The sequence below is a fragment of the Conger conger genome, chromosome 10, assembly GCF_963514075.1.
Source record: "Conger conger chromosome 10, fConCon1.1, whole genome shotgun sequence".
Classification (NCBI taxonomy): Eukaryota; Metazoa; Chordata; class Actinopteri; order Anguilliformes; family Congridae; genus Conger; species Conger conger.
This window is the reverse complement of record NC_083769.1, coordinates 8,830,037-8,901,959: the sequence shown is the minus strand read 5'-3', so window position 1 is coordinate 8,901,959 and position 71,923 is coordinate 8,830,037. Positions and strand designations below refer to the sequence as shown.

The 71,923-nt window shown below is 44.1% G+C and overlaps 3 protein-coding genes across 5 annotated transcripts in view; 1 reads left to right on the top strand and 2 right to left on the bottom strand.

The window, feature by feature from the left end:
- kcnd3 (potassium voltage-gated channel, Shal-related subfamily, member 3) overlaps positions 1-12,069 on the top strand; it is a 172,393-nt gene extending 160,324 nt beyond the window's left edge. For both annotated transcript variants that reach the window (XM_061258779.1, XM_061258778.1), the window contains exons 5-8: positions 784-816; positions 960-1,052; positions 6,408-6,652; positions 8,132-12,069. In XM_061258779.1, coding sequence (XP_061114763.1) covers positions 784-816; positions 960-1,052; positions 6,408-6,652; positions 8,132-8,324 — 564 coding nt within the window. In that variant the 3' untranslated portion in view covers positions 8,325-12,069. The remainder of the gene's footprint in view (positions 1-783; positions 817-959; positions 1,053-6,407; positions 6,653-8,131) is intronic.
- A 13,422-nt stretch (positions 12,070-25,491) lies between these two features.
- Positions 25,492-43,680, bottom strand: ddx20 (DEAD (Asp-Glu-Ala-Asp) box polypeptide 20). The gene is made up of 11 exons (XM_061257152.1): positions 43,449-43,680; positions 42,650-42,744; positions 42,015-42,183; positions 41,266-41,380; positions 37,819-37,961; positions 33,420-33,558; positions 32,370-32,428; positions 31,676-31,758; positions 29,966-30,071; positions 27,584-27,685; positions 25,492-27,125 (listed from the first exon to the last, which is right to left on the bottom strand). Exons 1-11 carry the CDS (start codon positions 43,642-43,644, stop codon positions 25,873-25,875), a joined length of 2,460 nt encoding a protein of 819 aa, XP_061113136.1. The 5' UTR covers positions 43,645-43,680; the 3' UTR covers positions 25,492-25,872.
- An 850-nt stretch (positions 43,681-44,530) lies between these two features.
- Positions 44,531-51,402, bottom strand: LOC133138410 (zinc-binding protein A33-like). Of its 2 annotated transcripts, XM_061257153.1 has the most exons (7): positions 50,989-51,402; positions 49,662-49,739; positions 49,274-49,504; positions 47,075-47,152; positions 46,721-46,743; positions 46,517-46,635; positions 44,531-46,047 (listed from the first exon to the last, which is right to left on the bottom strand). In XM_061257153.1, the coding sequence occupies exons 1-7, from the start codon at positions 51,391-51,393 to the stop codon at positions 45,491-45,493; spliced, it is 1,491 nt and encodes a 496-aa protein (XP_061113137.1). In that variant the 5' UTR covers positions 51,394-51,402; the 3' UTR covers positions 44,531-45,490. The 2 variants fall into 2 exon arrangements, with proteins under 2 accessions (XP_061113137.1, XP_061113138.1); XM_061257154.1 differs by lacking the exon at positions 47,075-47,152.
- Between the last annotated feature and the right edge of the window lie 20,521 nt (positions 51,403-71,923).

The following is a 71,923-nucleotide window of genomic DNA, read 5'->3' as shown; positions in this document are numbered from 1 at the left end:
CACTGCAAATGCTTACCGTCAGAACCGAACCCGCGATTCCAGATTTTCTGTCCTAGACGCATCCAGAACCACAGCGTATAAAAAATAATAACCCTTAAAGGCATTGATCTTGTGGAGTGAAAAACCTGGCAAGGCAGCAGATGCTGCCAACTGGGCCCAACACAGTCACTGCGAGCGAATCTTTTTAACATCTTTCAAGCCTCTAAAAAATCTGTCTCGGTCACTTCTCTCACCCATAAGCCCAGAATGAAGCGTCGCCCACACGCACTGCTGACTCATGCGTTATTTCTGAAAGTACATCGTGATGAAGCCTTTTGTGCCCAGTCCGCTGTAGTGAGGCCCATGCGACTGATGAACACGTCCATATGCATTGCCTTGTCGCTGTCTGCATTGTGAATGAGAGATCAAAAGGGTGGGCTCTGGAATTCACACTAAGTTGAACCGAGCAAAAAATTGTCTGCATGAATATGTTTTCTGCCTTACTTGTTTACGGACGCCTGGGATTTTATGTAAAAATGTAAATGTATCGCATTCCCATAACAAATTTACATACGTGACAATTTAAAGGTGCCTTTTTTCCTGTTCGGTCTAGCGGCGAGATTGTCTGCCATTACGCACGACGGTTTGTAAAAGCAATTGTAACAGTCACTATTCAGATGGCAGAATGAGAAACTAAGAGATGCTATATTTCTCAACAAACAGTCTCACAAGGTTGTTAAACAAGGTCTCTCTTTTTGTCTTCTTTCTCCCTCTCTCTCTATGTCTCTCGACAATAAACTGAAGCACTCCCCTTACAAGTTGAGCCTTTCAAAACAGGTATTCACCCGGCGAACACACACATGCTCACGCACACACTAAAGGCTGTGCGTGTGCGCCCCCTAGCGGCTGCTCTGCGCGAACGCGCCGCTTTAACTCACGGTCAATACGGGGTTTGTTGTTTTGCCCTGTGCCTCTTGCAGGGTTCTATCGAGGAGGAGCAGCAGCGAAGCAAGACCACCTCTTTACTGGAGAGCCAACACCACCACCTACTGCACTGTCTGGAGAAGACCACGGTAATTCATTGCATCCGTCTCTCTCCACAGAACTTGCTGTGCTGGGAAGACCTGGATCCAAGCAATTATATCCTACAAGCTTCAACCCTTTCCACTGCACTAACCTTCCTGCAGATTGAGAATGATTTTAACGATGAATACTTTCACCTATGAACGGAACAGAAGTGTTCCCCGTTTAGGTGATTGTACGTGTGTACCTGTGTTTCACTGAAGGTTCTCTGGTATCTGCTGGAGAGTTTTCCCATTTCTTTCAGCATCAAAAGAGCTCATAAAATTATTTCAGATACAGGATTTGAAATTAATCGATGAACATGAGGTTAAAATGCAGACTATCACCTTTCATTTGAGGCTATTTACATCCATATTGAGTGATCCATGCAGGCATTACATCCCTTTTTATGCAAGTCCCTCAATTTTAGCAGACCTGTAATTGACAATTGGCTTCGAAGCTGTTTCTGATTTGTCATGTGTATTCAATCGCTTCCATAGTGCAGGTATGAAAAAGCTTTCAGTACCGAGTCTTGATTCAGGGCTTTTTATTGTCTTTGGAATCTGTTATTGCATTTGTCTACACGAGGACCAAAGTTGTGCCAATGACGTTATGAGGCTGAGAAATAACAGTCAACAATCAATCTCTAAAAAACAGTCACAGACATAAAAAATAGTCAGAGCTGGAGTACAGGCCTAAAAGAACAGAAAGTGTACTACTGTCCAAGTACACCCGGTGTAGAGCTGAACTGAAGAACAGCCTGAGATGCTGTCCAACAGTTTGACTTCATAAAGAGTAAATGCAACTCAGAGGTCTGCCTCTTTTATCAACATCGTCAAAGCACATCATAACACAAATATGTCATTTTTTTATGGTTTTAGATCTTTATGCCATTCAGAAATGGCCTCTTGTCAAATATTGTTCATAGCTGGTTGTAAATCATTTTGTAGTTTGTCCTGTGCAGAACAATCCAAGTTCATGTTTTTATGTGTCTTTAAAATCATGAAAATCAATTAATACACATTAATATGGCTTACAAAGGGTTATTTTGATGTGGAAATATACATTTTGTAATTATAAACTGGAAATAGCCTTGAGTCACTTATGGTTAGTTGCAGCTCACACTGGCTATATTGGCTGCATACGGTGGGGTCCAAAAGTCCAAAAGAATCCTGGAAATAAACAAAAAGTTTTAGGATTTTGAAAAGCTTAAAACAAATCAAAGTTACTTCAAAGTTTTGCAAGAACTACTCGAAGACCAAAGAAGAGCAAGGAGTGTGTTCAGCTGCTCTTGTTGCAGTGGCAACGGCAGGGAGAATATGGTCATCATTATTACTGTCCATAATTCCAGAGTGCCTTACAACGTACAAGGCAGTTTCACTTTACAGCAACTGGATACTCCGATAAACAATTGTGACAGCAGTGTAGTACCAATGTCAGAACTAGAATTCACGGTTTATAGTTGCAGCATACGCAAAGACTACACGGCTAAGAACACTTGCATGCACATTAGTTTGTTTTAATATAGCCGTTCTAGGCTGTTTGTTCTGATCCTGTCTTTTCTTGTTTCGTGTCGTCTCTGACATGATTTCTGTTGCTCCCGCACACTGTAGTCTGTGAAGTCCTCTGCGGAGCCTCCTTTGTTATGCCAGTTATTGTTGCTGTATGATAAATACGACTTGCGCTCGGTTTTGCGGAAAAGCTGTGTCTAGGCCTCGCAGAGCATAAATACCCCACTGAAGTACAGTATATTTGACATGTTCTGCACCTTGCATATTTAATGCCCATGTCTACTGAACTGTATAGTATAAATCTGTGCACAGTACCTCATAAAAGCACTATACACAGTGGCACTGTATGGGGAGGGTGGGGAGTTTGGAGCATTTCAATGGCCTTACAAATTGTGCTGTAATTGTTGGGGGATGGGGTGGCCTGGGGGGGTTATGGGGCCCCATGGGAGCCCAAAATCACAGGCAGTGCCCCTGCCTATCATAACTATAATATAACATGTAATGGTGTATTGAACAGGATAAGGATAAAACATTTGTATCTTTCACATAATACATTCTGTACAGAATTTCAGGTATTTGCCAACATTTATATTTGTAAAATGGTTGTCTGTTTAATTCGGAAAGGCGAGGAAAGTATGCTCTATTAATATAAACTCCATCAAAATGAGGAAACAAATCAAACTGCACCGTTTCACGAGCAATCCGATCAATCTAGGTGGGCTTAGCAGCCCACCCTCACAGCCGCCTGAGATATTACATTCCGGCGGTACTCGTCTTGCGTGAATGAGAAATTGTGAAATTAGAATTATGGTAATTCATGCTAATTTTTTAAAAAGCTCGTTATTCTTGCCTCAGCGTTTACATTCTCCGTTTTGGTGATCAGAGGCCTGTAAGTTAGATTGGAGGGCAGATGCGATGAGTGATAAATGGCTTTAGATTCCCGTTCGTTTCCGCAGAGCGGGCGTGTGATGAATCCGAACAGCCTACTTGCATACCAACCGAACTTACGTACGTTCGGCGAAACCTCGACAGCTTTACCTGTTTTTTCGAGGGTCGGTGAGCACATACAGTGTAGAAAGGTTTCTGTGACGGCTCATCCGATACGGATGCGAATACCCTCCCATTAAAGCTGACAGTCTGCGCTTCAACCTCATTGTATTCCTTCAAACGCAAAGCGCTTGAGTACGGAACCAAAATCACAAAATAAATGTGTCACTGTCCAATTAATTATGGTGCTCACTGTAAGTAAGATTCATCGTTGCGTTCACCAACCAAAGTGCTGGACTCTTCAATTCTGCAACTTCTAGGAGTTGCTTGTAGCATCTCATGTTAGCTTCATTACTTTAATTGAATCTTTATTTATGCATTATTTCACCGGATGTTACCGAGGTCTCTTTCGCAGAGGAGCCCTGTCGCAGAAAAGCAAACATTATTTCACACAATATGAAATGTAATGTGACCAACTTCCAAGTATGTGCTTTGTTAATAAACGAAGTCAGGTCCTTATTTGTGAATTATTTTTGTAAATGCAGTAAAAATGTGAGCGTTTACAGGATTTTTAATTGATGAAAATCGATCGCACAGACTGCGACTTACCTTTTCGGACACTCTAGAGATAGACTAGGATTGAGCCTAAAGTACATTAGTTTGTATATTAGTTTCATGTTTGCCCGGGGTTATTCTCATGTGGTTCATGATGGTGGCATTGTGTGGCCTTGGCTAAGTGCAAATCCTGAAATAAACTATTTGTTTTCTCAACTTCTTTTTGAGGCTAGTGCAGGTTACGTAATGATCCAACCACTAAAGGCACTGTTCCAACACGTTCTTTTTGGAGCGATGGGAATACGGAAGAGATGCATGAGGCATTAACATTTAATGAATGTCTGTCATTTCTGTACGCATACAGTTTGCGTTAAAGCTGTGCTATTCTTTATGGAAATGAAAGTGTCCCTAGAGTTTAAATCACATGAGCATGCGATGTAGGTTCGTGCTTGGCATAAATAAATACTTGTCATTTTCTGTTCATTCAACAGAGAATAAAAATGAGAGAATTGTTTTCATTGGTATTGTGTGAAATGTGGAGATGATTTTGGATTGGGGTTCTGAGGCTCAAATAAAGCTGCTCGCATAGAGAGAGGCAGTGTGCATGAGCTGAGATGCTGGGATATCAGACCTGTAGCAGTGTAATATTATTGAGTAGGTAGGTAGGTTGGTAGGTAGGTATAGCTAGGTACATAGGTAGCTAGGTGATGAGGGGGAAACTCGCCAAGTACCCACCTGGGTGATGCAACGGCAGCCATTTCGTGCCAGAATGCTCACCACACATGATAGGGTGGAGAGGGAGGGAGCAATGTTTTAGCCAATTCGGGGGATGATTAGGTGGCAGGTTGAAAGAGCCAAGTTGGCAATTTAGCCAGGACACTGGGTAAAGAACTGGGCCTGTTTCAAAAAGCAGGTTCACGGAGTTAGCTGAGTAAAACACAGAATCCTCCCAAATCTGGAACATAGACTGAAGTGAAAAGTGCAGTTATCTAGCTAGCTCGGCAATCCTGCTTTCTGAAATGCCCCTGTAGCACAAAGCAGGATTGCATAGTATGTTTCTACTGTCTATGAGCAAAACCTGGAACAGCTGTTTTTACTTCATTTTCGTAATCTTGATTTGTGAAACAGGGCCCTGGGCTTGCCGGTTTGATTTCCAGGTAGAATACTGTAATTATGCCTTTGAGGACTATACTTCACTTGAAATGCTTCAGTGTATATCCACCTGTATAGATGGATGCTATGCTATGCTATTGGGTAACACTTTATTTTATAGCCTGTTAATTACCTAGGGTTAATATCAGGTACTTATTAGGTAACTATTTTGATTTCAGAGGTAAGTGCTATGAAACAGGCTGTAAAACATACTTGCATAGTACTTACATATGGTACTTACTGACTTACTGACTAACCGCTGAAGTCAAAATACTTGCCTAATAATTACAGAACTGGGCTGTAAAATAAAGCGTTACCAAAAGTAGTAACTCACTTTAGATAAAAGCATCTACTAAATGACGGTAACAAAATGCTGTAATTTAACTCTAAAACATCCCCCCTTCCCCAGTATCTGAGCCAGGGCAGTATGTAGCCTAGTGGCTAAGGTACATGACTGGGGCAGCCTGTAGCCTAGTGGCTAAGGTACATGACTGGGGCCGCCTGTAGCCTAGTGGCTAAGGTACATGACTGGGGCACCCTGTAGCCTAGTGGCTAAGGTACATGACTGGGGCAGCATGTAGCCTAGTGGCTAAGGTACATGACTGGGGCAGCCTGTAGCCTAGTGGCTAAGGTACATGACTGGGGCAGCATGTAGCCTAGTGGCTAAGGTACATGACTAGGACAGCCTGTAGCATAGTGGCTAAGGTACATGACTGGGACAGCCTGTAGCCTAGTGGCTAAGGTACATGACTAGGGCAGCCTGTAGCATAGTGGCTAAGGTACATGACTGGGGCAGCCTGTAGCCTAGTGGCTAAGGTACATGACTGGGGCAGCCTGTAGCCTAGTGGCTAAGGTACATGACTGGGGCAGCCTGTAGCCTAGTGGCTAAGGTACATGACTGGGACAGCCTGTAGCCTAGTGGCTAAGGTACATGACTGGGGAAGCCTGTAGCCTAGTGGCTAAGGTACATGACTGGGGCAGCCTGTAGCCTAGTGGCTAAGGTACATGACTGTAGCCACAATAAGATCCGCACAACTGTCGGGCCCTTGAGCAAGGCTCTTAACTCTTAAGCTCCGGGGGAAGTTGTCCCCTGCTTAGTCTAATCAATTGTAAGTTGCTTCGGATAAAAGCGTCAGCGTTATTTATTTGCCCCCGCTCCAGAACCACGAGTTTGTGGACGAGCAGCTGTACGAGCAGAACTACCTGGAGGCGGGGCTGCAGAGCTACCCATCCCGGAGCCCCTCCCTCTCCAGCCAGAGCGGGCTGACGGGCACCTGCTGCTCACGCCGCGCCAAGAAGAGCACCCACCTGCCCAACTCCAGCCTGCCCGCCCCCCACCTGCACAGCCTGCAGGAGCTCAGCACCATCCACATCCAGTGTGGGGACCGGCCCCCGCTCAGCACCAGGTCAGACCCCCCCCCCCCACACACACACACACCTTTCAGTACCAGGTCAGACCCCCCACACACACACCTTTCAGTACCAGGTCAGACCCCCCACACACACACACCTTTCAGTACCAGGTCAGACCCCCCCCCCCACACACACACACACACACCTTTCAGTACCAGGTCAGACCCCCCACACACACACACCTTTCAGTACCAGGTCAGACCCCCCCCCCCCACACACACACACACACACATCTCTCAGCACCAGGTCTGACCCCCCCACACACACACACACACATCTCTCAGCACCAGGTCAGACACACCTCTCAGAGCCTTTTTTCAATGATTAAAGGTCCAAGAGTAAAAATATGCAAAGCCTTATGTGACCTGTGGACCATCAGCTGTAAGATTTTGTGGCAGGTAGGGTCCTACGATATCGACTGAGAATACTCTTCATCAGTTATCCTGAGAGATTTGTCCAAAGATAACCTGATCTTGAATTTTGGTAACGACTTATGGACTCGACCAGGTATGAACTAGGGTCACTCCATTAGAGTGTAAGTTTTCATAACGTCACTAGAGAGCAGCACAACCAAAATGATGATCAGTTCGGAGGCCAAAAATTATTTTCTGTTTTTTCAAACTGGAATTCAGTTTAAAGGGGTAAATATACAAAATAATATATATATATACACAAATTATATTTATGTTTATACTTGTTTTAACTTTTTTGTAATTAATTGCCAAATTAAAATAGTTGTTTCCTTTTTATGATTGATGTTAGTGGGTAATGAATGCACATTGGCAAGTACTTTCCAGCAATGTGCTTCTTTCTCTGTAAGGTCTATATCAAAATTCATTGATCATTGTTGAATGTACTCCCCAAAATAATCAATATTATAACTTCACTGTACAGCTGGGGTCTCAAACTGTAGTCCTGGAGGACTTTGGTGTTTTTTCCTTTCAACCAGCAAGCAGTCCATCCTGTGTGTGTGGGTATTTGAGCCAATCAGTGACTTGAATACCTTGACTTTTTTGCCCCTTAATCCCCCCTATTTTGTAGTCTAATCTAGTTGCAGTTGTATTTGCATTTGTATTTATCTTGGTACTGTAGTTGGTCCTAATTCCTTACTGACTTTGGCCTATTTGCCTTGGGTACTGGAAATAATGTTCATGCGTCTACAACTGTTTCTTTGTGAATTGTAGATTATCCAACCTGTTCAGTAGTTGTTCTAACGACGTTGATTTGCACTTCTAAACTAAATGTAATGTAAGCACTTTGTTGCACTCCAGGATTTCAGTGAGGATTACTGCTGTATGAATCTGAAGTTACCTGTAGCTCTTGCACGTGATGCGTTCCGTGAGGTAGGGTAGAGCCCTCCTGCAGCCTGCGTAAGTCCACATTGGACCGTCCGAAACGCGGTCGTAAAACATCGACGTGAGCGCTTCGTCGCCGTGACGCTCATCTCTCTCCCTCTTCCTCTTCCTCGCTAGCCGCTCCAGCCTCAACATGAGGCCCGATGAGGCGACCCGTCTCAACTGCAAGACAGGCCAGATCACCACGGCGATCATCAGCATCCCCACCCCGCCCGCCACCACCCCCGAGGGGGACGCCCATCCGCCGCCCCCCAACCCCGGCGTCCAGACCACGGCCAGCTCGAACGTTGTGAAGGTGTCGGCTCTGTGAAGGCCCAGTGGGCCGGGGGTAAACGCGCCCTCCTGACATCCGGCAGACTGCACGACTAACGGAAACCAGCAGGGTGGAGCTGTGGAGCAGAGCGAGAGCCCCCCTCTCTCTCAGGAGAGACACTGACAGAGACTCCCAGAGGGAGGATGGCCTTTTAAAAAGTGTGGTACAATGAGAGAGAGAGAGGGTGAGAGAGAGAGAGAGAGAGAGAGAGAGAGAGAGTGGCTGGAAGCACTTCATTCCTTGTGAGGCATGCATCTTCAAACTGGCTAGTTGCATTCCACAAGTTGCATCACTGATCTGATTGGATAAAGGAAATCACATGTCACTGTGTACTATCCACCATTTTGTTTCTTTTCGGTCCAGCAGGTTTATTGAGAACGGAAAGGAAAGACAACGAAGCAAAGGAACGACAGCAAAAAAAAGAGAAGCAAGCAGACAAGGACAGTTATTGCCAATGTTTCTTCTTTATTTCGGGCTCGGTTGTCCTTTGTTTTTGGTTTTGTGTCAATTTCAGTCAACATATTTACCTGGATAGACAAAACAAAATGTATATCATTTAACCAAAATCTTTTTTAAGTATTCTTTTATTTTGTTTTAGAGAAATGAGAAAATAACTATAAAAAGGTAGGAGTGTCAGTCGCACAGATATTAGCGGGTTTTTATTTTTGTGAATGTGTGTATGTGGGTGTGCGTGAGTGAAGAAAAATGTACAGTTGATCAAATCTGGGATTTTCACAGCCTCTGTACAAATGAACTAGCTGCCACTTGAGGTAGGTGTCTGAAAGGGTTTCTGTACAAAATTCTCAGCATGAAGCCTTTCGTAAAGCACAATTGAGCCGCTCGTTAAATTACCACACGCTTTCATTCTTTCTAACAGATAGCTCTTCTTGCTTTCCGTGCAGTATCAATATTGTTCAAAAGCCTGTGCTTCTCATTAGTGCTTAACCTTCTGACGTCAGAATGAGACGCAGTGAATTGAATGAAAAGCACAGGGCGTCTCCTGAGAATTTCACACAGAAACGTCCTGACTCTTACCTCTCCACCAGGTTGTTTGTGAATAGTGTTAATAGGATATTTTGTAATAATTGCCATCGTATGGCGAAACCAGTGCAGCTCCTCTCTTTCAGTGTTGTCTAGTGCGAACCCACCTTCATGTCGACGGAGGACTTTCCTCTGGTAGCCGTTTAGCGTTTAGTTGTTGTTGTTTCTCCAGATCTGCTGACTTTTTGAGTCATTGGGTGTGTGTGCGTGTGTGCATGTGCACGTGTGTGTGCACGCGCGCTAACTCCACACGGATTACAACTTTGGTGTTTGTACTTTTTTGCCTACTTCGGTGTTTCCCCCACCCCAAACCTCTCGGTCGTAGTTGTTCTCTGGCACCTTCGAGGCGCCCGTCACGGCTGACTGGCCCAGCTGTGACCTCCGCGGGGCTTTTCTCATTTTCCCTGTCATCTCGTCTTCTGCGCTTTCCCGCTGCGGTCGCCTGGAGCCACGCTGCAAAACATGGCTGTCTTAACAAGCGTTTTTAGTCTTGTAATAAGACTTATAATCTTATTTTCTCCCCTCAAGTAGGAAATATTAGCTCGTTTTAAGTTACTGTTTTCTTGTGAAAAGTGACATTTTCTCACCCCATTAGCAAATCTTGAAATGAGTCAAACTTTCTGACCCCACTGGCAGTTTATTTTTGTCTCATTTAACAAAACAAAAGTGATAGAAATAAGATTGTAAGTCTAAATATGAGACTAAGATACTTGTTAAGACTGACTCATTTTTAGGTTTTTTTCCAGTGCAGCGGGGTGAGTAGAAGGTTATCTGAGTGTGCTGGGTTCTTTAGTTACCCCCAAGGACAGAGCGGCCTCCGTGCATGACCGTCTGCTCACCTGCGATCAGTATTATCACCGCTGTGCGCTGTGGTCTTAGGGCCCAGCTCTGCCCAGGGAAGGACCAGCACAGGGGACGCATCGCCGGACCCCGTGAAGCCCTGTTGCTGTGTGCGGATGGGCCCCGCGGTCCGATGTCAAATCTGAACCGCAGCGCACGCCGACAGGGAAACGTGGCTTTGGGAAGGGAGGCCCGCGCTCGGCCAGGATTCCGTGTCAAACGAGCGCCCGGAGTCCGCCCGCACGAGCTACAGCGGAGCGTCCTTCCACCGACGTCCCGCGGCGGGGAGCGCAGAGACGGGGGGCGGCTTCAGGTCAAACCTTCCGGAGGACCGCGCGCCTCCTCGCCCGTGCTCTCCCAAACTGAAGCGCTTGACTGCCGACTCATATTTCAAATTGGGAGAAGGGGAAGTATTTCAGAAGACCTAAAAACCCAAAGGAACTTTGATGTAAGAACCTGCTGTTCAGTCATAGTGAAGGGTCAGATGGGTGGGGCTGGATTGAGATGAGACTGCTGGTGGTCTGGTGGACCGTGAAGATGCGCTTTATATGCAGTGCTCTTTATGTCGACAGGATGGTGGAGGCTAAAAACGTGAGAAAGACCCTGATGCGTCCAAACCCTTTAATTCGCTCACCATACAAACCTGAACAACCCAAATCCAGTGTTAGCTCACATGAGTACGGGGGCACAGTTGCGCTCCCAGTCTGTCCTTTTAATGAGTATAGGCTGATTATAGGTCGGTAAATGCACTATTAGAAGACTGGTTTAGTTTAGCGATCTCCAGTAAGCTATAATGCAGCACTGCAGTTGCGTTCTGTCAGTTTGTTTGTTCAGTTCCGGTACGTTCATTTGTACATTTGTATGTTTGCTTTCGTTGCCGTGGCGACTGGGAGACACTCCACTCACTTTGGGTTGATTGACCTTGCCTTATTGGATTCGGAGAACACCCCTGAAACCCCTCGAGTCTGCGATGAGGGGGGTATGAGATGAGGGGAACGCACACAAAGCACTACAAATGGAGAATCAGGGTAGCTGCACCCCCTTCCCTCCCTCCCTCCCTCCACCCCCACAGGGTCCCACCTTAGGGGACAGTTCTCTTTCCCAACAGCTTGGAACATTCCAGAAAGTGTACTACCCGTGGGTGAAGGAGGGGTTTGTGTCCCGTGCAGAATATTCCTGAATACAACCCACTGATACAAATCTTTTTTGTTCCCTTTCGATCCCAGGGCACTAATTGCATCGTTCATTCGGGTTCAAGCAGGTTGCCTTTGCTTCTCTGCGATCCCTTTTTCTGACCCTGTCAAGGAGAGAAGCGGGCGAATCGAACAATCCTCGGCGTCGGAGGAAGACGTATCGGACGAGGGCAGACAAACTGGAGAGGTTTCCGGAGAGAGCCGTGGCCAGAGGGACAGAGTCGAGGGCCAAATTGCCGAAGTGCACACACATATGGAGTGGGAGACGCTTTCGTCCCCTTCGGACAAGAGCCCGTGTCAGTGGGCGAGAGTTGGAAAGTCGATATCATGGCGCGAGTTTGCATGCTCTCATGGATACAGTTGGCAGGTGGACCGGCGAAGAAAAAGGAAATAATTTTCAGTGTGTATTCTTTGTTCGATTTTTTTAACAAAGGAAATATTGTATGCTGTATGTCTCTCCCTCTATTCTTTTCCTGTCTTTCTTTCTCTTCCTCTTCCTCTTTGCTGTCTTCCTTTCTGTCCCGTTCCTTAGAATTCTCCCTTTCTTTCCAACTGCTGTGCATATCCTGTCAGATGTTGTATATCATTTACGAATTTGTCTTGTGTCACGACTGTGAAGCGCCTGATATAGCTCTATATCTGCCACAAATACAAACCTGTGGAATTTATTCTTCCAACGTCTTGGGCTCCATTATTTGGTTCAGTTGCTGTCTGTCTCCCTCCTTCACCAGGTGATGCCAGTTTGGCCAGCGTGAAAATTGAGCTGGTTAAGCTGGTCATAACCTGGCCTAGTTGGGTATGAGCGGGTCAACCAGCTAGTGCTGGTAGCCTGTCTGAGCTGATCGCTGGTTAACCAGTTACCAGCTGTTTCAAAACCTAGCTTGAGCTGTTTTTTTGTTGTTTTTTTTTTTTTTTTCAGCAGGCCTCACCTATGGATGGTTCTTAATACACGTCACAAATCATGTGACCTTGGCTCATCTGCTATGCTGGCGGACAACCTGCCCATACAACTTCATGTGTTTTTCTGCCAAAAAAATTTTTTTTTTTCAATCTCAACTACACTGAAATCCCAGTTTTACCAATTTTAAAGTCCAAACTAGAGGCTTAATAACTAGCGAAGAGGTACTTAACATCAAAATCAGCTAATAAATCTTATGGCACCATGATTGCTTAACCTAACTGGTTATATTGTACCTGGTTTTGGCGTAAAGTAATTAGCCTACTAAAACAAGTGGATAATCAACAATCAAAATGTTGTTTTCTTCTGTTAAACTTTTATATGAAAACTGCATTGACTGGGCATCATCATAATGAATCTTAATGGATGCCATCTGAACTAGGCCTAGTTTGACCCGTGTTTGACCCCTGAAATGAGCAGGTTGCTCCGGCAGTTTGTCCTCCAGCACAGCCAAGTATCTCGTTGTCAAGGAAATTGTCACACGATTAAGAACGATCCATACAGTTTTTTATTTATATTTTATTCTTAATCAGCAGATCACTCCGGACGAGATTAAGAGTGGCCAAGGAAGGCCACTTTCATTCTTTCAGCTTCTGTTCTTAATGAATTATTTCTCTGATCTGACATGTTAGGTGCATTTCTTCATGAACTGGTGAGTCACAGTTGAAGACTGTTCTTGTGTCCCGAGAACAAAGCCTTTTTACGATGATCTAATTGACGATTGAACTGTGGTGTATGGAAATTATTTGTTTTAATTGGGCCAGGGTAATTAGTGGAAATGCCTGCATAGACATTAGCCCTCCAAGAATGGAATTTACCACCCCTGAATTTACCACTGATGGTTGTTCGATTTTACATCATTACAGTTTTTTTTTTCTTTTAATGCCATTATGCCATTATATTACTCAGCCTCTTCTGCATGGAAAAAGGGCTCCATTGCCTTCTAGAGTAGCTACGGTTACGATGGAGAGTAAAAATCGCAGCGGGCTAAAGCCATTCATTGCCGTGCTGAGGCATTTTGGATCACGAGACATCATGCAATTGACACAGACCGTTAGGTTGCATTTGGAAACTATGCTTGCAGGTTCAAATCCTGTTATTGCCATTATACATTATACACGTGTACAGTATATACGCATCAGTAAAGCATCTAGCTGCATAAATGGATGAGGTATAAAAAAAAAAATGCTGGATGACGGTAAATAACAATTAAGATTTCAAACATTTACTGAAGTATTTCAATGTATCTGTATCACTTCAGTCTTCAGAATAAAATGTCACAAAGGAATCCAAACACTCACTAAATATCAACTAGATACTGCATTTATATAGTGCTTTTCTAGACACTCAAAGTGCTTTACAGTGATGAGGGGGAACCACCACCAATGTGCGGCACCCACCTGGGTTGGAAATTCAGCCAGGGGGAACACCCTACTCTTTGCGATGAGTGTCATAGGATCTTTAAAGACCCCGGCGAGTCACCCTGTTTAACATCTCACCCGAAAGACGGCACCTCCTACAGCATCCCCATCACTGCGCTGGGACACTGGGGATAATTTTGACCAGAGAGAAGATCACCCCATACTGGCCCACAAACACCACCTCCAGCAGCACCTTAGTTTTCCCAGGAGGTCTCCCAACCCAGTACTAACCAAGCCCACACCTGCTTAGCTCCAGCCATTTACTAACCAAGCCCACACCTGCTTAGCTTCAGCCATTTACTAACCAAGCCCACACCTGCTTAGCTCCAGCCATTTACTAATCAAGCCCACACCTGCTTATCTTCGCCATTTACTAACCAAGACCACACCTGCTTAGCTTCAGCCATTTACTAACCAAGCCCACACCTGCTTAGCTTCAGCCATTTACTAACCAAGACCACACCTGCTTAGCTTCAGCCATTTACTAACCAAGCCCACACCTGCTTAGCTTCAGCCATTTACTAACCAAGCCCACACCTGCTTATCTTCAGCCATTTACTAACCAAGCCCACACCTGCTTAGCTTCAGCCATTTACTAACCAAGCCCACACCTGCTTAGCTTCAGCCATTTACTAACCAAGCCCACACCTGCTTATCTTCAGCCATTTACTAACCAAGCCCACACCTGCTTATCTTCAGCCATTTACTAACCAAGCCCACACCTGCTTAGCTTCAGCCATTTACTAACCAAGCCCGCACCTGCTTATCTTCAGCCATTTACTAACCAAGCCCACACCTGCTTAGCTTCAGCAATTTACTAACCAAGCCCACACCTGCTTATCTTCAGCCATTCGGCAGGAGCAGGGTGCATGATGGTATGATTGCTCGTCTACTAATCCTTTGTCAAGGAAGTAAGTGCATGTTGAAGATCTGCAACAAAAGAATGTGCGGTGAATTAATCTCCATGAGTGTCATAGGATCTTTAAAGACCCCGGCGAGTCACCCTGTTTAACATCTCACCCGAAAGACGGCACCTCCTACAGCATCCCCATCACTGCGCTGGGACACTGGGGATAATTTTGACCAGAGAGAAGATCACCCCATACTGGCCCACAAACACCACCTCCAGCAGCACCTTAGTTTTCCCAGGAGGTCTCCCAACCCAGTACTAACCAAGCCCACACCTGCTTAGCTCCAGCCATTTACTAACCAAGCCCACACCTGCTTAGCTTCAGCCATTTACTAACCAAGCCCACACCTGCTTAGCTCCAGCCATTTACTAATCAAGCCCACACCTGCTTATCTTCGCCATTTACTAACCAAGACCACACCTGCTTAGCTTCAGCAATTTACTAACCAAGCCCACACCTGCTTATCTTCAGCCATTCGGCAGGAGCAGGGTGCATGATGGTATGATTGCTCGTCTACTAATCCTTTGTCAAGGAAGTAAGTGCATGTTGAAGATCTGCAACAAAAGAATGTGCGGTGAATTAATCTCCAGTGATCAGTAGAGCCATCAGTGTCTGACTGATGACATCACCAATGCTCTGCTTCCATCATCACCATCACATGCTCCTGCTCATCTTTCTGCACCTCAGAATATGGCGACTCTCAGAAATTCATTGTGCCTGTGAGGTTTGGTCATGTAATGTCCAAGAACAGGTGAGTGTTGCAACACTGCACGTTCCACCAGACGTATCTCTAAAGCAAACGGCTTACACGTAAGTTTTCACTAAAACTGATGAGCATGACCAGTAATTTCGGCCCTGTCACATGGCACACTGTTCACTAAAAATGCTATTACTAAAAATGTGATTATTTTATGATAAATCAGGGAAAATAGAGATTTTCATATCGAGAAAATATTTCCAATGAGTGCTGTTTGGGTATGCTGACTCAGGGATGTAACAGTAAATGTAATTTGCAATTAATTGTAATGCCAGTCAAATACAACACACATTTATTTTGCTTTCTGATACAAAACTCTTCAATAGAATCTTTTTTCTTTCATCAAACTCCTTCTAAATGGTGGGCTGTACCAAATATACCTACAATATTCTAGCTACAGTTGACAGATCCAATTTTTATGCCAAATGTGACAATTTTGGCATCTTCCCTTTGAAAAATATTTTTTCAATAATCCTAAAAGGGTAACCTTTGAAAGGCTAATCCTTTCAATTAGCTCAGAAAAAACTTTTTTGTTATTTATATTGTTTTAATAAACATTCCCGGTAACTGTTTTCATTCTTTGTGACCTCGATGCTCAAAAACATTTAAAAGTCATATCAAGCAAAATAGTATTATAGGAGATGCTGTAGGACACATGAGGACTTCTTTGCTTTCAGGATAAAACAGTTACAACTGCAAACAATAAAATAGGCTTCCCATATGGAAATCTAATACAGGTATATGGAATAATGAGGGCTCCAGCATCACTGCCACCCCTGACTGGCAATGCACAAAAGTATAATATATATAACTCAAAATGCCAACATCTGAAAAATACTGTACTTTATTAATGTTTCAATGGAGCCAACCAAAATCAAACTAAAAAATGTATTACACAAACTGTTACACCAAATTATTGGCCCCCCAGGTTTAGTATCTGGTTTAGTGCATCCACCTCTGGCAGGGATAACAGCATGCAGTCTTTTCCTGTGATGCTTGACAAGGTTAAGGAACACATTTGTTAGGGATTGTATATGCCCCTATATAAAAACAAGACTGTTACATTACATTTCCATATACATAAATATTAGAGTATTTACTTCCTTTCAGTTTTTTATGTAAAATATTAGACAATATTTATTTTAATTGACGCGTTTATTGGGTCTTTTGGCTTAAAGATTTTACAAATGTTGTACATTGATGACAAAAAATATTGTTCAAATGTTATAATTTGTGTTTTGTGTTTACACAGGTTCCCCTGGTCTAATATGACATTATGTCTAAAGATCTGAAACCATTCATTGTGAAAAATATGCAATAAGAGGACATCAGGAAGGGGGCAAATACTTTTTCACAGCGCTGTACTTAGGATTTACAAGAAGCTCTACACACATTATATATGTTGCACAAACGTAACAGAATATTCACGGTTTAAATATAACACAAGTTCCCCCAATTACTTTAATATGACTAGCATGTAGTAATTGCACACCCCGACAATAAAAGTATACTGCACAATAGTTCCCATGTTGCCCACTAGAGGGCACTCTAAACATGTAAGGGTGAAAGAGTGAACAGACAACTTGACACAAAATGAAGAAAAATATATTTTGGGTTGCTTAGAACATCTTGAACATCAAAGACTAAAGGCGACAATATCAACAACAAGAAATGCAATGGGGACAAAAAACATAACCACTATGAGTCTCCATGTTCCTGCTGCAGTCTGAAGATCGACTGGGTCCTGTGTGATCATCTGTGCTAAATCTGCTTGTTCCTGTGATCCTCTGTGTTATACCTACTGGGTCCTGTGTGATCATCTGTGTTAGATCTACTTGGTCCTGTGCGATCCTCTGTGTTAGATCTATTGGGTCCTGTGTGATCTTCTGCATTAGATCTGCATGTTCCTGTGTGATCCTCTGTGTTAGATCCACTGGGTCCTGTGTGATCCTGTGTGTTAGCTCTACTGGGTTCTGTGTGATCCTCTGTGTTAGATCCACTGGGTCCTGTGTGATCCTGTATTAGATCCACTTGGTCCTGTGTGATCCTCTGTGTTAGATCTACTGGGGTGTTGTGTGGTCCTCTGTGATGGGTCCTGCCTGGTTCTCAGCTCTCTGGGCTGTGTCTGCAGGTCCGGGCAGTCGACAGAAGCTTGCTGAACTCGGTGCGAAACTGGCGGTTAACAGCCGTATAGAGAAGGGGGTTCAGGGCAGCGGGAATGCAGGTGACCACCATGGCACAGGTCTCCAACTCTAGCAAGACCCGACTACAGACCTGAGATTTGATTAGAAGAGATCAGATTAGATTCTGAGCTATTTTTTATTTGGCCTCGTGGTTAATGGCAATTGCCTCAATTCGGGAAATTCGGCTAAATTCCATTTGTTTTCAATTGAGTAAAGATGCATTTAAAATACTAGCTGACATGACGCTTGTTTGAAATAAATGTGTGGAAATGAGATCTGAAAAGCGGGGTCATAGTTGTCTGCGTTGTACAATCAAAAAGAAAATGGGGGAATACGTAACATAAATACAAATGCAAAGACATGTAACAAGTAATGAATTCAATTGCATACTTTTCTATTTTTATAAACAATACCGACGGATGGCTGCAGTGGGGTTTTTTTTTTTTTTTTGGGTTTGTTTCTTGTTTTGTTTGGGGTTTTCTTTTTTCAAATCATGAAACCTTGGTGTAGGCTTACCGGTTTGGAGTTACAGGTTGTTACTTCAAGCAGAGGTACGTTATGCTATAACGCGCACACGCAAAACGTCTGTTTTCTTATTTATTAGTTTATATTGGATGTAAACACACGTGAAATTCTGTCATCTGAAGTTCATTTTGCGCGGTATTTAATTCAGTGGGTTGTTATCCAGCTTGATTCAGTCTCTTGGCAAGTAAGCCGCTGCCTGTTCCAAGTGTTAATCAGGAACACTTAACGTAATGAGAGTAAATGGGATGCGAAAGAGAGAGCAAACTACACGGGCGTACTTAGTATGGCCCTCAAGGTACAAAACAACACAGCGCAGTTCCATGTTCTGGCCCCTCCAAATGAATTTGTGGGATTCCTTGCAGAATATAGAATTGTCGAGATTAATAATAACGGCATGGAAAGTTGGCAAGGTAATTTCAAACAAAATTACAAAATGCCTACTTGTTATGAACGGCCAGGACGTGTCTGGCCATTCCAGTTATAGCTAGTACCTTGGCTAGATTAACATGGTAAACTGAATTAATCAATAAGTCAATTAATTAATTTTATTCGCAGAATCTACAGATCCCCTCTTTCTCTTTCCCATAAAGTGAGAACTTATACTCACGGAGTTCACATCGCTCTCCACGATGACATTCAGCAATAGGATGACAACCATCGGGACCCAGAAGAGAATGAACGCGATGATGATGTAGCCAAAACGCTTTGCCACTTTCCCCTCCAGTCGCTTTTTGCCAAGTTCTCTGGCGATGGGTGTTAAAATGCATATGGCGCCAACAATTTCAGGCGGTTTGTTCGCACTGCTGAGCGATTGTTTATGCGCGCCGGAGACCGTATGAGTGACAGGGTTCACTCTGTGGTCGGGGTTTTCTGCGGACTCGCTCGCACTAGTCCCTGGGGCATGTATTCCACTTGTCCGATGTGCTGAAAGTGTGACCAATCGCCAGTCAGAAACGGGTCTACCTACAGAGGATCGGAAGTGTATCCCGCTGTCGAATATTTTATTCGTGTGCTGCCTCACGACCGTAAAGATCCGCAGGTAATGGACAATAATCAAAGCTAGGGAGGAACCCCAAACGGGAATCAGTACGTAAGTTCCGAAGGGGTCCGAGTGAACTCTGGAGTCCATCCGTACGTGCCGGCACATCATGTAAAACAGGGCGTCTTTGGACAGAGTCACCGAGAGAATGGCTAAACAGAGTCCGAATGCCCAGATGAGCAGCACCCAAACTTTAATTCTTAGTTTCCTCTTTTCCGTCTCAAATGGGAACGCGATGGCTTGAAATCTCTCCACGCTTATTACGACGAGGGTCAGTAACTGAACGCTGCTGCCGAGGGAATACGTGAACTGCTGAAGGCAGCACAGACGCTCGCCCACGTCAAAATGCTTTTCGCCCCAAAGAAGTGAAAGGAAAAAAACAGGGGTATCCAGTAGGCATTTCAGTAAGTCGTTGATAGCAAGATTCACCAAAAGCGCGTTATTGGCGGTCTGTAAACTTTTGTTCCTGTACACTACCAAATTCACCAGTAAATTCCCCGGCACCCCTACTATAAAGGTCAAGCCGAGAACTAAACAGTTGAAGGCAAGCAGTAGAGTGCTCATTGGTACCCCAATAATCGCTACTGTTCCATTCTTTCCCAAGGCGATGTCCATTGTACCTACTATATCATTTGTATTAGCCAACATAAAAACGGGGTATTTTATGAGCTGACTATATGCTTCATTATGTAAACCACATGGGCTGAGTTGGCTATTTTTAATTCGATTTTAAGTAGTACAGCATTTTGCGTCAGTTGTTAGCTAACCATTCGATTCACGTCAATCCGTTTTTTTGTGGCTTTGTGTTTTGTACCCAACCGAAGAACACATTTACGTCATCATATAATTATTGTCTGGTTCTCCAGACTAAAAGCAGCGTTTTCATTGGTCTACACACGATCCGTGTTTTTTTTTTGTTTTGTTTTTAACACGGGTTCTTTATTATAGCAGATGAACAGATTATGCACACGTGGGGAAAATGATTCTGTTCGTTGGAGAAGCACCATTTTCATGATTCATTTTCAAGAGGTTTGCTAACAGAGTACGAGTAAAAAAGGGTATAACTGGAAGCAATACAATCTACAACTGTAAGCATAATTATTAATGCGATCCATAACACAAGTTTTAATTAAATTCGTAATCAAGCATTGAAGCATTATAAATGGGATTTTTTTTATTTCTGAGAAAAGGAAAATATGACAATAGAAATGCATGAATGTTAAAGGTACAACTGCCTGTGCAGGCAAAAGTCTACAATATGTGTATTTGCTTGGCTATTTTTCCAGGGAAATACGCATCAGTGAGATGTTTTGCAATCATATGTAAAGATCGAATGAAAAAAAAAAAAAAGTTATTTCAAACTGAAATTTTAATTTGTAACATCATCGACGTATTGTTGTATTGATTTATAAATTTAACACTGGTGAATAGAAGTGTCAGTTTATTTTAAAATGTCAGATTCCAGCCTTTGGAACGGTGTGTGTTTTAGCAAATACATAATACATGTCAAAAAATTTTTTGTTTGTTGCAAAAACACACATCCATAAATTAAAAAAATAACATATACACTCAGCCAGCACATTATTAGGTATTTATTACACTTATTTTTTAGACTTCTACCGCTGTAGCCTATCCATTTAGAGTTATGATGTGTTGTGTGTTCAGAGATGTTCTTCTGCATACCACTGTTATTTGTGTTACTGTCACCTTCCTGTCACCTTTGACCAGTCTGGCCAGTCTCCTCTGACCTCTCTCATTAACAAGGTGTTTCTGTCTGCAGAACTGCTGCACGCTGGATTTATTTGTATTCGTTTTTTCGTACCATTCTTTGCAAACTCCAGTCCTGGAGGGCCACAGTGTCTGCAGGTATTTGTGGTTCCCTTTCAATCAGCAGCCAATTAAGGCCTTGAGAACAAGGTTTGTGGACTCTTTAGCCAATTAAATACTTTGAAATGTATCTCTTGTGCTGAAACACACCAAAAACTGCTGCCCTCCAGGACTGGAGTTTGATACCCCTGCTCTAGAGACGTGTGTGTGTGTGTGTGTGTGTGTGTGTGTGTGTGTGAAAATCCCAGGAGATCAGCAGTTTCTGAGATACTCAAACCACCCTGTCTGCCACCAACAATCATTCCATGGTCAAAGTCACTTAGATCACATTTTTTCCCAATTCTGATGGTTGATGTAAACATTAACTGAAGCTCCTGACCCAAATCTACATGATTGTATGCATTGCACTGCTACTGATTGGCTGATTAGATATTCACAGGAATAAGTCGGTGTAATAAAGTAAAAATGTTCCTAAACTATGTAATTGTGGTCTCTAAACATGTTTAAGAGCTGCTGGATCATATAGCAATCTTTGTGGCTTCATTATTATGGAATTACAGTTGTGTTAAAATAAATAGCTGTGCGTTAAAAAAAGGGAATTTTTAAAATAGCTTTTAGTTCCATATTTCAAATGTAGTGGAAACATTACACATTCAATTCTATATCAAAGCATTAACAAATTTGATCAAATATGCATTATTCTTTTACAGGAAGCAAAGAAAAGGATATATTAATCTGTTCAAAAAAATGGCAGTCGACATTTTTCTCTTCAAACTCAAACACTGTATAAACTGAAGAAATCTTTCAAGATTTAACTTCACTTTAAATTACTGAACTAATATTTAGTTGCATAACCATTGTTTTTGATGGTTATGCAACTAAATATTATTGCACTAAATATTGTCTCTCCACATAGTGGTCACAAACATGTCATTAATGACCAAAGCTGCCACTCCCAAAAGTCCTTTATATTCAATGTCACCATAATGTTCACTCGGAGAGGAATAATTTCCCAAAAGCCTTAGAAGGGATGTCTTGTACACAATATATAAAGATATCATAGATACTTTGAGGATGGTTATAGTTAAAATAGCTGGATTCGGAATTACATTTTAATTCAATTTAACTTCACTTCCTCTACAGTTTCCTTTACAGTGTTTCTTGTGAGCTCTTTTTGTATTATGGGTTCATGTAGCTATGCGTTCCACTAAATTAATAATAATAAAAAAAGATTGATAAAAGTAGTGAGTGCAATGGAATAACCCAATGCTTGGGTAAGATTTAACCCAGCAATCTATTTATTTTCACTGAATGCATGGGTCAAATGATCAACCCAACAGTCTGGATTAAAATGGTCTAACTGAATTTCTAGGTAAAATCAACCCAGCGTGTGTTTGGTCCCTTATTTACCCAGCAGTGTGTTCAAAAACTACCCAGTTTGGGTTATGTTCAACTCAGCCAATGATAAGAGTGGAACAACCTCCTATCAGCTGATTAGTAATAATAATATAAGTGTATATATAATGTGTATATGCTTCATATAATTTAATGAAAGAAACTGCCTTTTATGCAATAGCAACTCACATCTCCATCCATCCATCCATCCATTATCTGAACCCGCTTATCCTGATCAGGGTTGCAGGGGGGCTGGAGCCTATCCCAGCATACATTGGGCGAAAGGCAGGAATACACCCTGGACAGGTCGCCAGCCTATCACAGGGCACACACACCATTCACTCACACACTCATACCTACGGACAATTTAGACTCTCCAATCAGCCTAACGTGCATGTCTTTGGACTGTGGGAGGAAACCGGAGTACCCGGAGGAAACCCACGCAGAAACGGGGTGAACATGCAAACTCCGCACAGAGAGGCCCCGGCCTCCTTGCTGTGAGGCGGCAGTGCTACCCACTGCACCATCCGTGCCGCCTTCAACTCACATCTCTGATTTTGAAAACCTAACCACCATCAACTGACGAATAATACCAATTGCCTTTCAGAGTGGAATAGCACCTCACATCACTATTCTGAATGGTTGTTATAAGCACCTTGCAACTGACTAGTAATCCCAGAGCAAGCACCTAGTAAGACCCTAGGAACACCATAGCAACCACATAACACACCATAGCATCCAACTAGTAACACTTTATCAACCACCTAGTAACACCCAAGGAACCACCTAACAGACCTTAGCAATCACCTAGCAACTCCTTAACATACGTCCACCTTACAGTTTTTTTACAATCACTTTGACATTCATTTCAGAACCGTGGTCATTTTATAAAACTGTAGACACAAAACTCAACGGATAATGAAAATGTCCATTTTTCAAAACTCTAAACAGTTTTCAATTGCTTTGATACAATATACATAAACCAAAAATAATTTGTTCACTGAACCAAATAATTTGTTCACAATGACACAACTTATAGTTCAAAGAATTAGCATTTAAAAATGAAATGCACATAATACATTTGAAAATACTGTTTTTTCATTCATTTCAATGCATTTAACTACCAAAGTATCCAACTACTCAAAGTAACTGGAACATTACTCCTAAAGCATAGTTTTATGGAAACAGATTACTTGCAACAACATTTCATGTTTCAATCATGAATATTTTAGAATAAATAAATAAATTGGCACCAATTACTTGGGGGGGGAAAAAACCAGCACTAGCATATTTAGAACATTTACATTAGAAATGTATAGGGTTTTTTTTGCAAAAAAAGGACCGTATTGAAACATGTATCAAGTACCTGCTATAGTAAAGTATTGTAAATAAATAAATAAATAAACAATGACGCTATAGGTATCCTTTTGTGTGGCCGATCTAAACAAGTGTTCCTATAGTATTTAATGAAAAATTAGGAATTTTCATTTTGAGTGTTCACTGAGGTTTTGAAAATTCAGCAGAAGCTTGTGAGAATAGCGCCAAAGCGATTGTAAAAACTGTAATAATCATTAATAAATTAAGAATGACTCATTTGCACTACAAAATATTTGCCTTACTACTACTAATATGATACTGCATTCCCAGTTACTCCTAGACTGCCGCTACAATCACTGTTATACTTGTGCTGCCACCACTACTGCCAATCTAGCTGTAAGGTAGCCCATATGGTTTTTTCAGGAAATGTACATTCCTAGTTTCACCATAGTTGTTCAGTTTGAATGAAAAAAAATAATTAACTTTTTGCATTTTTTTTCCACTTTTGGACAGAAGACCATTTTTATTTATCTTCACATTTTTATTTCACGATGGTTGCTGAATACGTGTCATCCATCTAAATAGAAAAGGCAAAAATGTAAGATTTAATGACTAAAACCGGATTTGTTCATTTTTGTATGCAAAAAGTTATGCATTTTGCACTATTTCCAAGTGAAATTTGTTTTCATCATCAATGCCTTCATAATAAATACTTATTTCACCATGGCTCAAGAAAGGATCAACCATTTGAATATAAAAAATGGATTCACAATTCCAAATTGTATGCATTCACATTAATGTAGGTGGTAAATTCTCATTTCGGCCAGAATAAGGTACGGTTTTTATAATTTTTTCCCCCCCATGTTGTCCATAGCCGTTAAATGAACTTGAATTAACAGTTGTTCAGTGTGTATAAGGTAATAGTTCATAATCTTTACACATAGGCAGGCCTGCAGTCGGACAGTTTTGGCCATCGTTTCGACTGCAGTTAACCTGAGTGCAACACCATGGATTCCAGCTCGTTATTCTTCTCCACACTCCTCCATCAGCCTTGACGCACATACTGTGTGTCCAATCACTTCACCGCACTGCTCCCACCCACACCTGGCTTTGGAACGACACACCTGCTGGTGGGATAATGAAAAAATAAAAGTTTACCAGTTTTTTTTTTTCTGCCAACCTTTTCCCAGGTACTTAAGCCGGTATTCCGTTTGACAGGTACCACTCACTGAAACGACGGACGGGGAATATTTCAGTTTAAAATGGAACTTACAAAGCTTCAGAGCTCGTCAGTCTCACTGAATCAATGAGCGTCGCGCACGAAATGCACAGAGCCAGTTCAGTCAGGAAAATCTCGCTGCAGGTGGCCATTGGTTGGCCTCAGAAACCATGTTCTCAAACTCAGCCAATCGCATACACACAACACTAATGGAGCATCTTTTTACCTCTCCTGTGCTGTTCTTGCACCAACACAGCTTCCTGCTGTTTGGACCTGCTTTGAGGGGGGTGGGGGGGGGGGGGGGGGGGGGTGGGGGGGGATTCCTGCTTAGTAGGGGGGCTGTATCGTGCTCCCTGTTTGATAGGTAGCTAAAGCAGATCCATTTAGCACCAATATAATTGCATTGCGTATCTATGAATACGTTTAATCTAAACACACAAGCTGTCCAGACTGAAGTAGTAATGGCGATTGAACATGGCAATCCAGGGAAGGAGGGATACAGATGACAGGGTTTAATAAAAAGTAAAAAATCAATGGCACTGAATCATATACTTAGTTTTATTAAAATAAAAACCGAATATATTGACATATTGACATAATGGCCCAACATGAGATTGTCCCCAACAAAACGGCCAAGGTGTGTATAGAAATAACATTTCCAAACATTATATCCTCCTCCCAAGCCACTAGCCACTTATTTTACACACCTTAACATTTGACAAATCGGTCAGTCTCATCTTTCTCCTTCCTGTCTGCAATGGCTCATCTTAAACAATAAATCTTCTCAAACGCCCTGGGCCAGTCCCGTCCACAGGGATTCCCATGGAAACCATCGCGCAAACCGCCACCGCGCAGGTCAACTCCCGACCTCCATCTTCACGTGCACTTGTCGACGGCGGGAAAGTGCAGCAGTGCGGCGTTAGCGCTTCAGCAGCTCCTCCATATAAATGGAGTTCATGCGGTAGGCAGCCATCCAGCTGTAGGCGCTGTTGTAGCCCTGCTGGTAGGCCTGGGGTACGGCAGCGTAGTACCGCTCCCAGGCCTGGTGCCAGGCCTGGTGACGGGCCTGCTGGTCCTCCTCCTCCCAGGCCTGGTGACGGGCCGGCTGGTCCTCCTCCTCCCAGGCCTGGTGATGGGCCTGCTGGTCCTCCTCCTCCCAGGCCCGGTGCCGGTCCTCCCGGGGGCCCGTCCCTGCCGTCCCCTCACGGGGCCCGTGTGACACTCGCTGACCAGTTTTCCCGCCTCGTGTCCCCCAGGCCGGAGCGGCGCAGCTTTTGAGCTTCTTCACAGCCTGGGGCCCCTTCTGCGTTTGAGGAGAGGGTGGGTGTTTGGTTTGGGGGTACGGCTGGGGTGGGGGCTGAGGTTTGGGTTGAAGCTGCAGGCGTGTGGTAGCTTGCGGCTCTGACGGGCCGGAGGCCGAGGAGCCGCCGGTGAGGCCGGGGCTCGCCTCTCCGCACCGCACTCCTCGGGTCCGATCCGGGCGGCCAGGCAGGTCCGGAGCACCCGACCTGCCGCTCTCTAGGTCCATGTCTGAGCTGGACGACGCTCCGGAAGGGGCCGGGCTTCGGGATCGCGACCTAGAGGGGACGGGGCCCGGGGACTGGAACATGGACGGAGCAGGCCTGGCGGGGGATCGGCTGGAACGGATGTCCTGCGACCGGACGCTTGGGCTGCTCTCCAGCACGCGTACCTCGTCCACCCCCTCGGGGCCCGTGTACCGACGGATTATCTCCACCGACCGGCCCGGGCCCTCCGTTATGAACCGCTCATAATCCATCACCAGGTGCTCAAAGGACGTGACCACAGGAACTTTGGGCTTAAAGGAGGGCAGGGGAGGGATTTTCGGCAAGGCCTCTTGAAGTTCCCTTCGAGTCTGGGGCCGAGGGGCTTCTTGGACAGGTGAGGCTGGAGGAACGGGGGCAGCTTTTTTGGGCTGCATCGGTGTCCCCTCGTTTGCCCCCTGCCCCACGTGGGTGCCCTTCGTGGACCTTTCTGGAACGTTCTCCGTTGTTCTCGAGTTTTCGTCCCAGGAGGACTTGGGCACAGGAGCGGTTTTCAGCCTCTTCTTCTTGTCCGGTCTCTGGGAGACCTCAAATATGGGTTCGGTCTTGAGGTTTTCGATGGTGACGTCATAGTCAGAGGGTTCCTCCATCAGTCCCGGAGGGATGGGATCTGTTGGAAGTACAGTCGTGAAGGGCCACAGCACACAACATATGAAAACGGTCATGAAATACCAGAACTTTTTTTTAACCAGTGTTATTTACTACTCATACCCTTAGAGAACTGCCCCCGCGCAAGAATGAATCCCACAGCCAAATACCCACATACCCCCTCCACCAGCATTCTGCATCCGGAAGTCTGGGAGAAAACTCATTCCTTACAGAAGCCTGTGTTTTCATTAACATTCAACTGAAATAACAGCAAGTCTGGGTTTAAACAGGTCAACCAAAAACAGAACTCCTTGTTCTTCGGTTCCCTTATATTTAGTTTTATGTAACATTTGGCCGCAGGTGGGATGCAGTGCCAAATGAAAATGAAGAGATTACTGCGGCTGACGGCAGACGCTAATGTAAAGAGGAACAATAATGTCTATTTTGCGGTTTCCGTCAGGAAGGTGGTTGTAGGCGTACCTGGCAGAAGGGACAGGCTCAGGCTGCACTTCTGAGCGATGGCCACCATTTTGTTCTCCTCCTCGCCACGGCAGCAGTAGGTTACGGCCAGTCCGTGGGTGCCTGAGACAGAAGAAACAGCCTGAGTGACCAAAGGGATGCAGTCACCCACACAGCTCCTCATTAAACTGAGCTACAGCACATCACCTGACTCCAGAGACGACACAAAACCCCAACATCTTTCTGCAGAGATGATACAAAACCCCAACATCTTTCTGCAGAGACGGAACAAAACCCAAGACACATGTGTAGGGTTTTTGCACAGGCATACAGAAACCCTACACATCTTCCTGCACAGAGGCATGCAGAAACCCCACACATCTTCATGCAAAGAGGCATACAGGAACCCCACACATCTTCCTGCACAGAGGCATACAGGAACCCTACACATCTTCCTGCACAAACGGAGAAGGCCAGAAAGCCAAAACAAGTATTCCCATTTCAGAGTCTCACGTCGCAGAACAAAAGTCTAGGTGCATTAAAAAAAGTTCAGCCCAAAGGAGGCACAACAGCCTGGTAGGAAGAACGGTGTTAAACGTTTTCAAGACAAATCTCTGTAATCACCATGTTTACGTGCACATCATTACTCCAAACTATTTTTGGAAAACGTCCCTGTTAACCGGCTACGAATCAGTCCGTGTGAAAAAACAAACTGAATAAGTCACCGCGTACACATTGACATCCCCGATTTTAAGAGAAAGAGAACTGTATCAGCGGTTCAGAACCAGCGCATTTCAAACCCTTAATGCACAAGGAAGAATCACAATGAAGCCGTATTTCACCACTAACTGAAAGACAAACGGAGTATGAAGCTAGCCACGTAACCAGGAGTAATATGGGGTATCACTTCTCGTGATACGTGTAAACAGAATTAGAATACGGCCATAATCAGAATGGGGATCATCGCACTGTATATGGTGTGCATGGGAGCGGTCAGTGGACGTTGCACGTCCGTTATAAATTACATTTCTACCATGAGTGACACATTTACCGCACACGCACGGTCAATCTGTCGACCCCCCCGAAGCTGTACTCTGGAAAAGATCGCTCTCGCGACAAAGGGCTGATTGAAAATACAATCCCCACCACCCGACTCTCTACTATGGGTGCTCGAGCACTCAGCTCTACAGCACCCAGGCTCTGGAACTCTCTACCCATACACATCCGCCACACAGAGTCACTGTCATCTTCCAAAAAACTTCTCAAAACTCATCGGTTTACTCTTGCATTCCCCTGACTGTTTCCTTCCCTTTACATGTTGTTGTGTCTATCTCTGCCTGCTGTCTGTTTGTTTGATATTAATTGTCTGTTCATTGTAAATTATTTTTAATTGGATATATTGTATCATGATTTCTTTTTTGTTGATGATTTTAAATGGGATATTTTGTATCATGTTTTTACCATGTTTATTTTGTATTTTGCACAATGTAAGGTGACCTTGAGTGTCCAGAAAGGCGCCACTTCAAATAAAATGTATTATTATTATTAATCAGATAATTCAAGAAGACTTGCGGCGTTTAATCATTTGTTCTCGACCAGGGGCTTCTGCCGTCTCCTAAAATCGCCTCGCCTCCGGAGGAGCAGGAAACAGGGAGGAAAAGGAGGCCAACAAGTGCCTTCAGAAGGAGCCTGTTCAATAAATTACCCTTCCACAAGGTCACAGTAAAACTCCATTTAAGGGGTGGGTGGGGATGGGGACAAAAGGCTCCCAGCCCCGCAAAGTGGAGTCGTCATGGCGACAGGAGGAAGGCTCTCCTTATCCCGGCTTCCTCGTTCACAAGAGTGAGCTCAACAGCCTGACCTTCACTGCCTAACATCCAATTAATCAGGGTTCAGTCTGGAGACCGCATTCAAAAACAGCCCCATTCACAATCACTCAATCACAGTTCAGTCTTTTCATCATTTCACCTGTATATCCCCAGCACCTAAGACGGTGCGTTTTGCAGGGAAGACTATCCCCCCGCCCCGATGTTTTGATGTTTTTTAAACATGTCTAATGTTTTGACCATTTTGAATTAAGTGAATTTTGAGGTTTGGGTTTTTATATTTATATTTATTTATCATTTATGTATTCTTTTTTATTTTGTTTATTTTCATTTAAATGTAACCTTTTTTCGAAAGCACACGCAACAGTGAAAAGTCTCCAGAGAGCAAGCCATCGGGGTAGGGGGCAGGTTGAGGGAAGAGACACTGGGGCACGGGGTGGGGGGCAGGTTGAGGGGAGAGACACTGGGGCGCGGGGTGTGGGGCAGGTTGAGGGGAGAGACACTGGGGCAGGGGGGTGGGGGGCAGGTTGAGGGGAGAGACACTGGGGCGCATGTAGTGCGGTGGAAAGGTAATCACCGAAGCGGCCGGCCCGGCCGATGCGGTGCATGTAGGTCTCCCAGTCCTGGGGCACGTCCAGGTTGATGACCAGATTCACCTTGTCTGCGTCGATTCCCCTGGACGTCTGAGAGGGAGGGAGGGAGGAGAGAGAAAGCGGGAGAAACAGAAAGGAAAGGGGAGAGAGAAGATGGGTGCAGGGTTTCATTTACACCTTTAGTTACACTACTGTTCAAAAGTTTGGGGTCACCGTCTTTTCTGCTTTTTTGGATTTCATATTTCATTTTCTGTTTGTAATCAAACAATTCATACTTGGTCAAAGCACAAATTCAGAGTATTTATTAATTTTGTAAAACAATTATTGTCGTATCTACTACATATCTGACAGCAGCTTAGTGGTTTGAGGCTCATTTGATACCTTGGACACTTGATGACTTCAAGCCATTTAGCCCCAAAAAAAAGTGTTCCATACAGTATCAGCATAATTTACAGCTGAATCAGTTCCCATAGAGATCCATTAAAACACAAAGAGCTTTAGTATCGCTTGTTGGACAACATGAAGATAAGATAATATCCAGACTCTGGGACAAGCAAATGATATGCAACCAAAACAAAACTATTTTATTTGACACTTGATTTTGTTTCAAACCTTAAAATGGGGGACTACATATAAAAAGTGCTGCAATTACTACATGGTGAAACCAAAATGAATGAAAATACCCTTCTGCGCTTTGTCTGCGCTTTGACCACATATGAATTGTTTGATTACAAACAGAGAAAATGAAAATTTTAAATAAAAAAAGACAAAGTGACGGCAAGCTTTTGAAAGGTAGTGTACATGTTTTTTACCGGACGCTTTCATCCAAAGCAACTTAGTTGCGAACCAAAAGCAATGCAGGGTTAAGCTGTGCGGATCTTATTGTGGCTACACCACGGCTTGAACCACTGACAGGCAGCCCCCCTACAGTGTGACATGGCTCATGAAGAGTACGCAGGAAGCAGGTAAATAATAATAACTGCATGATAATACATTATAATGTGGATTATAATAAGATGCCAACTTGCATCTCGGCTGAAGTATTTACAGCATCAGGCAAGGTAGCTGTTGTGATGCTTTCTGGGAAAGGTTCAGAAGAGATATACTCCATAAATAGGACAAATTAAGTTAATAAACGCCACAAACATTTAAATTCTTATGTCTATAATGGCAAAGAGGCACATGTCACTTGGTGGGAATTAGCCTTTCTGTATCAATGGCGACATAACACCATATATGACAATTGCCAGGTAATGAACAAATGGAAATTTCCAAATGCAAAGCAAAATGGCTTTACCCTATAGCTTAACCTTCAGTATAAAACCATAAATCCATTGGTTTGGACATCTTAATATGTCTTTGAACATGCCAACATTTCTTAACCCTTTTAGTCCCAAGACCGTCATATAGCACTCTCGACCTTACACATTTTCAACCATTCAAAATGACTGCTATAGTATTGTTTTGAGCCTCTAGTAAAACCCTCCTGAAATTTTTCAACCAAAGACGAAACCCCTTAGGGATTTGAGCGGAGCCACTTCATATTGGGCTTGGGACTGAAAGGGTCAAAGTATCACTTAATAATCACTATAGAACAATGTAACATGAAATATGAAGGGCCATCCTGGAAGAAAGCCTCAGACACACTATGTGCGTCAGAAACCGCAGCGGGGGACCAAGATGGCGGAGCTCACCAGGTCCGTGGAGATGAGCACTCTGCACTGGTACTGCTTCAGTTTTGACATGGCTTCCAGGCGCTGGTCCTGACTCAAACCACCTGCAGTCACACATGCACCCAACATATTGTGATACTACGAACACAATGACTGGCCGCGCGATGCTAATCACACAATATGACTGTCCGCGTGATGCTAATCACACAATATGACTGCCCCCTGTGATGCTAATCACACAATATGACTGCCCCTGTGATGCTAATCACACAATATGACTGCCCCTGTGATGCTAATCATACAATATGACCGGTTATACTAATCACACAATATGACCCGTGATGCTAATCACACAATATGACTGCCCCTGTGATGCTAATCACACAATATGACTGCCCGCGCGATGCTAATCACATAATATGACTGCCCCTGTGATGCTAATCATACAATATGACCGGTTATACTAATCACACAATATGACCCGTGATGCCAATCACACAATGAGTGACGTTTATGGAGAATGAGCAAAATTTCAGAGCTCCATCCTATTTTATGGCAATTTGTGTGACAAGATGTCACACAATATGACAGCACCAGTGATACCAATCGCACCAAAATGCATCTCTACCACAGGTTAATCAAACAGAAAGACTGAACCCCTGACAGCAAACAGACAGAGCCCATAAAGACCCCCCCTCCACCCTCCCCTACTCACCGGAGATGCAGGCAGCAGGCAGGCCCTTGGTGGTGAGGATGTCGGCCAGGTGCTGGGCCCTGTGAGGCACAAGCGTTCATCAGACGAAGGAGAGCTGAAGGGCCCTCAAATAACGTCCCCCGCCCCGTGTCCCAGAAACCATGCTGCTCAATCAGAATGATGCGGACTACAGAAGTGAAGGATCAAAGGACTGCCAGCTTTTAAAATGCCATATTCTACATGAGAGCAAGCAATTTGGGGAAATTATTCAATTATGCGGGACGGGCATAGAAACGCCGTTTTCACAAACAGAAAACAACCGCACCCAGATCAATAGGTACTCTGTCCTTATGCAAAGCAGAAGTCGATGCCTACGTTCGTCATCTTAGAAAGGCTCCATGTTGGGAATGTGTTCCACACCTTCAACCCAACAGTTGGGGGCGCTACGTTGCACCCATACGCAAGGGATCAAGCACTACTCCTGTTAATACCTCAGTACGGTACGAATGGATAAGGTGTGGAAAATCCAATATTAAACTCAATTTAGGTAAGAGCATGTTCGTTGAAAATTCTAAATAAGAAAATTAACAATAGATGTATGTACATTTTGAAAGATATGTTCTCACATTATGTGTATAGTACACTCAAAGCTCTAAAAAGCAGTCACAGGAAAGTTGGTGGTTCAAACCCTGGTGCAGCCACAATAAGATCCGCACAGCTGTTGGGCCCTTGAGCAAGGCCCTTAACCCAGCATTGCTCCAGGGGGGATTATCCCTTGCTAAGCCTCATCAAGTCACTTTGGATAAAAGCGTTAGCTAAATAACATGTAATGTAATGTAATGTAACATAATGTGTGCTTTGCCACTGCCGGCATTGGAATCAACCGTTTATATTTTCATCAAGTTCGAGAGACGTCCTTTTTTTTTTTTTATTCTTACAATTTACATCAACCGAACTGTGTTGCCCACATCAAGTAGCACTGAAAAGTGTAACGAACAATCTGAGTCCTTACACACATTCGAGTGCCTCCTGGTTGGCCGGCGTGATCTACGGCGAGCCCACGGTACGTACCGGCTGTGCAGATTAGAGAAGACCAGGGCCTGGTTGAAGGGAATCTTGCTGAAGAGTTCAAATAGCTGCTGGACCTTCTCCTCAAAGATCTTGTGGGGCAGCGGGTGGGACTTGACCACTCTGTAGTACTGCTTTAGGCCTAAAATGGAAGGGGGGGTGGGGGGTAAAGGGAGAGTGGGGTTGAGTGATGCCCAACGCTCTTCTTAAGACTAACGTTTCACAGCCACGACGATCAGCATGGACGGTTTCAGAACGTCAAACAGCTAGCCGCGCACTGTGGAGCTGATTAAGGGCCGGCTAACGGACCACTGACACAGTTAAAAGCTTTGGTGTTGAATGCAGACCGATCCCTTAAATCTTGGTTATGCACAAGAGCTCATTTTAACACCATTCATCACTTCAGTCAACCAAGGTGGGCTCATTTCACATTTTACTCCACATTACTGTAGGATCGTTTACTGCCCTGTCCAAGAGAACTTGTAGCACAAATATACATGTTAGTCCACCAAAAGTTAATCTAAGTAACAAAATAATATTTTCAAGCTGTCTCCAGGGGCTAGACAAATTTCCATAGACTTATTTTCCCATAGAACAATGAAAAGCATTCCTGTTCCTCTCATAGTAAGCTGCTTTAATGGTATGGAAGATTTTCTTTTAATCCAGTGGGGTCTTCGGGTGAATGGAGGAACACTGGCGATTGTGCCATGCACTCTGACGTGTGAATATCAACTTTATAAATTTTGCCCAGTGAATTCATATTTATGTTTTCAGCACAAATTCAGCTACAATAATACGGCAGCAGTAAGTAGGCTAGGATCATATGTGGGTTGTAAATGTCTCGGAAAACACAAACCGTAAACAGTAGTTTAGAACATGTTAGTAGGCTATTCACATCTGGACTCACCCCTCCCCACCTCGAAGACAAAGCCTTTCCACAAAGCAATAACTCGGTGAACCATGCCAAAGACAGAAACAAAGATATTTATTGGAAAGGGCACACTAACGATATACACGGAAAAGGTCATTCACACTCACGCCTCAAGGTTGTTTCATGTGCCATTTTTCAAAACAGTTCCTGTTTGGCTGCAAACACAGGGGGACATCACACACTTTGCACTTCCACGGAGTGCTCAGTTTCTTCCCAGTGTCCAACCTGCAGAGCGTGCACATCTTGCGACCGTACGACGCCATCTTGCTGGCCTCCAGGGTCCGCGTGGCTGTAGGCACGGGCACATGATCATAATTTTCCCGTTTACATGGCACCTTCTGCGAGACGCCGCACAGCTGTGCGGTGAGCTCCTCCACGAAAGCCTTGTGAGTCATCGGCTCCCGTTGCCCCAGCGACGACACTTCTTTGTGGAGGATGTACGCATTCGTGGCGGCGATGTCCAAGAAATGTAAAAACAATTTCCGGTACCATCTCATGGTTTTGTGCTGCGTTGTGTAATACTGGATCAGTTGGTCGGACAGATCGACACCCCCCATGTGCGCATTGTACTCGATGACAGGCGCGGGACATGCAAAGTTCTTGGAAATCCAAACACCGTCTTCCTTCACCCTCCGTCGTATGGTCCCCCCAGTGAAGGCCGCATGGATGGTGGAGCAAATAGACACCTCTCGAGCGTCCATCCACTTCACAAACAGCAGAGGGCCCTCCCTTATCCACCTCAAAGCTCCTCTTCCTGACTTCTTAGTCAGAGCGTTACAGGCGGTGCGCGGATAGTCCTTCCCATTGTCCCGATATGTCCCACAAGCACCAAAGTTTTGCCTGAGCAGGTCCCTGAAGAGCTGTGGGCTGGTGTAGAAATTGTCCATGTACACATGATATCCAGACCCCAAGTACGCGGCGTTCACGAGAGACACGACAGTGTCATATGGAAGTCCGTGCCCCGTCTGAAAGTTGTTCTTCCCGGTGTACACGGCGAAATCCACAGTGTACCCATTGCTGGAGTCACAAAGCACGAACAGCTTGAAGCCCCACTTTGTTGGCTTGGCTTTCATGTACTGCGTCATGCCGGTGTTGCCTTTGTTCGCCACCATTCTTTCATCCACCGACAGGTTCCTGCGAGGATGGTAGAAGGCTTGGCAGGCCTGCCGAACGGTGTCCATGAGAGGCCTGACCCGGAAGAGCTTGTCGTGCTGCGGCGTTCCCCGCTTCCCGTCGTTCCCTTGGTCCTCCTCCGGATCGCTCATGTGCACGTTCCAGGAAATAGCCCTGTATCTGTCCCTCGACATTACGGTCGCCGGGAACGCCACGGAAAAGATGTTATTCTGCCGCCAGTAGTCGCGGATTTGGTCCAGCTTGATCATGGCCATGTAAAAAACCAGGCCCACGTACCGGTAGAATTCCTTCATCCCGACGTCGGTCCACGCGTACTTGCTCCCTTTGGCCAGCGCCTTGGCGGCGTGCCTGTTGGTGTTCTTGCACAGCGTGAGAACGGCGTCCGGAGAGAAGAACAGCGTGAACAGGTCCATGGGGGTGTAGGTGCCTGCGGGACTCAGCTGCACCCCGGGCGGTCGTCGAGGACAGAAACGGAGCGCGGGCGGGGGCACGTCAGCAGCCTTCTTGGTTTGCCAGGAGAGAGCCGGCCGAGTCACCTGCGAGCCCGGGGCGATGAGACCCGTGTGAGGCCTCTTGGCTGGTGGTGAACTAGGCTGTGCTTCTGGTTCGGCATCGCTGTAGATATAATAAAAACACATCTTCAGTCGGTGGGGGACAATGAAGAGCGCCTTTCTACTGAGTACATTTTCTACAACTAGCAAGGACTGGTCCTGGACTGGTCGTTCCAGCCACATTATTTACAAATGCAAGCTATCAGTGATACTGAAACCACATTAGCTCAAATACATTAACATTGATATCCCAACTCAACTGCACACAAAAAAAGTCAATGACAATGCCTCAACTCCATTTTGGTCCATTTTTTGGCTATATCTCTAACATACACAGTATGCCAATATCCTTGGTGTGAGGATGCAAAGCTTTAGAATCCCGGCTAAACCACCACAGTATGCACATTTACCAAAATTCCTGTAAAAAAAAAATATATATATATATATATACTATCACTTACTTGTGATATTGATCCTCGAGAGGTGGTGAACTATGCAAGGTTTCTTGATCAGAATCTTCATCTCTATGAATAAAAATTGTTAGGAAATGTGACAATATTAGATAAGACAAACAATGAGTACCTCCCTACCTACTTCTACTAATAATACAAACCAACACAGGCAGGTTTTATTTTGTTGATTTAAGGTTAAGGTGAGAATCATTTAAAAATTTACAAATATTGGGCATGTTGGAATATTTATAGAATATTCCCTTAAATTCCCCAGAAGTGGCACTACAGCAAATGCATTTACCAATGTGATGGCACGAAATACGACTTACTCGTCAAGCTCGGCTGGATCAGTTCGCCATTCCACATGACGCAGCTCATCATCGGAGTCATATTCGGTCTCGGGACCAGACGAGTCTTTCGCCTCTTCGTCGTCGCTCTCCAACGAGGCACGGCGAACTTCAAGTCCAGTCATTCGTGCGATTTCAGGAAACGAAACGGAAATTTGACCTCAAAAGTAAATTCGCCTATGCCGTCTGTATGACATATTAACATGCTTTACAGAAGGCTCTCGCACACGGCATCGTTCCTCTACCCCGCCCCCGAGAATTATCATCACCTCATCATAGGGGTGTTCAGAGAGGTCTTAATGCATATTTGTATCCATTTGTCGTGACGTATTGGTATTCAGATAAAGTGAAAGCGGGCATGGTTTCAACCAGAATTGGGTGTTGCTTTGCAGGGAGAAAAGTAAAAACCTGCCTGTCAATCCAGCAGACGCAGTTGGAAAAGAAAAAGCAGTAAAAAACTACAATACTTAATTTACGAAGAAAAAGTAAATGTGGGCATTTTACACAAAACGTCTCCCCAGCGAGTGACCAGCCTACCTCAGGACCAGCCTACCTAGTGACCAAACTAGCTCATGAACACCAATGAATGCTGTCCCCTCCCGTCTGAAGCCTGTTAAGAAAAGCAAGTCAAGCTATTTGATCCCCCCATCATGATCACAGCGATATGGATTAGCTTCCATTCCAAATACAAATAATATTGCGGAAACACGGAAGGAACAAATATACAACGCAGTATTTGCGCCTTGCCGAATACTGTATTCTGATGCGGGAACATCCGTACTCCGTTACAATGCGACTCGGAAAGGCCAGCTTGTTAGCTCGACTGAAATCGCAAAACTTTCATGAACGTTCTGCTGTCGCCAAATGTAGACGGTGACCGCTGTACAAACGCACTCTAGTCGCATAGAGTACAAATCGAATGCCGCTGCGTCGATGTCACAACATCTGTTCGATACAATCTTGTGATGTTTTCTTGCGAGTACCCACCTATCAAGCCTGGATCAGCGGGGTTAAGCCTGACGAAAGTGGGTTCCCTCATGTAGCGCGTCAGGTGCTGGGCCATAGACTCGGGGTAGGTGGCGGAGAGGGCGAGCATCTGCTTGTTAACAGGCAAGGAGGAGTAGATCCAACTAGGGCAGGGAAGAGAGAGAGAGAGAGAGACACTGAGACAGTGGGACAAAGACAGGAGATGAGAGGATTCGCAACAGCCGGGGCACATTTCTTCTGAGACCAAGTCCACCTTGGTTAGCCATCATCAAATCTGGACCTCGATTCCAAATTCGGCCCTGGTTTTCTTTTCTCCCTGGTAATTAGCTGAACTTAGTACTACGGATTGGCCGGACTGACTTCACACCCGACTCCCAGGTAAAGGGAGGGTGGACAAACCAGCAGTTCCCTGACCTAGGTACAAGTTCTGGAAGTTCCATGACAAAGTGTTCCTTTTCTCAGAACTCACTTAATTCTGTTAGTGCAAAATACCAAACCAACCATTTTCATGTCAAAGACATTTCATGTCAATGTCAGTCATGGGACATCCATAAGTGTGGCATTTAAAAAAAAAAATTTTTTTTCCTTTAACATCGTTCATCAAAACACTATAGATAAATATATACACAGCTTTTCCATCTATCATGTTGAAGAGCCATTGTAACTGGATTTGGGGATGTTTGCTTTGTTTTTAAGATTCGCTTTATGAACACATTTTATAAACCTTAGTGATGTTAGCTAAACGTGATGAGCACAGAAATAGTGCATTAGGTAAACAAACTGTTCTATAAGCACATATTGACAAGTTTCAGTGCCTATGGATGCATCAGCAATCATCGTCAATCAGCCTTGCAGCCGAAAAGCGGGATCAACGAGTTGTTTGGGCGCAGGCAACAATCACAGCCAAGCCTTATGAAAAAACAGACAGGGCCCAGAGCTGACACTTTCACAAACATTTAGCATGTTTCTACAAAAAGTCTTTACTATGAAGTCATTCAGTTTGTTTTGAACCCGGAAGGTCAACAAACAGATCATTTACAGAGAAGGAACCATAAACTGGGGAAACTGCGCAGAAAGAGTAAAATAAGAAAACCAAGACAATATTCACCATTACATTTCAGAGTAATTAAACAAATAATTTTTACACATTGATTGAGCCGACACCATCTGTCCTGGCAACGATGAGTGTAAAATGAGCCAAATTGAAAAAGAGAAGTGCTAAGTTAATTTCAAGCCCTTTTCAAATGTGAAAGAAATGTTTCAATGCGTTTCAATGTTTAATCATAAAAACCATTACTGTAAACCCCAGTAATGGGTTTTTGACATTCTGGAAATAACGTTCTAAATAATTAAATACAGCTGGATGATTTTAAAAGGTAAGACAAATTAAGAGAACAACTTGACACTAAAAATATAAGGTTAACGTGCCTTTCAAAGGACCCACAGGCCATACAGATAAAATGCATTCCAGTGACAAATCTTCAGCAGGGCAAATTAGACAGATGGGGGGGGGAAACCCAGCAACAGGCAAACCGAATCCCCCACAGCAAATTCCCCATTAATGCACCAGGGCATTAAGCTTTTCCACTTGGACCAAAGGGATCACTGCCCCCTACTGGCAAACCAATGAGTTCAGGCATGCGTTTAGAGCAGGGATGCACAACTCCGGTCCTGGAGGGCCGGTCTGCATGCTGGTTTTTGTTCCAACCAGTTACCTTAATTTATTTTTCTGACAGCTCGAGAAATGATGTTGGTTCACTCCTGTACTTGAGCACAGTAAAATCTTCAGGATACACTTGCAGTCTGTAGCTGGTGCATATACAAATGTCTGATTCGTATAAGACATTATTTGGCGAATTAAATAATTAAGAGCAGAAGTTGGCACAAAATCCTGAAGTGGATTGGCCCTTGCTGTGCACCCCTGGTGTAGAAACTCTGGTCCTGGAGAACTGCAGGCTCTGCTAGTTTTTTTTTCCACTTGAAAGGTGAAAAAAAAGTTTTTTGACTTGTATGCAAATTGATCCAACACTGTAAATGTAATATGCACAACTATGTGAAATATTTGGGCTTAAGAATAAGTGTTCTCACTAAACAAATAGCTAGTTTGTGCCATTTTCTGCACAAAGATCCCGTATCAGCCATTAGGATATAGGCACTGGTATCCAGGTGTCAATGTGTGGCTCTCCTCAAACACGCTCTTCGCCAATTGAATGACCGAAGCTTTGATACAAATCTAATTTCCCATATAATCACACACATTTCATTCATCGCAATCGTGCAATGAATTTGGTAAAGGATTTAGGGTGTGATGGGTATGCTGTAGTTATAGAAATGAAAGGTTTATAACAAAGGGAGATAACTTCTGATATTCCCAGTTTCCACTGAAGACGACCTGAGAACTGTAAAATGTAAGGTCTCAGCTCACAGGTATAGAGGAGGTATAGATAGCGTGCGTGTGTGTGTGTGTGTGCTCAGGCAGTAAGAGCAGTCGTCTGGCAGTCGGAGGGTTGCTGGTTCGATCCCCCGCCCGGGCTGTGTCGAAGTGTCCCTGAGCAAGACACCTAACCCCAAGACACCCTAACCCTCCTGACGAGCTGGTCGGTGCCTTGCATGGCAGCCAATCACCTTTGGTGTGTGAGTGTGTGTATGAAAGGGTGAATGAGAAGCATCAATTGTACAGCGCTTTGGATAAAGGCGCTATATAAATGCCAACCAAGGAGGAAGAGAACACTGATGCACGCGGGCCTTTAAAGGGTACCAGTACCCTAAATGAGCATATGCCTAGATCTGTTCAATATTATAAAAATAACATTTCCCATTCTTGTAAGCATAAATAAGTCACGCATAACGACATATTTCATCTATTTTATCGGACTATGTCGGTCCCGTAACACTTCAGTGAGCAGGAATATTGCCGAATACTTGACGAAGGTGTGACGTCAAGTCGTGGCGAGCCAGGAGCCGACGGGCGTTTAATGCGATCCTTGCGAGCTAGCGATTGTGCTGGAGGTCCCATAATGTCATCAGATGAATCGTCACTTTCTCCACCTGACCATAGTAAATGGGGATAATCTCTCCTCTGTGGTTCATAAAAATAACTGGTTGAAGTTTCTGAATAATTTACGGCACTCATAACGATGCCTAGATTAAACAAAACTGCAAATTGTCTGCATGATTTTTTGCATATATACCTATATTACATTGGATTTAGCGGTTTCCAGTTTGATTCGTCAACGACTTGATGCCACACCTTCGTCAAGTTTTCGGTGTAGTGTTATGGGAACGACAAAATAAATGAAAATGTCGTTAGGCCCAACTTATTTAGCTTACGAGAATGTTATTTTTATGATATATTGAACCGATCTAGGCATAGGCACGTTTTGGGTAGAGGTACCCTTTATAGAAGGCAAAAAAAAAATCTGACGCTGGTTGTGTAATAATCCTCACTTGATTTGGTCCTGAAAGCTGCCCTCCTCCAGAAGCTTGTCGGCCTCATCCAAGACAAACAGGCGGATGCTGGCTGTCGACAGGAAGCCCAGTTCAATCAGCTGCTTGATACGGCCTTCAGTCAGGAGAAATAAACAAGTGCTTTGTCAAAACAGAGCAAGGGAAACCAACATGTACTGTAGTACTGTACTGAAGTAATGTTACACAAGCAATCAGATTTTAATGTGGGAATAATAAAAAAACAATTACCCACAGTTACCCACACTTTACTTTTACTGAGATTGCAAAAACCACAGGATACAAACAATGACGCTCACTCTAAACGCTGAGAAATCTGTAGTATAGATTACCATCCAGAACATGGGTGTCAGACACCAGTCCTGGAGCATGCGGGTTTGATGCATTTCAAAATCTCAAAAATAATTCATTTAAATGCTGGTTTTTATACCGTTATATAAATATAGTTATTTGCTGAATTAGGACTGTAGGTTTGCACATGTATAGTGTATAGTGAAGTGAAGTGTCGTTTCTGTTGTCAAAGCAAGAACTATTGTGTATATTCTCTGACTTAATGCAGTTAAATGCATTGGGAACACCTTAAGGCAGTTTTTTTTGGTTTGAAAGGAAAGTTGAGTTTGAGACCACTGGGCTAAATAGTCCACACACCTTGTCCCGGAGGAATAGTCTGGCTCGGGACTGAACAGAAAGCACATAACCCTGCAGACCTCCAGAAGACCGGTGAAACTGACCTGGGGACCCAACGGCAACATGGCACCTCTTCAGGCGAGTCTTGTCCTGGCTCACAGGCGTGCCCCCGATGAACACGTGGCACTCTAAGCCCTCCATGGCACTGCCAATCGCCATGACAACAGCGTGGATCTGGACCGCGATCTCTCTGGTGGGCGCCAGGACCAAAACCTGACACGGGCATCAATCACAAAACATCAGATTTTTTTTCCTCTTGGACAAGCAGAACCTCTTAAACTGAAGCAGCCACTCCCCAGCAAATGCGGATCAACTGTTATAAGTTCACGCTAGAGGTTGCGGGAAACATTGTGTTTTTCAACGTTTTATCATGTTTATATTACCACAGACACTCATTAGCCTGACACACATTAACCCTTTCAGCCACAATAGTGCCATTTGGCACTCAAGCGTAATTACCGTAAAATCCCAAGATTGCCATGTGGCACTCTCGACCTTACTGTGTACCTTTTCAACCAATCAAAATGACTGCAATACTATTGTTTTGAGACCCTATTAAAACCCTAGTAGATTCAAAGCCTCATGGGATTTTGGAGGAGGCACTCCACATTGGGCCTGGTACCGAAAGGGTTAATTAGCTAGCCTTGTTACAAAGACCCCGTTTTCAGAAGGAACTCACCTGTGTGGTCATGTTCTCTGTGATCAAAGCGTCCAGAGCAATTGTAGCAAAAACACAGGTCTTCCCAGTGCCGGACTTGGCTTGGACAATAAGATCTGAAAAAGCAGACAGGCAGCCACATCACATGGGAGCTTTGGGGGTTTTTTTGTCAACATAAAATGTTGTGCGCCACCTCATTGCGCAAGCAAATATTTTACTGCTCTTTTCATTTTAAATTATTTTAAGTCGCTCATTATAACAACATTGATTAATGTTAAATTATGAAGAATAATCATTTGTTTAGCTGACGCTTTTATCCAAAGCGACTGTCAGTTAATTAGACCAAGCATGGGACCCCACAGGAGCAATGAGGCCTTAAACTCAAAGACCGAACAGCTGCAAGGAGCTTATCGTGAACCATCAACCTTGCTGGTCCCAGTCTTGCACCTTAGGCACTAGACTACATCTGGTGGAACATCCCACACTAAGTGCAAAAGCACAACTTGTTCATGAGCACGCCTGGAACAGTGGCATTCGCTATATTATGAATGCATTGACAGAAGCTAACGTGATGAGCGCAGAAATAATGCCTTTATTAGCCAAGTTACACCAACTCTGTTCTATAACCACGTAATGACAGGTTTTGGTGACACACTTTTACCACTGACAGGTTTTGGTGGCCTCACTTTTACCACTGAATGAGATTGTTGAGCCGCTGTTTCAGTTAGCCGAGATAGCTGGATGTGCGTACTATAAGGCTACTTTCTAAAGGAACCGAATCATAGGTAATGTTAGCCAACGAGTCCCACACCACCCATACCGAGGCCACATCGTCCCAGCGGGATGGCTTTGAGCTGAATTGGAGAAGGTTTCTGGAAGCCCGAAGCAAGGAGTCCATCTTGCACTGGCTGTGAAAGAAGCAACGAGGCGAAATCAATTCCATCAGAGAGCAAAACATCATCAGTTCTTCTCCGTGTTTGAATGTCGTGAGCTGCTTTCTTCACGAGAGAAGCCATTTTGGAAGCAATGAAAAAAAGCACAATGTTTCGGGATCTCATTGGCGCGGCTTTATCTATTTCCGGGTTAGAGCATTCGACCCTATCTCGATGGTTCCACCCACTGGACTAATGCGCCATTTCTTTTGTGCAGTTTGTAAATTATATGTGTTCTTGTACTCACATCTTGTGGCAATTCTGAGTAATTGCACTGCTTACAAAACATGTTAGCTCTTGGTATGTACAGTACAGTATTTGTTCTTATTTACGGTGTTTCAACGGTTTCTAACACATTTAAACACATTTAATTCTTTAGATTTTTGAAAATCTACTATCGAAGTGCAGTCGTTTCAAGAATTGTATTTCAATTTATAATTCAATTTGAATCTGCTATCAGATTCAATTTGCTTTAAAGTATCACGCACAAGAATTGTACAAATAACAATATTGTCATTTTGCATTGATATTTACTTAAATTCTTCTGGTAAAAAGCCACTTACTATGGGCACATTTCTAAGCATAGCAAGTTAGATCCTGCATTTATATACATTTTAATGATATTTGTGAATAGATGCTACTTTCAAAGTTTTGTGCAAATCAGTAAAAGCATCAAGGAGAAGATTCTGGTTTGCTCTGGGTACCTAAACATGAAGTGAGTAGTAGGACTGAAAAAAGCAGCTCAGAAAAATCAGACCCTGGAGAGGAAGTCAGAGAATTCCTGATGCTGTTGTCTTCCTGTGAGCAATATAGCATGTGTGTGTGTGTGTGTGTGTGTGTGTGTGTGTGTGTGTGTGTGTGTGTGTGTGTGTGTGTGTGTGTGTGTGTGTGAATGTATGACCACATGCATCTCTGGGTGTGTGAATATAAGATCAAAAGTTACGTAATCAAACCTTTCACATGTGGTTAAAGCATTTATTTCAGGGTATTTATATACACTTTGGTTTCTCCATCTAGAAATTACAGCATTTTTATACATAGCACCACATTTCTTGTGTTATGATATGTATTAATAATCTTTATAGATAAATTAAAAAATCTAATTTAAATCAAAAATGTATTTAGTAAATATTGACTTGGTAAATATGAATGTATCTCACTATTTGAATGACCAATCACAAGCAGTAAAGCAAAAGGAATGAACAGTTGGCAGAGCAATGGCAGGTGTGCAGGTAAGGCTACTGAAGGCTCAGATGTAAATCCTACAGCATGGTACTGACAGGGTGAATTTATTCTTCACTGCATCTGCAAAGTACAATGTGAAAAGAGCCCAGGAGCCTGATGGAGTCACACTAACGAGAGCTCACCATACTCACATTTCAAGCATGTACACGGTCTCATGAATACAGCTCAACAGGAATGACATCGATCAGGTATAAAAGCATTTGATTTACCCACAAGTGTGCATCTGTTTTATGTATAAACACTATATTAAATAAAGTTTAGTCTAATGATTCTGATAAAAAGAAAACACAAAAGATACTGCTTGTATGTACATTAGCAAAAATGCATGTCCAGTTCATCAACTCAACCAAGTAATTAGTGATGAAAAGAAAACAAATTATAATTATTAAATGGATTTCCTCTATGGAACTCTTGCAATGTGAAAACATTTGATCCTTTTAAAATAAAATATGTAGTTGAAAAACTTACGGGGCAATTAGAGTAAAGTAAATAATTTAATACATAAAACAAAAAAAATTGTCATTTAGCGAATGTTTTTATCCAAAGTGATGTGGGGTTAAGGGCCTTGCTTAAGGACTCAAAAGCTGTGAATATGCTCAAGTCAACAGCCAGGCATGCTGAGGCAGATCAGAAATGCTGCAAAATCCCTGACAGCATTTCTAGTTTATTTTTTAAACAAACACCTTCACTGGGATGATGTCACTGTTACAGAGATTTTTAATGGGCAGATCTGCAGGGGTTCATCGTTCTTACCACCATCTCTCACACGGGGAGAGAAGTATGGGAACACCCTCTCAGTAAATGTGTCTTTAAAAGTGTAAATGAGGGACATGTCACTGGAGTTGAGGAAGGACACCTCCCCCCTGTCATAGTCCAGCTGCACCCTGATGCTCTGGGGTTTCCTCTCCAGTGTGAGGTCATCTACTCCTGCTGCACTGTACTTATCACCATTCCTCAGTATTATGAGCCAGTATCCTCTCTGTGGGCTGTATGTTATATCTCCCTTCCTGTTGATGGACTCTTTCACCACTCCGATTCTCCACTCACGTTTATTCCCAACCTTCACCTCCCAGCTGTGTTTCCCTGAGGTAAACCCCTCAGATCCCAGCACATTCACACAGGGCTTAAACCTCTCTGGGTTGTCAGGACATTTCTGCGCTGTACCTGTGTGTCTCACAGTGGTCAGATCATCAGAGAGAGAGAAATAGGCATGTGCAGTGTTGGGGTCCAGTATCACGGGAGCTGAAATAAGAGAGAAGAAGAGAGATATTTAAATGACTGGAAAAAAATTACAGTCCTATTCAAATTAGGTCACATACACAGGAAATTGTATATAATTGTTATGGGTGCTAATATGCTATTGTAAAAGAGATTTATAAATCAATTAGAACATAAGAAATATGATGGAAACAGGCCATTCAACAGTACTTGTTTTTTATTGGCTTTTTTTGATGACATTTTTAAAAAAGAACCACATCATAGGAAATGTGATGCATACAACTGATAATGCATATTATGAATGAGGTTTAAAATTGTATGTAAATTCTCTGGTCTGACATTAAACTGAGAGCAGATCTTTCTAATCTTGGAAGGAACTGAGACTCTGTGCTGTTTATCGTCATCATCACCATTTCAATATACAGCCTGCTTCTTCAGCTTCATGCGTTCATTAAATGTCTGTAAAATTTCAGCATCTGGTCCAGATACTCACTGTACTGCACCATCCCCAGCATCTTCTCCCAGACTCTGAACGTCAGGTTGCCCAGGTGTTTGGCCACGTCTATCAGTGCCCCTGAGAGCAGCTCTGGGTCCTGCAGTGTGCACTGGGCTCTGTAACGAAAGGCAGGAGTCAGACAGGATCGGGAACTGAAGAGACTTAAACACACAAGATCAAATGAGCTGAGAGTCTACATACCTTTCCTTGATGTTCTTGTAGCTCTGAAAACACACATAATAACAGCATCATTGTGCATGTATAAATATATTCAGTGGAGACAGGTGGCAATAAGTGAGAAACAACAGGAGCCATGCTCATGAAAGTGAAGAAAATGATAAGTCAGCACACATCAGTGAAGGTAATGTAATGTACAATTCACTGCTGAAATAAGGGAAACACTCTGAAATTCAAACACCATTTTAAACCCAAATAGCATAACTATGCTTTGTTATTCATGTATGGCAGCCGGTGTGGTTGTTATCCATGTCACACACAACAACACAACATTGTATTTTTGTGCAGCTAAAAAAAATTCTGTATTGCTTTACTCACCCTGATGTGTTCTGCTGCTTTCTTACATTCTTGTTTAAGCTCAGTAAACTTCTCCATTTTTACTTCAATAAGTTCCTCCTGGAGTAATATGAACCAGTTATCACGTATTGTCATAAATTGCACAGTATTAACCCTGCTACAATACAAGTGAAGGTCAGTGTAACTTTCTAAGTGTAAGTACAGGGGAAATGTAACAGGGAAGATACAGTATACCTTTAACAACTCAATGAAACTCAATTAAATATACTTATAGCACATTATAACATTATACCTATGTTATTATGCATTTTGAGTACAATAAAAACCGGTCCGATTTTTCATCATTTTGCACAAAACTCTTTTACTGGGTTGAACTTCATATAATTTATAGCCAACTGTAAGAAAGGTTGAAGCATTCATGAAACTGGTTTGATTTTTTGGTACAAGATATTCTTGTACATACACTCTCAAAACAGATCTACTAAAAATAACACATGACATGTCTTATGGGCTACACATTTTCTGTAATTTTTGGCATTAACACATAACACGTAAATTATATGCTTGTTTCACAAAACTCTGACACAATATACAGTACTGTGCAAAAGTCTTAGGCACCTGCATAACACAACCCTTCGGGGTTAAAACTGCATCACTTCTCTGAGATGTAGACGCTGTCCTGCAGTTCTATAAGACAGGGAGGTTGTTCCAAGCATGTTGGAGAACTTGCCACAGTTCTTATGGATACTTTGGTTGGCTCCTTGCTTCTGATCTCAGACCGGCTTGATCAAGTTTTTATGTAAAAAGTTGTCAATTGCTTACAGTAATATGTTACTTTTTCAAATTAAATACAAAAATGTCTCTGTAAAATTAGATCCTTTGGAAAATGAATATTTGGAAATCTCAAATGTGTTCTTTTATACTAACACACACACATTTATGAAATCACACTGTGTATTTCAGTGTTCACTGTGTGAAGCCATATTCACTATAAAAGTCCCACAAGCACAATTGTCAATCAATACTGAAGCATGCCAACATTTTACTCATAGCATTGTAGTGAAAATCTAAAATACTGGATGTTTTCATGGTTTCAAGTAAAGATTTCAGATACAGTCCTGCCTCTGTGAAGTGATGGTAATGTAATGTACAATTCACTGCTGAAATAAGGGAAACACTAGAGTAAATGAGGGACACAGAGTACATTGAAAATAGGCCCTTCTTATGAACATCCCAACATCCTCAGGGTCGGGTATGAATATGCTGGGCCGGCCCAGTTCTCCATTATTTTGGCTGCCATGGCGAGGAGAGACCTCAGTGACTTCAGAAAGAGGGCTACCTGTAGGTAGCTTACCATGTCATCACTATCACAGACGATAGAATGGCACACACTGCTCGAATATGATGCATTGCTGTGAGATGCAAGGCAGAAAGGACAAGCTACTCTGTAGATCTAGAGCATGAACAGGCAGCTTCATCAGTCTGTCCTGGCAGTTAGCTGTGTGCAGTGTCATTATTATTATAGAAGAACGAACGGTCAAAGACAGATCTGTGGTGAAATGAAGCCTTCTGTAAATCATACAGGACTTGCCATAATGCACTGTGATGATTTTAATCAGGCATATCAATCCATTAAATAATTAAAACCACATTCATTATATTAACAACTCATGCAGCTTTCTGGCATATTTCAAATATCTGCATTTTTCCCAAATCAACATAACTGACTGTTCAGTAGGACACTGCTGCATTGCTGGAGAGGTAACTTTGGAATACAGCCAAATACTGTGGAAAACCACAAACCAGCTCAGTGAAATGTCTGTCTGAGTTTTAATCACAGTTCAGGGCTGAATTTACTGCCAGCTCCACCATGCTAGTAAACAGTGAGCTATTGGCTAGCAGAAAGCAAATAGTTAGCAAAGTGTATGATGCTAATTAGCTGGACTATACACAATGTCATTAAACCAATGGAAATAAAGTATTTAATATTACACAATAGAAAAGAGAAAGTTGCATAAGTTGATTAATATGTATAACAATGTGACATATTGCTTGTTAGGAGTTTATTCTCATCCTCCCCATTCTGCTGGAGAAGCCTTGCTCTACTGTCCCAATACTGAAATTTCCACTGATGCTCTGTATCACAGTAACACACTGTGCATCTCAATAGGACTGGAATTAGTCAGTATAAACTCAGAACTCTGTAAATAAAGCTCCTACCTTTAAAAAGGACGTTCCTTCGGTCTCCACGGCCTTCTCTATAGCTGTGATTTTCTCTGTAAGGGTGGAGATGTCTCTTGTGATGTGTTCTAGCTTCTCCTCCATTATCTGACACTTCTGGTCCTCTTCCTCTTTCAGTGCAGCTAGTCTGGCCTCCTCTTCCTCTCGCAGGAACTGGTGGAGCTTCTCAAACTCTGCCTTTATCTGCCTCTCGGTGTGCTGGGCTTGACTCTGCAATTCAAACACCATTTTAAACCCAAATAGCATAACTATGCTTTGTTATTCATGTATGGCAGCCGTTGTTATCCATGTCACACACAACATTAACTACAAATATTGTTTTTGTATTTTTGTGCTGCTAAAAACAATTCCGTATTGCTTTACTCACCCTGATGTGTTCTGCTGCTTTCTTACATTCTTGTTTAAGCTCAGTAAACTTCTCCATTTTTACTTCAATAAGTTCCTCCTGGAGTAATATGAACCAGTTATCACGTATTGTCATAAATTGCACAGTATTAACCCTGCTACAATACAAGTGAAGGTCAGTGTAACTTTCTAAGTGTAAGTACAGGGGAAATGTAACAGGGAAGATACAGTATACCTTTAACAACTCAATGAAACTCAATGAAATATACTTATAGCACATTATAACATTATACATACGTTATTATGCATTTTGAGTACAATAAAAACCGGTCCGATTTTTCATCATTTTGCACAAAACTCTTTTACTGGGTTGAACTTCATATAATTTATAGCCAACTGTAAGAAAGGTTAAAGCATTCATGAAACTGGTTTGATTTTTTGGTACAAGATATTCTTGTACATACACTCTCAAAACAGATCTACTAAAAATAACACATGACATGTCTTATGGGCTACACATTTTCTGTAATTTTTGGCATTAACACATAACACGTAAATTATATGCTTGTTTCACAAAACTCTGACACAATATACAGTACTGCGCAAAAGTCTTAGGCACCTGCATAACATTCTACACAGATAAGATTCTTTCTAAATAATTCAATGAAAGGTCCTAAATAAACGTACTATACATTTTACATCACATTTGAGTAATTTGACAGAATATTTAAAAACGGAATAAAATCAATATTTTTTGTGACCACCCTTCGGCGTTAAAACTGCATCACTTCTCTGAGATGTAGACGCTGTCCTGCAGTTCTATAAGACAGGGAGGTTGTTCCAAGCATGTTGGAGAACTTGCCACAGTTCTTATGGATACTTTGGTAGGCTCCTTGCTTCTGATCTCAGACCGGCTTGATCAAGTTTTTATGTGAAAAGTTGTCAATTGCTTACAGTAATATGTTACTTTTTCAAATTAAATACAAAAATGTCTCTGTAACAAAAAAGAAACACCACATTGCTACATATTTATGAAATCACACTGTGTATTTCAGTGTTCACTGTGTGAAGCCATATTCACTATAAAAGTCCCACAAGCACAATTGTCAATCAATACTGAAGCATGCCAACATTTGACTCATAGCATTGTAGTGAAAATCTAAAATACTGGATGTTTTCATGGTTTCAAGTAAAGATTTCAGATACAGTCCTGCCTCTTCTACTGAATGAATTTGCAAGACCTCACACCATAGTTGCATGTCAGAACTAAAAACCTTCCATAGAAACATTTCAGTCATATTTGACTGTGTCTGGAGAATATAAAATTGTTGTCATTGAAAACAGAATACCTTAAGTTCCATTGAGGCCTCTTCGATTGGACAGACAGGGTGGTTTCTATGTTTTCTTGAAGTCTGACAGACGAGACAGAGAGGCTCTTCATCATGTTTGCAAAAAAATAGAAGTTTTTCCCCATGAAGACTACAATGAGTCTCACTCTTGTCAGCAGTTTCTCTCTCAGCCTTCTGCTTTAAGTAAGACTCCACAATGTATTTTAAGGCCAGGTTTGGAGGAAATTCCATAGAGGCCTTTCTCTTGCAGATGGGACACTCTCGAGAGCTGTTCTTTTCCCAGCACTGCTGCACACACACTTTACAGAAGCTGTGGCTGCATTTCAGGAGAACAGGCTCTTTAAAAATGTCACAACATATAGAGCAACAGAGATCGTCCTCAGGAATCAAAGCTTTAGCCTCCATGTTATGGTCTTTCAGTCCCTCAGTCTGATATTTTTACTTTCACTTCTGCTGAAACTTAAGCCAGAACAGCAGGAAGGCCTCTTATTTGCAAAGCAGGGCAAGAAAACAACATGCTTCCCCATGCCACATTAATGGCTGACAATGCTGACCAAGTCACAGATTGAGACAATAAAAGGCAATATTTTAATAATCCTTGATACCATTTTTCTACGTCAAAAAAAAAAACGGGTTCCAATATATGAACAAAAATATACAATTCAGAAGTTGCATGGGTAAACACATTGGCTTAGTATTCTTAGCTCACTTCTATTTTACGTCCAGCCAACATACTTCCAGTTAAGAAGAAATATAAGCCTGTTTTGTAAATTCTTTCATGCAGACACATTTATGGGACCATTTTCTGACTACGTAAGAGCTTTTTCGACACCCTGGGCATGCTTTATAAAACATATTGTCATATATGCGAATAAAACACTCATGAAGGTAAAGTTTCTCAACATTTTGTATTTTAAAAAGTGGGTTTAATTGAAAAGTAAGGTCATGTATGTGGATAAAAAAATGGTAAATGGTTGGAATTTATATAGCGCCTTTATCCAAAGCACTGTACAATTGATGCTTCTCATTCACCCTTTCATACACACACTCACACACCAATGGCAATTGGCTGCCATGCAAGGCACCAACCAGCTCGTCAGGAGCATTTGGGGGTTAGGTGTCTTGCTCAGGGACACTTCGACACAGCCCAGGCGGGGGATCGAACCGGCAACCCTCCGACTGCCAGACGACTGCTCTTACTGCCTGAGCCATGTCGCCCCAGTATGCATATGCAGATGTATTTGTATTTGGAGAGATTTGGGGACACATGAGGACATCAGGGTGCAGTTTTGGAAAACCCATGTGGAATATGAATGCCTGTTGATAACTTTACCAAATCTTATACACAGATTGACATGCAGTCACGGCACATCTTCGTTTACATTTAGCACAGCTTTCCTCTGCCGTGTGTGTGTGTGTGCATGTGTGTGTTATATCCTGTTTTATGGTGCATTTACAGTGCATCACTTTTTCCATATTTTGTTATGTTACAGCCTTATTCCAAAATTGATTAAATTCATTTTTTTCCTCCAAATTCTGCACACAATACCCCATAATGACAACCTGAAAAAGTTTTTTGAGATTTTTGCAAATTTATTAAAAATAAAAAACTAAGAAAAAAAACAGCCTTTGCCATGAAGCTCAAAATTGAGCTCAGGTGCATCCTGTTTCCATTGAGATGTTTCTACAGCTTAATTGGAGTCCACCTGTGGTAAAATCAGTTGATTGGACATGATTTGGAAAGGCACACACCTGTCTATATAAGGTCCCACAGTTGACAGTGCATGTAGGAGCACAAACGAAGCATGAAGTCAAAGGAATTGTCTGTAGACCTCCGAGATAGGATTGTCTCGAGGCACAAATCTGGGGAAGGGTACAGAAACATTTCTGCTGCTTTGAAGGTCCCAATGAGCACAGTGGCCTCCATCATCCGTAAATGGAAGAAGTTTGGAACCACCAGGACTCTTCCTAGAGCTGGCCGCCCGTCTAAACTGAGCAATCGGGGGAGAAGGGCCTTAGTCAGGGAGGTGAACCCGATGGTCACTCTGTCAGAGCTCCAGCGTTCCTCTGTGGAGAGAGGAGAACCTTCCAGAAGGACAACCATCTCTGCAGCAATCCACCAATCAGGCCTGTATGGTAGAGTGGCCAGACGGAAGCCACTCCTTAGTAAAAGGCACATGGCAGCCCACCTAGAGTTTGCCAAAAGGCACCTGAAGGACTCTCAGACCATGAGAAACAAAATTCTCTGGTCTGATGAGACAAAGATTGAACTCTTTGGCATGAATGTGTAGGTTCCGAAGGGTAATCGTATTTAGTAATCAGTCTCATTTAATTATTAAATTTAGCTACGTTATTAATAACGAACTCAATGGTAATGATTTAATAAATCATTCAACAGTCATACCGTTGAATTAATACTATGAATTCAACAACCACTTATATGAGTTCGAATTTTATAAGTAGCCTTATAAGTAGTTCTTAAATAGCTAGTTGGCTTGATTTAGTGTTGGAAAAACATTGACGGACAACCGGTTACAATAAAGGGGTATTTATTGAACACAAGAAACATATAAACACAGCTAAATAAGAAGGGCGTGACGGAAAAGTAACGCATTGAAGTGGGAAGAAAGATGGAGGACAAAGGAATGCGCGTACATGTATGCCCGCGTCGAGAAAGCGAGGGAAGGAGACAAAGGAAGAGGGAAAGAGCGCGTGCACGTGAGTACACGTAGCGGGCGAAGAGGATGGGGGAAGGAATTGGTGGAGAATGTAGGTAGGGCCTTATAATGGTGGACCTATGGTTCTAGCGCGTAATGGCGCGTACACCTAGCTAAAATTTGGGTGGTCAGGAGACAAATTAATGAAATCACCGCAACAAGAGTACTTGCGCTTTGGGAAGCGTTTCCGCGAGTTTGCGGTGCTTGATTAAATTAATTTATAAACTTAGAATCCACTGACTATAAGCCCGGAGGGTTATTTGTACGGAGGAGAGAGAGAGAGAGAGAGAACAATGTAATTGGATGATCGTGTGGAAGTTGTAAACGAGAAAAACAATTTAACAAAGTTACATAAAGTTAATCTAACGATACAATGTATATAACATTAACAAAACTAATGCCCAGATGCGCAGCCTTACTTGGGGGCGAATATCTGATGATATTCGACCAGTCTCAAACAGCTGACCGTCGTCAGCAGGCAAAGTTTGTTGCTTGGAGAATCTGTGATGCTCCAGGGAATTAACGCTGTCCAGGTACCGTTGTCCCGGGGGAAGGGCGTCTCTGGCGGGACCAGGGAAATCCGTCTCTGGCCTGACCAGGGGAAGGCGTCGTCGTCTCACGCGTGGTTGGAGGAGGAAGAGAAGCCGGTCGTCTTCTAGCTCCAAAGTTGATTAAAACCGCACAATGTATGTGCGATCTCCGATAAAATATCGGGTCCTTGCAAGTATTGATGTGTATAATTTCAGAACTAGCAGGCCCAATGAATAGAACCGTGATCAAGGGTTCAGACACAAAGGGAGTGTTCTTAAAATTAATTAGATGGGAGTCTCTTTTGGAACGAACAGCATGGGATAGCCGTAGGTTAGAAAGAGGCCGTGAAATTCGCGCCTGAGGCTTTTGTGAGGTCCAGCAGTTGCGTATTTCCGGCTGTTACTGTATTGGCTAAATTTCCATTAAATTACAGTGGGAGGCGGCGTTGATTGCGTCATCAATGGCGTGGACAAAGGCGTTTCCCTGTTTCAAAAAGTTCTTACGTTGGCCCCAACATCCCCCCTTGGCCTTAGGACGAGCTCAAATCAGTCCTGAGGACACAAAGTGGGTCAAAAGTCCATTCACAGTACATGACAGGCTTGCAACATCTGGGCAAAGATTACAGACTGCTAACATCTGGGCAATTGAGGTAGGTTATGTAGGCTATAGTAGGCAAAGAAACAAAACAAAGGTACATATCAAAATACACTGTTGACCGTTGGTTACATATTCCCTGAGATTATATGTGTTAGTACACAAGGGCATGCAGTTCTAGGGCTGGGTGAAGTGCATAGGGGGTCATTGTCCCTATCACTCAACACAGTCTCCTGCAGTCCTGGGTGAAAGAGGAAGAACACCACAGGGCTTGCGTTTAAATCGGTCAGGGATTCTGGTGAGGGAGTCAATTTTAGTGTGTAAGGTTTGAATGTGTCTAGAGAGAATTAGTACCACACCCGCAGTAACGATCCAGCCACCCAGGAGAAGTCCAAACGCGACTCCGCTAATAGTACCCCAGGGATCAGATGACCTTCTGACTATTGGACTGAGGAGAGTAGTTTGGAGTCCAGACTGATCCAGACTGAATTGGACCGTTTTGGTCCCTTCAGACAGGAGTTGCTGTCGAAGGGTGTCACCAAGATCGAGTGTGTAGCCTCGAAAGGCATCTACCATCTCTATTTCTGTCTCATATCTCTCAGGATTGAGGTAGTGTAGGACAGTGTCCTCAATATGGACTGTAGTCCCTTGGGGGACTGTGATAAAGATGGTTTGGTTAGGGAGCTTCATCCTTGTGGCTGTATCGTGGCGGTCGTAGGACATTGTGATCTCCTGCTTAGGGGTGTTCACAAGCCACCGAGCCCCAACTCTCTCTATGCGGGTTTCCTCGACATCATCCTTTATAGTCATGCTAGCCCTGCATTTTTCTGAAGACGCACCGACTCTAAGGCCACATAAGCGTTCAGTGGTATCCCTAATGAATGGGTTGCTAGGACATACCCAGTGAATGTCTTTTGTGAGAGTACACATGTCTAGGTTAGGGATAAGGTAGAGTGTCGGGCTATCTTCATGATAGGCTAGCATGGGTGGTGTTTTGATATGTACATGTATGTCATCCTGCCAGAAGCCTACATTGAGGGCAGACTTAAGGCGATATATATGTTGCTTTTCTATAATAGGTAGATTAAGGATGAATCCTATCTCTAGTTTTGCTGGATTGACGTATATAGGGATGGCACTACCCAGGCTATAGGCCAAATGAACCTGTGAAGTTTGAACTGTGGTGGTGGTAGCAGACTGTACAATACTTTCAACCATACTGAGGGGTACGAGGTATGAAGGGATAGTTCCTCCACTCAGGCTATTCACTGAGGAGCTGACTTCCCTTAGGAGGTCGGACATAAGATCCCTGATCATACGCACCACAGAGGTTTCGGTCTCTACAATATGGGACAGCTTGCTGAGGGCATAGACAGTACTATTCAAAAGTGTTGAATGCCTGTTGACTGTAAGTATGGTACCTTGTAAAGTCCTACCAACACCCTGCAACTGCTGCTGTTGGACAAACAGTTTCTGCTGTATCTCTGGCATCTCCTGCTTCAGGTCGTTTACCTGCCTTTTTATTGTGCTCAAACTAACAGAGTTAGCAGCAGAGAGACCAACTGAAAACAACGACCCAATCGCAGAAACTGCAGTTAACAACCCCCCTAGGAATCGCTTCTGACGCTTTGTCCCCCCCAGTTCTTCTTCAGTTACTAGGAACTTCTGCAATTGTTCCAAGATGTGGACAGTAGTCAGGCGAGCATGTTCCAGGGTTGTTTGGGTTTGGCTGTTCAGATACCTCCCATCGGAGGGGAGGTCCTTGGGCGCATCCATGTGTTTCTGGTAGACGTCCTGAGGGTCAAGGCGGACATAGACCCTTTGGGTGTAGAGGTGGCAATTTACTAGAAGAAGTCCAGGAGCATCCTGGAGAACGATGCCAGTAGGAGGTCCCGGTTCCACCACCTCGTCGGACTGTGCTGTCCGAAGGACCAGGAACATCACAAGGATCCACTCAAGGTGCATTCTGGAATGGATATAGGTTGAAGTGGATTAATGCCCAGGAACGGAAGGTATATGAGGGGTAAGTAGCATGCTCCATTAGTGGTGAGGGAGCCTATCTACCAGTTAGTCATGAGACCCCCCTTGGACGGTTGAAGGGTTATATGGCCTAATCTGGTTAACATGGACCCACTTATACACCGGGGTTTGGTTTGGCTTTGAGATCCTGATGCGGTAAGCGACCGGTGACAGCTTTCCCACAATCTCATGAGGGCCAGACCAGTTTGGGAGAAACTTTTTAGGCGTACCGATGGGTTTGGTAAAGTTGAAATACAGTACCTTGTCCCCAACCTGATATTCACTCTCGGTCGCCCTTTTGTCATAAAAGGCCTTCTGTCCTTTAGCACTGGCCTCGAGGTTTCCCTGAGCCCAGGCAAAGGTGGCCCTGAGGTGTGCTTGCAGGTCTGCTACATATTGGTGGGTAGCATATGCTGCAGCCACACTCACATCCTCAGGCCTGTAGAGGAGGTGTAAGGGGAGAGTCATCTCTCTCCCTGTCATCATCTCAAACGGGGTAACTCCGGTAGAGCGGTGAGGAGTTGATCTGATGGCCATCAGCACCAAAGGGAGTTTCACGTCCCAATCTTTGCCATTAGCCTTCACGTATTTCCTCAGCATGCCAACGATGGTACGGTTGGCTCGCTCAACCTGTCCGGATGACTGAGGGTGGTAGGCAATGTGGAACTTTGCCTCGACACCCAGCATTTCCCACAATGAAGTCATTACCGTAGCTGTGAAGTGAGTGCCCCGATCTGAGTCGATAGACAAAGGAAGGCCCCAACGGCTGAAGACGTGGTTGACCAGCAAGATGGCTGTGGTTTCAGCCGTGTCATTAGGGGCAGGGAGAGACTCAACCCATTTGGTAAAGGCACAAGTTACCGTGAGGAGGTACTTGTTACCTCTCGAGGATTTTGGAACGGGGCCGATCCAGTCTATTTGGAGGTTCGACCAGGGAAACGCGATTCCCCTCTTCTGTAGAGGAGCTCGGTGTAGGGGTTGTGATGGCTGGAACTGGCAACAGACTAGACAACCACTGACATATTCTGTTATGTCCTTAGCCATGAATGGCCAGTACACCACCTGTCGGAGCGTTTTATAGGTGGCCTTGGAGCCTCTATGACCCCCACAGGGTGCGTCATGAGCATGAACGATCATCACACCCCTATGCTCAGCTGGAACGACCCATCGAGGAGGTTTCTGATCATTTGGGGTGTACACCAACAACCCTTTTTCAATCTTCAGATGTTTTCTGAGATTGTACAATGTCCTCAGATCACCGGATTGTTCCAGCGATTCTGCTGAGATGGGGTTTTTCAGAGGATCCGACACGAACCGGTAAATGGCCTTGATCACTGGATCCTGTTTTTGCATGGTGACCAGGTCGGCGTCGCCGGGCTTCCTACCCAAACACACTGTTTGGTGACTGTCGTCTGGTTGGTCTTGACCATTCCAAGCCTGTCTACGAGTGATTGCGTTCACTGAGCAGGTGTCCACTGCTGGGAGCCATTCTTCTTGGAACTGCCAAGGGCTACCATCTAACGCGCCGGATTTGGCTAACCGATCTGCTTCATCGTTGCCATCCTTGTCCGGGCCTGCGACTTGAGAGTGCCCCTTGACCTTTTTCCAGTATACCCTCATGCCACGATCACTGACAAGTTTGTCACCAGCCAAGAAAAGTTCTGAGTGCTTCACGGCCTTTCCTCTGGCATTGTTCATACCATTCTGTTTCCACACTGGGAAGTGAGAGACAAAACTGTACCGGGCGTAGTTTGAGTCTGAACAGATAACTAACTCTGGAATGTTAGCCCGAGCTGCCTGTTGTAGGACGATAAGCACACCGGCTATCTCCGCATACTGGCTAGTCTTGGGTCCAAGGTGATACTGTTGGGGTTCATCGACAGAGTAGTTTGCCCAAACTATACCTACACCGGCTTGGACTTGGCCCTCATGATGGAATGAGCACCCGTCCACATAGACTTTTGGAAGACCGCGACAAACATTCTCATCAAAATAGTGATGGTTCGATGGCAGTGTTGCAGTTGTTGTCATCATGGGGAGTTCGTGAGGTTCACCCTCACCAATGCAATGTTGGCATTCCGCCAACCCTTGGCCCAGGGCCATTTTGTGGTTCTGAGCATACCTCACCTCAACCTCATAGCCTTGCAGAGCCATCATCCAGGTTGCGATGCGACTGTTGGAGACTCGGCCTTCTCTGAGTCGCTGACTATTTAGGAATGACACAGGTTGGTGGCAGGTCTCAATGATAATTTTCTGCCCTCCGATGTAGCTCCGGAAGTGCTCTACTGACCACACCGTAGCGAGTAGGGCTTTTTCGCAGTCCGAGAACTTCAGCTCAACACTGGTCAATGACCTACTGGCATATGCGACCACACGCTTGTCTTGGTCATACTGTTGTGACAAAGCCGCACTGAGACAGTGCTCTGAGAAGCTTGCCTCAAGATAGAACTCCTTGTCCTTATCTGGGTAGGCAAGACATGGTGCAGTGCAGAGCCTGTGTTTCATCTCCTTGACAGCACTTTCTTGGGCTGTTTCCCACAGAAAGTCTCTGTCCTTCTGGAGCAATTGAGTCAGGGGCCTGGAAATCTCTGCATAGTCCTCGATGAACTGTCGAGAATAATTACAGATCCCCAGGAAGCTCCGCAGTTCCGACACATTGGTTGGTGACTTGATGTCCTGAATGGCTTGAGCCCTGCTGGACTGTGGTTCCACACCATTGGCTCCAACCAGGAGTCCGACGTACTCCACCTTGGATCGGCACCACTGACCCTTTGTCAGGGACAGTTTGGCGCCCGCACCGGAGAGTTGATTGAGCACGTGACGGATCTCCGCTAGATGGGCATCCCATGTCTGACTACGCATCAGGATATCATCAACATAAATTAGATTACCGCGCGCAACCGCATCGCTCATGGCCTTATGTAGGAAAATGTTAAACTCCGCCGGGGAGTTGGAATAGCCAAAGGGACACCGCTTCCACGTGAATTGTCGATTGCCAAACGAGAAAGCCAGTTTGTACTGGTCCACTGGATCCACTTTCATGGTCCAGAAGCCGTTTGACACATCCACTGTGGAAAAGTACTTCGCATTGGTGACCTTTGCTAGTTCTTGGTCCAAATGGATCATTGGCCAGCGGGAGAGCGGAACCTGCTTGTTCAGCTGCCGGTAATCAATAGTGAGACGCCACTTACCTGATGGTTTCAACACCGGCCACAATGGGGAATTGTACGTTGAGTTACATTCCCGGATTACTTTCTTTTCCAACAGCGAGTCCAGAATTTCTTGAATGGACTCAAAGGCTGCTAGAGGGATCTTGTACTGTCGTACAAATGTTGGTTGTGCGCCGGGATCGGTGGGTATGCGGACGGTGTGCATATCCGTGATACCACAGTCATAAGAGTCCCTGGAGAATATGTCTCGGAACTCATAGAAAAGTGTTTTGAGCTCTTGCCTTTGGGTATCTGTCTCCAGTGCATCAGCTTTATCAAGCTGCTGCTGAGCTTCAGCCTCAAAACCAGAGTATGGTTCTTCTTGTGAAGGAGGGTAGGCATCATTGCTCAAGGCTGAGCTATGATCAGAGACAATGGCATGTACCACCATCTCATTGGTTCCACTTAGGTCGATGCGACAGATGGCGCTTGTGTGTATAGTTCCCCGAGGACTAATGGAAATCATCCGAGTGGGGTGCGTGAAGTACACTTGCGCATCATTTTCGTCCCCGATCAGGGAGTCTGGCAACTCACCAATCACCGGAATGGTCAACTCAAAATCATGAAATGCACAGTCAATTAGATAGCCCAGAGGCTCTCGGGCTGTTATCTGAGTGACGTGGTTAGTCAGATTTTGCACTAACAAGTAAGCTGAACGATTGTTCAGTTCGAGCAGGGGTGTGCCGCAGACCGTTAAATTCAGCTGAAAGAAGTGTGGTCCTGGTTGAAAGAAGGCTTGGGAGCACTGTGGTTCCTGTCCCTTTAAAACCATGAGGCGGACAGGTACACCAGCTGTTCTGGCGGGAACGGCTACGTCAAATTCGCTTGCGATTTGACATGCCTGAGGGATGGTCTGGCCTGAGCGCATATTCTCAGGTGTGCCCGTCAGTGGTCTCCTCTCTATGTTTGCCTGAGACCACAGCACCTGATTGATCCTATCAATCTGGGCCCCAAGCCGGACCAAGATGTCGGCTCCTATGTAAACAGAATGGGACAACTTCGGCACTACGCTCATGTAGTGCCTGAATTCCTTCTTTCCAATCTGTAAGGAGAGTGTGCAAACACCAACAGCTACCATGGAGGTCTGGGGAGACCCCGCTGATAATAACCGATGGCTCTTTTGCACAAAGGGGTCGTTCTGACAGATTGCATCATACAGCTCCTGCCTTATGGCAGATTTCTCTGACCACAAAGCTACAAGTGCATCCGGTATGGCTGTTTCACCCACTCGGATGCCACCGGTAACCAGAGGACTGTACAGTGTTGACTCTGAGTTATTTAAGGCACAGAGGAAGGTTTCATGACCATTCAGAACTTGAGCAGGTGGCCAACGGTTCCCGGCTCTATTCAGGGTGTCTTGGTTAGGGGGCGCTTGGCCTTGTGTCTGGAGCGAGGGGGCTAACTGCGCACATAGATTTGTGGGAGCGAGGGAGTCACTAGGTGGTTCCTCGACCGCCACTCTGTCACATGACGTGTGTCCAGTGGTCTCCATATTGATGGGCTTCGGCATGACTTGCGCCCATAGCTGTCCGCGATGACAGTCAATCAGGGGGGCCAGTCTGTCCAACAGGTCCTGGCCAATTAACATCCGTTCCGTGTTAACCTTGGAGATGTACACGGGGTGTACAATTTTCATCTCCTGGAAGGTGAATTCCAGCCAGGCTTTCTGAGTGATTGGAGCCTGGTCTTGGGTATAGCTGGTGATGTTGATGTCACAGGCCTCTATCCGAAGGCGTCTCCCAGTGGACAGGGTCATTTGGGTGACCTCTGCAAAGGTGTCTGCGCACATCAGGCTAACTTCGGATCCAGTGTCCAATAAAGCGTCAAGGTGCAGTCCGTTTTCAATCAGGACTGTAGTATAAAGACGCTTGGCGTTCCCTTTCTGGATGAGGTCGCCTAGGAACTGCAAAAATGGGTAAGTTAGGGTGATCGGTGGGGTTCTATGAGGCTGTTCATTAATTGGTGAACGAACAGCATCACCTAGGGGTTCCTTACCCCACCCAATGAGATAGACTCTCGCCGGCGTGGAGGAAGGCTCCCGGACTAGTCATTCTCTAGGAGGACCATCACCACCTTTGCCCGAACGCTTTTCAGCATCCTTTGGTGGGACTTTAGAGAGGGCCGCCATACCCTTTGATAGGGCGGCCAAAGTGTCCTTTATAGAAGCCAGCTCTGACTTCCACTGGACAGGAGCTTGAGGACCTGCCCCACCCTCCTGTTTTCTATATTGTTCGTTTCGGCGGGAATCACGACCCTTGTATCCCCTCTGTTCTCTGTCCCTACCCATGTAGGTCGACTGGTAGTCATTCCTTTCTCCTTGGGCATCCATCGGCTGACGATCACCACCCCTCTTCGACTGCCTGTCCTTCCATCCCCTTGTTGCGCTGTCGCGATGTGAAGGCCGGTTTTGCTGGACACGGGAGTGAGAGGGTTTTGGAGCAGGAACTTCAGATCCCTCCAGTTCCAATGAAACCTTTGTGGGGGCCTGAACTATGAGGACCCTTTGGTCCTCTTCCCTTTTGTCATTCGAGCGGACCACTGTTTCCCATGCCATCTGTGCCATTTTTTTGATGTCGCGCATCGACGGATCATCCTGCCGCGTCATAAACGTGACATGGGTCCGCACACAGGGATGTAAGTTATGCAGGAAGAGGGACTTGAAGGCCCGGTCTTCCACAAGACCTGGCGCATTCCTTCCCTGAAAGAATGCATGTCGCAACCTGTTATAGAATTCCCTTGGGTGTTCGTTGCGACGATGCTTGATTTGTATGGCGGAGATAGTTGCCGATGTTTCATCAGCAAATGGAGAATACTCCTCCATCAGAGCTCTGCAGAGTCGAGAATAACTATCACGGGTTGAGGAAGGCTGGGACTCTATGAAAGCATGGATTGATCTGGAAGTAGTCTTCCAGATCAGCTTAATCTTCTCTCTCTGCGTCGCACCAGGTAAGTCGGAGAGACTATGTGCGATTTCTCTGAGGTAGTCCTCAACATTGTGATCCTTCTTTTCTGGGTCAAATCTCTCGATGTCTTTGGCTAGTGCATCCAGCTGTTTCAAGCGGGGACCGCCAGTGAAACGAGTGGTTTGGCGGGGTCGGTAAGTAGTTCCGTGATCGCTATCAGAGTGGCTGGACTCTTCTTCCCGCTGAGTGGTTAGGGTTTGGGAGCGAGAACCATGCACCCTACGCCTAGGGGGCGATGGTGAGTACTCCCTACGAGGTTCCCGATAGGATAACTTTGATTCCCTACCATGCGGGGAATCAGAATCACGATACGGCATTTCTGCCTTCCTCCAAGGTGGTGAAGCAGAAACACGGCGTGGAGATGAGGTTGCAAAGCGGGTCCTGTGCTCTTGACAAGAGAGACGAGATAGGCGAGGCAGCCCTATATTCCTTCTGTCCCCTCTAGGGGGCGATGAAGGAGACGTAAAGCGTGATGAGCGTGGGTGATGCTCTGTGGAGCGACCCATGGACACACGAAGAGAAGAAACTGGTGCAGGTCTAGTAGGGTCTTTAGAGAGAGAATGTGGATCAGGTATGTAGCCTTCAGTCTCTTCCTCAGAGAGTGAATACAAATCGGCCTCAGAACAATCCGTGGGAAGAGGGCTAGTAGCAGTTAGCTTAGGTTTGGGCCTATGCTTTGCACGAGTCCCAAGGTTTCCCAGTTCCGGGTGGGGAGCTGCCCAACGAGGAGGAGCCTCTGATGTAGCAAGCTCCCTAGAGCCAGTAGGCTTGGAGGCAAGGCCCTCCGGTACCCCTGTACGGGAGAATCCACTTACCTGTCTTTTGACAATGGACCCAGTAGCACTCTGGCTTTGCTCACCCTCTGTAAGCCTGGAAGTACATTCCTCTAAGGCTTCAGTGGTGAGTTTTAGGTCATGGCGCAGCTCCTCGACTTCCGAGTCAAGCTTATCATTTCTCTGGCGTAGGAGTTTATTCTCCTTATGCAGAGTGTCAAGCTCCAGACTCGTTTGTCTATGGTACAAGAGAAACAGCCTTCCAACTGTGTCTTGTACAGTGAGCACACTCCGAGAGGGGTCTTGGATGAGCCGGACCAAATTGTCCACTCCTGCCGCACACTCCTCAGCAGTGTGCTGCTCAAGTTCCTCCTTGTCTTCATGAGACAGTTGAATGAGTTGAGCCACAAACTCACAAATTGAAATGTTCTCCAAAGGTGGTGGGCTATCTTCCATAGCCACTGCACGTGGAGCACGGAAGCTCATTTCGAACTCTAGTTACTTATTGTGCAAAATGTTAAATTGAATGAAACACGTGAGGTGTGGTGCGTTGCAGCAGCACCTTACAAGACAACCAAAACTACTGCGTATTGGCTAGCTACAGTAGTTTGCACAACCAAAAGCTTTCACCGGAATGCTAGCACGTGGGTTGATTATCACGACTGATTAAGGATAACACCAGCTTGGCAACAACAGCAGAAACGTGTCCAAATCAGAAGCACTGACTAGTCACAACATCAATTCACAGGGCCGGGTTAGGCACTTAGAATCAAAACCAGCTATCGGGTTACCAACAGTGTATACCAACACAGCAACAGCACTGATAAACAACACCAGCCCAGTACCTCAGCAGGCCGGGTGAATCTTAAATGGTATGTACTTCTAAAAGAACAAAAACGGGAAAAGAAAACCAGTGACAATTAACCAACACCCTGGAATGATTAACGATTCAAATTGATTCAACGTGGAATTTGAAATCAGAATTTGATTAATAATCAAAAAGGGATGAGTGGCTAATTGAAAAATGAAAAAGTTAAAATTATGAATAATTGGCAAAACACTTAAAATTAAAGAATTATTATTATTATTAATTTTTTTAATGGGAAATGATTAATACATTAATCAACGTATAACCATTAATTATTAATCCGTTAACTTTATTTAAGCGATATGTCAATTACTAAATAATTATCGTCACTTGGTGAATAAAGCTGCGTTAGTCTCGCGATGATGTCGGAGCTACGTCAAGTCGCAATGAACAGAGCTACCACCACAATACAATTGCGTACAAGCGCCTTTGGCCTAGTAGGCTAAATGTGGGTTTGGCGCCACCCCGTGGCGTCAAATGGTTGTTCAAGACAAAACGCAAAAATCTTGGTCGCACCCCAAAGCTATTCAAACATGAATCAAGCCAACTTTTCTACTCCTCACATGGGGCACCAGTATGTAGGTTCCGAAGGGTAATCGTATTTAGTAATCAGTCTCATTTAATTATTAAATTTAGCTACGTTATTAATAACGAACTCAATGGTAATGATTTAATAAATCATTCAACAGTCATACCGTTGAATTAATACTATGAATTCAACAACCACTTATATGAGTTCGAATTTTATAAGTAGCCTTATAAGTAGTTCTTAAATAGCTAGTTGGCTTGATTTAGTGTTGGAAAAACATTGACGGACAACCGGTTACAATAAAGGGGTATTTATTGAACACAAGAAACATATAAACACAGCTAAATAAGAAGGGCGTGACGGAAAAGTAACGCATTGAAGTGGGAAGAAAGATGGAGGACAAAGGAATGCGCGTACATGTATGCCCGCGTCGAGAAAGCGAGGGAAGGAGACAAAGGAAGAGGGAAAGAGCGCGTGCACGTGAGTACACGTAGCGGGCGAAGAGGATGGGGGAAGGAATTGGTGGAGAATGTAGGTAGGGCCTTATAATGGTGGACCTATGGTTCTAGCGCGTAATGGCGCGTACACCTAGCTAAAATTTGGGTGGTCAGGAGACAAATTAATGAAATCACCGCAACAAGAGTACTTGCGCTTTGGGAAGCGTTTCCGCGAGTTTGCGGTGCTTGATTAAATTAATTTATAAACTTAGAATCCACTGACTATAAGCCCGGAGGGTTATTTGTACGGAGGAGAGAGAGAGAGAGAGAGAACAATGTAATTGGATGATCGTGTGGAAGTTGTAAACGAGAAAAACAATTTAACAAAGTTACATAAAGTTAATCTAACGATACAATGTATATAACATTAACAAAACTAATGCCCAGATGCGCAGCCTTACTTGGGGGCGAATATCTGATGATATTCGACCAGTCTCAAACAGCTGACCGTCGTCAGCAGGCAAAGTTTGTTGCTTGGAGAATCTGTGATGCTCCAGGGAATTAACGCTGTCCAGGTACCGTTGTCCCGGGGGAAGGGCGTCTCTGGCGGGACCAGGGAAATCCGTCTCTGGCCTGACCAGGGGAAGGCGTCGTCGTCTCACGCGTGGTTGGAGGAGGAAGAGAAGCCGGTCGTCTTCTAGCTCCAAAGTTGATTAAAACCGCACAATGTATGTGCGATCTCCGATAAAATATCGGGTCCTTGCAAGTATTGATGTGTATAATTTCAGAACTAGCAGGCCCAATGAATAGAACCGTGATCAAGGGTTCAGACACAAAGGGAGTGTTCTTAAAATTAATTAGATGGGAGTCTCTTTTGGAACGAACAGCATGGGATAGCCGTAGGTTAGAAAGAGGCCGTGAAATTCGCGCCTGAGGCTTTTGTGAGGTCCAGCAGTTGCGTATTTCCGGCTGTTACTGTATTGGCTAAATTTCCATTAAATTACAGTGGGAGGCGGCGTTGATTGCGTCATCAATGGCGTGGACAAAGGCGTTTCCCTGTTTCAAAAAGTTCTTACGTTGGCCCCAACAAATGCCAAACATCATGTTTGGAGGAAAACAGGCACCGCTCATCACCTGGCCAATACCATCCCTACAGTGAAGCATGGTGGTGGCAGCATCATGCTGTGGGGATATTTTTCAGCGGCAGGAACTGGGAGACTAGTCAGGATTGAGGGAAAGATGAATGCAGCAATGTACAGAGACATCCTGGATGAAAACCTGCTCCAGAGTGCTCTTGACCTCAGACTGGGGCGACGGTTCATCTTTCAGCACACCGCCAAGAGATCAAAGGAGTGGCTTCAGGACAACTCTGTGAATGTCCTTGAGTGGCCCAGCCAGAGCCCAGACTTGAATCCGATTGAACATCTCTGGAGAGATCTGAAAATGGCTGTGCACCGACACTCGCCATCCAACCTGATGGAGCTTGAGAGGTGCTGCAAAGAGGAATGGGCGAAACTGCCCAAAGATAGGTGTGCCAAGCTTGTGGCATCATATTCAAAAAGACTTGAGGCTGTAATTGCTGCCAAAGGAGCATCAACAAAGTATTGAGCAAAGGCTGTGAATACTTATGTACATGTGATTTCTTAGTTTTTTATTTTTAATAAAAAAAAAAAACTTCTTTCATGTTGTCATTATGGGGTGTTGTGTGTAGAATTTTGAGGAAAAAAAAGAATTTATTCCATTTTGGAATAAGGCTGTAACATAACAAAATGTGGGAAAAGTGAAGCGCTGTGAATACTTTCCGGATGCACTGTATGTTGTTTCCCGTCTCACATGTTCCCATCATAGGCTGTTCAAATATGTTCTGTAATTACACAGCAGAAGACACAACGTGGAACATCATGTCAAAACCGCTTTTTTAACTGGATAAGTATTACACTTTTTTTCATGCATAAAGAAGAAAAATAGGAATAACAGATATACAGTGCCCTCCATAATGTTTGGGACAAACATAAATAAACCATCATTTATTGATATGCCTCTGTACTACACTGTTTCACCATGTAGAAATTACAGCAGTGTTTATACATAGTCCCCCCCCCCCCCCTAGTTCAGGGTACACAGAAATGTGTTCAGCACATTAGCCCCATTAGCGTTCTCCCATAACCAATGATTTATCAATTATCTTATCAGAGTTTCTGCAAACAGTTGAGACATTTCTTGTTAATTAGCATACAGCTGATCAGATCACAATTGTGAGTGACATAGGCCTGTACGTTTTCCCTTGCCTTCGTAAACAGTACCAAATGCACATTTAGAGTAAATGTATATTCTGTGATCATTTATTCTTACACATCTAATATTTTCTGTCTGCCACCTGAGGTCTGTGCTTCCATTTGTGGGAGGCTTTCCACAATGTTGACTATATCAAAATAAAAAAAGAAATAAAAATGGCTCTTTGGTGGCGTCAAATCAGTGAAACAGGTCAATTTCAACAAAACACAATGGGACGGCTTTTTGTTTGTTTTGCAGTAGGTGGCAGCAAAGGACAATTATTGTTCAACCAATCAACGAATACGTTTGAAAGAGACATTGAGGTCACATAAGCTTTACTTCAGCTAAATGCAGGAGTTAAAAATTCACTTTTTGTTTGCTAGCTATAATTTAATATCAAATTAAGCAAGCTAGCAAACTTGCAAAGAAAGAGCATTCATTAGCTATTAGTTTTAAAGTGTGTGCTTCTTCTGTAGTTAATTATAGTTCAGCCAGGCTCCTAGAACAATTCCAGAGGTTTTTAATCCGTGAGGATTATTTAACTGAGTTAGTATACATTTCTCACGGTGTCTGCAAGCAGGGGCCATCACAGTATAAGACTGGTCACTGTGCAGGTCAGTGACACATTTTCTAACCCACACTTTCTAGATCAGAATTGGACCAAAATTAATCCCTTGCTTTACTATAGCAGAGACATCCAGGATTTTCACCAGTGGCCAGAAGTGAGTGAGTGTTCAGAGTCAGTTGCCCCATACTGCACGTTTCCATGTTTTTCTACAGACAAGGTATGTTCATGGACTCGGTTAACAAATATCATTAAATTCCCTCTCCAAGACCCACCATTGTTTCTCAAATACCGCTTTCAGACAGACGCGGTTCTGGTTCTGTCTCCGGTTCTGTTCTGGAGTCTCAGAACCTTGGTGTTTCTTGTGAACCAGTCCACGTCCCTACCAGTTTAAGCAGAACCAATGTTCCACCGCCCTCCATCATCAACAGAGGGCGTTGCTCAATCCACAAGGCAAGCGGAATATGACAAGGTTCGCAAGGAAAAACAACTCTTTTTTGGTTCCAGCTGAGAACCAACTTTTCAGATTCCGAACCGATTTATTTTTGGTTTGAACGCACCGGCCGGTTCAAAATTAGGTTCGGGAACCGGAACCAGCACAGAGCCTTGCCGGTCTGAAAGGCCAAAAGGAGAGGTCATGGAAAAACAGCCCAAGCCAAGTCGCTCCCTGTAATGCGATAGGGCAACGTGTCTCTGTCTACGCCTATCTGTAATGCGATAGGGAGACGTGTCTCTGTCCACTCCTTCCTGTAATGCGATAGGGCGACACATCTCTGTCCACGCCTTCCTGTAATGCGATAGGGCGACACATCTCTGTCTACACCTACCTGTAATGCGATAGGGCGATGCGTCTCTGTAATCGCCTTCCTGTAATGCGATAGGGCGACACATCTCTGTCCATGCCTTCCTGTAATGCAATAGGCCTTCCTGTAATGTGATAGGGCGATGCGTCTCTGTCCACGCCTTCCTGTAATGCAATAGGCCTTCCTGAAATGTGATAGGGCGATACGTCTCTCTCCACGCCTTCCTGTAATGCGATAGGGCGATACGTCTCTCTCCACGCCTTCCTGTAATGCGATAGGGCAACATGTCTCTCTCCACGCCTTCCTGTAATGCGATAGGCCTTCCTGCAATGCGATAGGGCGATACGTCTCTGTCCACGGCTTCCTGTAATGCGATAGGGTGACGCGTCTCTGTCCACGGCTTCCTGTAATGCGATAGGGCGATGCATAACGGGCAGCTGCTGCCACATTTGAACGAGCAGGGTTGTGTAGTCTGGAACTAAGACCAGGAAGCCATGTTGACAGCAGGGTGTGTGGTCTGGAACTAAGACCAGGAAGCCATGTTGACAGCAGGGTGTGTGCTCTGGAACTAAGACCAGGAAGCAATGTTGACAGCAGGGTGTGTGGCTGTACACAAACAGGTAACTGTCTTTCTGATGATGGGGTTGTAGCTTCTCTCCTTCCCAGCAGGCTGTGCAGCATTCATGCACCCCTTTCTGAGAGAAACCTGCTGGTTGACCAGTTCAGACTAGCTCCATGTTCAGCATGGTTCAACTGGTTGACCAGTTCAGACCAGCTCAAGCTAGGTTTTGAAACAGATGGCAGCTGGTTAACCAGTTCAGATCAGCTCCCAACTCAACATGGTTTAGCTGGTAGACCAGTTCAGACCAGCTCCCAGCTAGACATAGTTTGACCAACTCAAGCTATTTTTTGAAACAGACAAGCTACCAGCACTAGCCGGTTGACCAGCTCATACTCAGCTTGACCAGCTTTATTACCAGCTTGGTCATACCAGTTTATGAACAAGTTCTTGACCAGTTCAATTTTGGCATAGCTGGATTTTACAGCAGGGTAGCCTCACTGGTACAAGCTTCTTCCACTCTCATTTTTCTTTGTTCCAGTCGTTTATCTTTCAACAAGGTAACAGGAAGTGTTCCACACAGGATATCAACACCAGGAAGAAAAAATTACTTTTTATAGCAACCCGGCAAAATACAAGGACAATCAACGACCAGCATACTTTGCCATTGTAACCAGGTACATGTTTTAACACAGCGTGCTGGAGTTTTGCCAAAATAATTTCTTGTTTCTGGCACTGAAACCAGTTTCAGTTTCCCATTGTGGAAAATCCCCCTTAAGAAGAAAAAACACACCACTGAGGGAGAATTCAGTTAGAATTCAGATTGAAATATTTGTGCAATCACCACAACCAAGTTCTCCTGTAGTAAACAGCAAGGGATCACTTGGCCTGCAAATCTAACATTTCCACTGATACACTCTCAGAAAACTCTCTCTCTTTAGTATGGATGATGGTTCTGTGTTTAACCTTGTCCACTTGATTGAGCCTTGCTATTAGAAAGGTTTATTAACTACTGTAAAGGTTGTGAAGGAGCCATACACTCTGGTGAAAGGTCCTGAAATGGTTCACTGATGGAGGGTTGTACTGTATATAGTTAAACTACAGGAAAGAGCCTACTGGAACCCTTTTTTCTCCAAGTGCACTTGTCTATAATGCATGGACTGTGACCTTGCTTATGATTTTCAATCTAGCTGTGTGTGCTAAACTTCACACTAGCAATAGCACAGTCTTCACAACCATTCTTGATAGCTTCAGAAAACAAGTACACAGTGGGACATGAGATTTATCCCACAAAAAAAACACTACCGCATTAGTATTAGTATTTTCTGTGGTCTTCAGTTGATATTCTGACAAATTTCATGATCATTTTAATAATAATTTTTAACACTCTCTGTTTCGTTCTCTTTTTCTCCCTCTGCTCTCTTTTCACTTACAGATCCTTTAACCTCCCACCAACTCTCTCAGAAAACAGAAAATAAACCTCTCCATAATTCCTTTCATGCAAATCCTGTAACCTGCTTTCAGAATGTCGAGCAAACAAATATCAGCAGGGATTACTTTTTTTTTTTGTTGGTTAGATTTGACTCTCGGCTTCACATCAAACACAGAGCAGAGCATTGATCACACCCCTGTTCCCCTTGCACAAAGTGACGTGCATCTACTGCACCATGCTCCTCAAAGAACATGCCCGTGAAAAACATGAAATATGAGCATGATAATTTCTTACTCTCAGTACGCTGTGTGGCCCTTCTCCCCACTGTAGGATATGGCCAGAGTGTCGGACACTACCGGCCCAAGACGTCCTTCCCAGGAGCGTGTGGACAATTGGTGATCTGTTCAGTCATTTCTTGAATTCCTCAATCGGAAGCAATGTTATCGGATCATGTGCGCCTGAGATACCACACAATGCGGTGCATATGAACATTAAAATGATAATGGAATTCATTTTATATGAATTTAGGTCAGCATACAGGAGCGTGCAAATTCAGGATCTGGCCCATGGGGCTTGAGTCTTGAAGCAGTCATCATTTTCCACCTGCCTCTCTCACAGTGGCTTTCTGCAGATTTATTAAAAGGTGTTTTAAGGGTTGGAAC

What these genes read in the sequence shown, in the direction of transcription:
- LOC133138410 (XM_061257153.1), bottom strand. Translation starts at nt 51,393, where the DNA reads ATGGAGGCTAAAGCTTTGATTCCTGAGGACGATCTCTGTTGCTCTATA. An exon ending in AGGCCTCAATGGAACTTAAG is followed by an intron (nt 49,740 to 50,988) that starts GTATTCTGTTTT and finishes ATATTACTCCAG; the next exon opens with GAGGAACTTATTGAAGTAAA. An exon ending in GCTGGGGATGGTGCAGTACA is followed by an intron (nt 46,048 to 46,516) that starts GTGAGTATCTGG and finishes CTCTTATTTCAG; the next exon opens with CTCCCGTGATACTGGACCCC.
- ddx20 (XM_061257152.1), bottom strand. Translation starts at nt 43,644, where the DNA reads ATGGCTTCTCTCGTGAAGAAAGCAGCTCACGACATTCAAACACGGAGA. An exon ending in AGCTTTCAGGACCAAATCAA is followed by an intron (nt 37,962 to 41,265) that starts GTGAGGATTATT and finishes TCCCTGCCCTAG; the next exon opens with TTGGATCTACTCCTCCTTGC. An exon ending in GAGCCTGTCCCTTCTGCCAG is followed by an intron (nt 27,126 to 27,583) that starts GTACGCCTACAA and finishes TACTTCCAACAG; the next exon opens with ATCCCATCCCTCCGGGACTG.